The 72,089-nt window shown below is 48.9% G+C and overlaps 2 protein-coding genes and 1 long non-coding RNA gene across 4 annotated transcripts; 2 read left to right on the forward strand and 1 right to left on the reverse strand.

Annotated features, from left to right (window-relative positions):
• Positions 1-4,040: 4,040 nt before the first annotated feature.
• On the forward strand, positions 4,041-50,426 carry LOC142573187 (uncharacterized). 2 transcript variants are annotated; one of them, XM_075682760.1, is made up of 2 exons: positions 4,041-4,200; positions 48,187-50,426. In XM_075682760.1, exon 2 carries the CDS (start codon positions 48,279-48,281, stop codon positions 50,274-50,276), a length of 1,998 nt encoding a protein of 665 aa, XP_075538875.1. In that variant the 5' UTR covers positions 4,041-4,200; positions 48,187-48,278; the 3' UTR covers positions 50,277-50,426. The 2 variants fall into 2 exon arrangements, with proteins under 2 accessions (XP_075538875.1, XP_075538876.1); XM_075682761.1 differs by lacking the exon at positions 4,041-4,200 and adding an exon at positions 25,475-25,686.
• LOC142573186 (uncharacterized) lies at positions 35,537-39,699 on the forward strand. Its single transcript, XR_012826238.1, has 2 exons — positions 35,537-35,757; positions 38,931-39,699. It is a non-coding gene; the product is annotated as an uncharacterized LOC142573186 (long non-coding RNA).
• LOC142573185 (uncharacterized) lies at positions 38,369-40,493 on the reverse strand. Its single transcript, XM_075682758.1, has 5 exons — positions 40,326-40,493; positions 39,901-39,967; positions 39,764-39,820; positions 39,504-39,619; positions 38,369-39,050 (listed from the first exon to the last, which is right to left on the reverse strand). The coding sequence occupies exons 1-5, from the start codon at positions 40,467-40,469 to the stop codon at positions 38,910-38,912; spliced, it is 525 nt and encodes a 174-aa protein (XP_075538873.1). The 5' UTR covers positions 40,470-40,493; the 3' UTR covers positions 38,369-38,909.
• Positions 50,427-72,089: the final 21,663 nt, after the last annotated feature.

The raw sequence follows: 72,089 nt of genomic DNA on the forward strand, positions 1-72,089 counted from the left end.
TTGTAAATAGGGCGGTAAATAATACTATCATCAGCAAATATGCGTGTACAAGATGATATGTTGTCAGGCAAGTCATAATTGTAAATTAGAGAGCTTAAGGGGCCTTGAAAGCTGCCTTGCGGCACCCAGAGGAAACGTAACAAAGTGATTAACAATAATTGTTTACTACAGTAAATTGCTGTCAGTTTGGTAAAAAATTATGGAGCCATGCCAACGTAGGCGAATTAGTCCTAACGATTATATTTTTTTTAATCAAGCGGCAGTGAGTTACACGATCAAAGGCCCTCATCAATGGCAAAGAATATGCAACTTGCCTGACAGTTAAAGTTCATGTTAGAATGCAAGTCAGTAGTAAATTCATACAGTTGAGTCTCGCAAGAAAAACCCTTACGGAACCCATGATGATTAAGAAAAAGAAACTGCTGGACTTTAGATCAGAGTAAATATGAGGAGCTATGATATGCCCAAGCGTTTTACAACAAATGCATGTCAAGGAAATGAGGCGATAATTTCTAGGTGAACTGTTATTTCCATTTTTATGGACTGGCACCACCTTCGCTATCTTCCACTCAGAAAGTACATTCTAGTAGGTAACGACTGCATAAATATGTCGAATGAAATTGTGCTTGAGACTGATGTAGTATTCTTTAAGCTTTTGTAGTTAATATCGTCTATAATAGACGAAGACATTTTAAGTTTTTCTAAGATTTTATAAATACCTTGGACTTTAATATCAATGCGCGCCATGTAGGAGTAATATTGCTCGATAAATTCAGAAGGATGGTCATCTTTACTAGTGAAGACAGACGAAAAGAATGAGTTAAGAAATTTGGAGAACGCTTAAGCATCGCCTTTTCTAAGTGCTCTTCAATTATATTGATGGCCTTTTGCAGCGTTTCTTCTATGTGGGCGTCACTGCCTCCATTTATCCATAGGGTGATGTCGTCCGCATAGATCGCATGTTCTAGGCCCTGTAAGTCCTTAAGTTTGTGCGGGAGTCCCATCATTACTATGTTCAGCTACGAAGTCGGAGGCTCTCTTCATCAGCCCACAGAAAATGCGAAAGAAAATCCCTAAGCACGGGATAAAACTCACTGTTAATGGGGACGCGATTCCAAACGTAAAAGCTATACGAGTGCTAGGCACGCACATTCAGGACAATAAAAGAAATACGGAAACGATTAGAAAGCTTGAAATGAGCGTAAGCCAAACATGCCGACTCCTCCGAAGAATCGCCAAAAAAGGCAGGCATGAGGGAGGCTAACCTGTTAAGGATAGTACAGTCCTTCGCGATCAGCAAGATCACTTACGCAACACCGTACCTTAAACTAACAAGGGCCGAGAAAAACAAAATAGAAATCCTCATTAGGAAAGGAGTTAAAACAGCCCTAAACCTGCCACCATGCACATCTACGCAGAGGATACTAAACATGGGCATTTCAAACACCCTAGAAGAGTTGATCGAAGCCACACTAGTCTCCCAGCAACAGAGACTAATGCGAAGCAGAGGTGGTCTGAGAATTCTAGAGAAACTAGGATACAAAACTAACAACAAAGTAAGAAACACGGGAGCCATCCCGTCACAAATCAGAGACAGGATACGCATACCACCACTCCCGAAGAATATGCATCCCAGTCACCACCAGGACAGGAGGAAAGACAGGGTCAAAGCGTTACAAAAATCACTAGATAAAAAGCAAGGGGTGTTCTACACGGATGCAGCAGAATCTGAAAGCAGACCAGGTTTTGTCTCAGTGACGACACAGGCTAACGGTGAGAACTCAAAGAGCTGCAGTACCCCGCAAAACAGAGTGGAGGTTGCAGAAGAGGTGGCCATAGCCCTAGCTTTGACTCAAAAAGGGGTCAAAATCATAGTGTCAGATTCCAAAACAGCTATCAGGAATTATACCGCAGGGAGAATCTCCAAAGAGGCACTCAACATATTCGAGAAAGGACCAATTCCAGAAGAATTAGTAAACCTTATATGGACTCCTGCCCACGAAGGCTTGCCCGGCAACGAGAAAGCGCACACATTGGCCCGAGAGCTTATTTACCGGTACACCAATGCAGCCTCTACAGCGAGGGAGCCCCTACAAAAAGAAGGCATAAACACTTACAGCGAAATTCTCGATTATTATAGAATGGGAAGGAAAACACTGCCAGAGGCGCATAAGAAACTAAGTAAGCAAGAAGAGATAACATGGAGGCAACTCCAAGCGGGGGTGATCTGCAACCCCTACATTCTGAAGAGATGGCACGATAGCATTGAGGACATGAATTGCAAACACTGCGGGGCAAAGGCGGACATTATCCACATAATATGGACATGTCCTAGATACAATAAACCAGATAGGGATAGACAATCCTGGGAGACTTTAATGACCAGCTCGAAGGAAGATGACCAAAGAGAAGTCATCCGCATGGCCCTGGACACCGCTGAGCTATTGAGGACATGAATTGCAAACACTGCGGGGCAAAGGCGGACATTATCCACATAATATGGACATGTCCTAGATACAATAAACCAGATAGGGATAGACAATCCTGGGAGACTTTAATGACCAGCTCGAAGGAAGATGACCAAAGAGAAGTCATCCGCATGGCCCTGGACACCGCTGAGCTCCAATGAGCATCAGCCAGCTGAAAGGGGAGGAGCAAGCCGAAGAGACAGGAAGGCTCTTGACTCCTCGGGGCTCTTTTTGCGGGTGCAAATAAACGTTATTTCTCTCTCTCTCTCTAAGCATCGCCTTTAAAAGTAGAACGCGATAACATTTAAAGATATTTGACTGCTTCTCACGCTTGCCGGCAACTGCAGCGTATGTAACTGTAATGTTTACCGGGAAACGCTGGCGGCGAACGCTATGCACGAAGGCGGGCTTTCTGGTAGAAACGCGGCTTCTTGCGTGGGCCGCGATGTGGCGGAGGTGAGCGCCATCTGGACGTATTGCAAGGAGCCGGGCACACCGCTCCGTGGCCTCAAAGATATTGCGCGCTATGGCGAGTGGAAATGGTGGACACCGTGGTCGGTCTATGAATTATATAATTGCTGGAAAAGGGGTTTGTTTGAGTGTTCGCGCAACAGAATTGTTTTCTCGTATATTCAGATTACAATCCGACGATATCATGTCTGGAGTTTGTGTGCCGTAGTTTATGATTTTTACGTATTTTAGCTTGAGAAATTCATTTACAGCAGTAACTTCCTTGTGCCCCATGGAGGGCCTGGGTATGCGTGGTTCGACATTCTTTTTGTCGAAACGACGTCCGACGCTGGACGCCGGATTTTCTCTGACACGGTGCCCTTAACGCTGTCGCGTTGAGAACATATGGACGACCAGTGTCGGGGTAGGTGTGTCATATTTATTATGCAAGGAACAGCAGCTTCTGTTGCAAAGAGGACTTATTACTTTCCCGAACTTACTCGGATTACTGTTAAGGAGTGGTGCTCAGACTTGAGAAAAATACTTTTCCTTTGCAACAGTAATTCCGTAGTATGTTTTCAGGCGTTGGCCATACTTATCCCAAGCAGACGGTGAACCAGAAGTTTTCGCTGTCTTATAGAGCCACTTCTTTTTGTTTCTGAGTCTGCTGAGTCTCGTTAAACCACGGAGTAGTTTTATCATAGTGACAGCTATCGAAGGGGCTAGCTTTTGTATTAATCAAGACATCTACTTTTTGAAAAGAACCCAGTTTTCTTCTACAGAGCGACTGTAAAAAGCAGGCACTAGTACGCTGTCGAAAAAGCTAGTAAGCCCCGTGTGAATGGTGTTGTAGTTGGCTTTAATATAATCTCTAATGTTCTTTAATTCAGTTCCTGCAAAAGGCGTCGGAATAGCAAGGGCTACTTGCAATAATTTGTGGTCACTAAACCCATTCAAATAATCTACGTGTTAAGTGCTTCAGGTACTTCCAAGCCGCACTCTTCTCCTTTTCCACTGTTACGTCAAAGCCCTCGGTACGTTCCTGCATTCTAACCATCTGTAGAAACTAAACGCCATTATGAATAACCACTGTTTGGCGTCTCACGCGCTTAATGTGCGTTTTTAGTTTTATACGTCACTGCTCCCCATTCTTGAACTTTGCGTTCGCTCCGAATTAGTGAACGGTACGCGCCGCAGTTGTCGGACAGCAAGCACGGCCAGCAGGGGAAGTTCCACACCGCAACCGAGAGCGCCTGGACCAGGCAGAAGCTGACAGTGCGATGTAAGTGACACATGCTGCGCTACGGCGCTTTTTGTCCGAGAAGGAAAAAAAACTATGACAATACGTTTACTCTTTCAAGCGAACTCAAGCACCAGCTGCTTTGCACCTGCACTCTGCCCGCCGCGGCATAGCCCAGTGCCGATGGCGTGGCGCGCCGAGCATCACGGCCGCGGCGGTCGCATTTCGGTGGGAGCGAAGCGCGAAGAACAAAGGCTGCCGTGATTGCTTCGGGTTTTAGCTCATTTACTGCGGCAGCAGCATTTGCCCGCAGTGAAGAGCCACGTCTTATTTTCGGTTGCCTGCTCGAATAATTGGGTTCACCCACTACGAAGAACTGGAACACAGCGGTCGTAGGGCAGCTTGTACGAGGGAACAGTGCGCTCGTGCAAGAAGTGGGAATTTGAAGAAAGATGTATTTATTGTATTATTCAAAAGGTATATGCACTCTCTTGTGATTATACGAAAGAGTGTCTTCAGTTAGATAGATGTGTGATGTTCCTTGTGATGTACGTAACTTGCTTTTTTTTTTTTGACGAAGCAATGCATGTTGTTGTGGGCGGGGGGGGGGGGGGGTTCGAACTACGCATATGGACAGGCTTTAGCACTCTCAGGCTCCCCCTTTCTAAATAAGTTACATCTATTCATTTAAGATTCATAGCTTTCTGGAACATTTTATTCGCATACGTATGCGGGTTTGCTGTTATTTTTCTTTTGTAAAAGCAGTTATACATTTTGCTATTTAAATAAATTTGATTCAGATAATATCGGTGCATCATATTTATGCTTGTACATTTTGATCAAAGCAGTCAGGTTTCTGCTTCCATCATTCAGTGAGACAAAGTCCATCCAAGCACCTACCTGCTCAACCGTACTGAGATTTGAGTATGAGTTAATGAGTATTTAAGATTATTTTCCAATTTGAAGTCTCCCTAAACCATATCCTAAATTATATATTTTTTTTATTTTGTAAACCAATATTTAGGCCGCAGGTGAGGAGGTATGTGCTACGTTAGACGCTCCATGTTTTTCAGGCTCGATAATTTACCAACTCTGAGGCCAAAAGTGCTGATGTCACGAGCTAAATGACGCAGTGCCACTTACGAGATTTGAGCGATTACCTTTTCTCTGTACATTCGCAGTGCTACTGCGTAAAGCACTTCGAGGCTGTGAGTCCTGTGAACTACTGTGTAAACTAAGTGGCCTTGTCGCTGCGTCGCCGTTGTTGGCATCGACGTTGGCGATGCTTTCATTGTTGTTTTCCGCGAACCACTTTATTCTCGGCGCACCAGCTATTGCAGGTATGCGCCATGCTTTAAGCTTATCATTGTCATTGTCATGTATGCCTCGTTTGTGCCGCCGACGCCGTTTTCACGAGCATGACAACGAAGAATCGCACGGAATGACAGTGCCATCTTGTCACGAAAAATTTCTATGTGATACGCATAACTATAACGCGTCTTTCTTAAGAATCGAGGTGTTGACTCGGTGCTAGACAGAAACAAAACCAGCTGCAACTTAAGACACACAAGAACAGACTTCATAAAACGAAAATCAAGCAGTGAGGAGCAGCGTAGTTGAGTTGATTTCACAAAACTTCAACTCGCAAGAAGGGGTCACAGCATGCAAGTGCAAGTGCATGCAATACATTCCACAAGCTTAAACATGAACTTGTGGCTTAACGCCGATCTGCCAAATCTACAGTGTTAACCAGAGAGAGACTGGTAATAAAGAGTTGCGGCAGAAACCACTGGATGATTATCTAAGTCAACGGGGAGCATTTCTCCCTTGCACGAGGCGCAAAGCCCGAACAAACTCACGTCCTCCCGGAAAAACGCTCACTCGAGGACCACCACATGCGCGTGCCGCGAGATCCTGACGATCAGCACCAGAGGTGGTCGCAGACTCTACACGACGCACCGAATTCGTCTCCGATAAAGCACTTTTGAGGAAACGCGTCTGCGTCCCGCAAGCGGCCGCGCCGTTGTTTTGAGCAGTGCGCATGCCGCCGGCCCGCCGCTTGGCCTCCTGCCTCGCCGCTTCAGTACGCACCGCATACCTCTGTGGTTAGTCCCTGCTGAGCTTCTCTTCCGCTTCGTACTTTCAAGGGCCCGTATCTGCAAGTAGAGACCTGCATGCAACCTAGCGCAGCTAGAGCAACCGAGCAACGCCTATTTCTTCCGCGCGCACCCGTACTGGCGAGCGGAGCAAGGAGAGGAGGCACCCAGTCAGTAGCGGCGTGCGCGCATGGGAGAGCTGCCAGCGCGCAGGAGCGCATCAGCGACAACTCGGTGACCTTGGACGACCTCGCGTTTGACTCCGACTAGGCAAGGAAAAGAATTCACGCAGAAACTCCTCTGGGAGTTGTCTAAGTATGCGTAAGCATCGTACCACTTGCTCATCTCCACTCAGCCCGGTTTCATTATGAATGCTATGAAACTCGATCCAACCAATCAACCCTTAACGGTCAGTATCAACCTTATTGGGCTACATCCAACCCTTATCAATCCTTATCAGTTGTTATCAAACTTATCAGACTAGATCCAACCTTGTCATACCCTATCCGTCGGTATCAATCTTATAGAACTCGATCCAACCCTTATCAATCCTTAACGGTACTGAACCTTATCAGAATCGCTCAGACCATTTAAGCCCTTATCGCTTTCAGCACCTTATCCATCCCCGTCGAACCATTATCAAACATCGTGAGACTTATAAAACCGCTCATCACTCCTGGTCATTCTTATTAAGTCATTGACTGCTTATGTGTGTGTTGCGCGACGTGAGGCACATGAGCCCTCAGAGATCGGTGGCATTTCAGTCGCTGAAGGAGCGCCCCAACGGAAGGTGCATCCCGCGACCACCGAAACGCAACGGGAATGTGGCGTGATTGGCATTAAATTTTCGGAAAGTTGCAATTTTCCTTATGTTTACAAGTTTAGAATACTCGAAGTGAGCTCTACATGTGGCCCTAGAGATGGCTTTTATTTCAGCGCCGCCAAATCTTTCAACAAAGCCTTCATAGAAGCTGTTCTCCTTACATTAGTTTTGTACCGCCAGTACAGCACCTTCATATGGTCAAGATATGTTCACCTACCGCGAGAGTGGGTGTTTAGCCCAGGGGCTGAGACGGTTTCAAGCGTGGGGTCGTAGGTTTAAAAGTCGTCACCGCCAGCGTTTTAGAGCGCAGCTCATTCCTGTGTTGAGCGCAGTCGTCCCTCGGCGTCCTCGGCGTAACCAAGCGAACGAGCAAAACGAAAGATGAAAGAGTGAACGCGGAGCGCAGCGGGGGAAGAAAGACAGCGATAGAGAAGTGAGCGCGAGGGACAAAGCGGTGGAGGAGGGTATTGGGAGAGCGCGAGAAGGAAAGCGTAGTGCCACACAAGACGTCTTCTACGGCGACGATCGCTACCAGATGGCGCCAGAGTAGCGCGCGTCGTCTATTCACTGATGACGCCATCGATGAGGCACGCGGCGAGCGCGTTCACCGGTACCGTATGTGGAAACAAAGCGCCACATGAGCGGAGGCCTGTCTGCTGCGGCCGCTATGAAAGCCCGAGACACACCGTGCGATTTTGGGTGCGATCGGTCGTACGACCATTCGCATCGGCAGCCGCACTCAACAGGTTCTCAACCAAATCCGCCGCACGCGGCGCCGAATCGCACGCCGCGCATGCGACCAACTTGCTGAATGCGACTGCCGCATCGACGGACGACCGCAGCCAATGACAGCGCCGGTAGCGCGAACGTCACGGCCACGTGGTAGACCCGGCGAGGCAGGGCCGGCGAGCGAGCGCCTCGCCGCTCCGATCATGTCTGTTCTTTTTTTTTTTTTATCTCCCTGGTTGAAACGCGGGCCTCTTTCGCCGCTGACGGCGGCACATAAATCAGCTACAATTTGTTTCTGACACGAAATAACTTATAGAATAAAGTGGCCTCGAAAGAGTGCGTGTTATAAAACGTTGTGCGAAATAGTAAATCGTTGGCATGATTTCTAATCGGACGCGGTCAGCTGAGACGCGCCAGCAATCATCTATACGAAGCGGCTCGCCTGACTGGCGTGCTTACTCATCGCTACTAACGGCACCGAGAAAACTAATCGTATTTTCACTTAAGACAAACATAAATGTCTAGGCATTAATTGTGCTGACGAATTTAGGCGCTTTATTACGAGCTGCGGACACATGGGCAAGGGCCCTCGGCCTCGGATAGACGGCCGGCGAGCTAGGCCTACACCGTCTCCTAGCGATCGCAAGCTCGCCTGGCGTGTTCGTTCGCTTCCGTTGGCGCCAATGAAATCAAATGTGCTACAATTTAAGCGTGAATAACTGTGTACACGTTGGGCCGACTAACATAGGCACTTCGTTATACGAGCTGCAAGCGATCGTGTCACCAGTGCCGCCGGTGTCGGATTCCATGGCCGAGCGAGCTATGCCTGCCGGCTCCTAGCCATCGGCGACTGTCAACGGAGCCGTCCTGCTAATGCGGCCTTGCGGAAACACGTCTACAGTGCTCGCATTGACGTGTTTACATTGTCATCGTTTATTTCAAACAAGAGAGCTGTGCAAATACGTTTGCTTTCACTTTCTGTTCGAAGTTACGCAGCATTCCGAATTTCCACGCAGGGGAGCCGGTTCTGGGCGGAGCTACCCGCCGCTCGGTCATTCGTGCCATGTGCCCCGAATCGCCGCATGCGGCAAGCCGCACAGGACGCGCCGTACGACAGATCGCGCGGAAAATCGCACCATGTGTCTCGCGCACACGCGTCACGCACGCGCCGCCTCCCGCCTCGTGCCGCACTTCGCTCCGTTTGCAAGGTGCCACAGGGGAAATAATTGTCCGCGCCAGCCACACTTATTACAGCGTTCTCTTCCTAATATGCATAACATACATCGCGTAATGAAAATACGTATAGAGCTGCGCTCCAATTTCACATTAGGCAATATCGTAATCGTTGGTCATTGCCTCACCATGGCACATCGAATTGTGGAAGCAGCAGCAGAAGCAGCAGCAGGGCGAAAGTCGAAGAGGCAAAGTAAGCTTCGCTTTAATACGTTGGCGATGGTTATTCACATCGCGCAACACACATAGATGAGCGGATAAGGCTGATAAGGAGTAATAAGGGGTTATATGGGTCTCATCAGTGTTGATAATGGGTCAAGGTGTATAGATAAGGTGCTAAAGAGCGATAAGGGTTTATAATGTTAGGATCAGTACTAATAAGGTTAAAAAGCACCGATAAGTGTTGATAAAGATCGGATCATGTCCGATAGGGTTGAAATGGACAGATAAGGGTTCATAAGGATCAGATAAATTGCGATAACGTTAATATCCACCGATAAGGTTTGATAAAGCTTGGATGGAGTCTGATAAGTTTTATAACATCCGAATTGGGTTGATAAAGGGCGGATCTAGTCCATTAGGCTTTATAATGATTCATAAGGCTTGATGAAGGTTTACACTGGTCTCATAAAGTTTTATAACATTGATAATAATAACACCGGTCTGCGTGGAGATGAGTAAGTGGCAAAATGCTTACGCATACTTAGACAATTCACAGCGGAGTTTTTGCACGAAATTTTCTATACATTAGTTTCCTTATAGCGATTCGTCTGACGTGACGAACAAGTGGGTTTCCTCGTTGGGTAAGCATAAAAATGCCTACGCATTCAATATGTTTCCTTTTCCTGATGATAAGTCCTGACGGCGAAGGCAGAGCAGTGACGCTCACTCAAAAATGGCGAAACCCTGCTGCAATGAAAACTCCGTCCCGCTTCCTCATTACCGGGAAAGACGCCTCAGGTTATCGGTATAGCGCGTTGCCTCCGGGTGGAGGCGAGCCCGGGTCCATGCGCCCGTCAAACCAGTATTCCGCATCTGAGCAGGAGGAGCAGGAAAAACATTTTATTGATGAAGGAAACAAATGGCGGAAGGTAGCGGTGCAGGGTGGGTCCCTATTCCAAGAGTCCAGTGGCCATCGCGACCCGCCCAGCTTGATCCAGGAGACCCTTCTGGGCCTCGAGGTCAGCAAGAGCGAGGATGGCCTCCCAGGGCTCCCTTAGTAAGGTGAGTACCAAAGGTGAATTAATGGCATGAGGTCTTTTGGCGCACTCCCATGTTACGTGAGGCAATGAAGCCCATGACACGCACCACGGGCAAAAGTTAGTGTACGAGGTTGAGTTCATTTTACGGTATCTACTTAAATGTTGGTAGGGATGCGTCTGTGCTTTTCTATATTTCTGCGCCTCCTCTACATTGAGTAGTTTGTGTGGTGGGGCGTACAGTTGCCGGGTACTTCGCTGGTGCTCCAGTATATCGCGGACCAGTAGGCAATCGTCTTTTTCATCGTTGTGCGTGTCTCCAGCTCGGTTAGTAAAGCCTCGAGCTAGAGTGTGTGCCCGTTCGTTTCCCGAGATACCCTCGTGGCCAGGACAGCATAAAATTGCGTGATCTTCTTTCAATGTGTCCCCTATGATCTCAAGGGCGACTTGTGGTATCTTACCTTGTAGATACATTCTGCATGCCACTTGTGAGTCGGACATTATTAAAGCTGAGCTGTTTTGCTTTTCCTTGTAGGCGATAGCGAGAGCAATCGCCGTTGCTTCCGCTGTAGCAGCGCACCTAGTACGTATCGAGGCTGATGTGTGAAGCGTTCCGTGGCGTGTGGGTTGAACCGCCACTATTACATGTCCTTTGCCAAATCTAGCTGTATCAGTATACATTACGTCTCGATTACTGCTGAAGGTTTTCTGAAGCTGTTTAGCTCTCGCTTGTCTTCTCGCTGTGTGATAATTTTTGTTCATGTTGCGTGGGATACGGGAGACCACTATGCGCTCGGGTATTGGATCCGGCATTGTGGTCGTTTGTTCCTGGGAGTATTGCGGTCGCAATTGGTAGCCTAAACGCGACAGAACGTTTCTACTTGTGCTTGTGAGGCGCAGTCGTTCTCTTTGTGTCACAAGAACGGCTGCTCTTAACTCTTCAAATGTGTTGTATATGCCTAGAGCTTGCACCCTCTCGTTTGCCGCATTCGTAGGAAGCCCACGTGCTGCCTTATACGCGCCACGTGTTAGTAGGTCGATTTCTTTGATTTCCGACGGGGTTAGCTCTTGATGTGATAGCCCGTATGTTATTTTGCTAAGAATAAAAACCTGGACTAGTGTTATGGTTTCGTTTTCGTGGAGCCCTTTACCTTTATTTGTAATTCTGCTTGTTAGTCTTGCGATGCTCCTCGTGCTTGACTTTAGAGTCGCAATGGTGTGAGTGGCTCTTTTGTTGCTTTGTAACCATAGTCCTAATATTCTGATCATATTTCCATCTGGTAACGCCTGGTCACCAAAAGTTAGGTGGATGCGCGGTTTGTTTCTGTAGTTACGCCCGTGGATCCGGATAAACTCAGATTTTTCCGGAGCGCATTGCATACCGTTTTGTTCTGCGAAGTCCTTCACCGAGTCGATAGCCTCTTGGATGGTTTGTTCTTTTTGCCCTAACGAGCCTTTGCAGGCACATAAGGTGATGTCGTCTGCGTAAAACGCGAAGTTGAGGTCGTTAATTTTCTGTAGTAGTTGTGCCAAGCGGTTCACTGCGACATTAAATAGAAGTGGCGAGAGGATGGCACCCTGTGGTGTGCCTCTGTTAGGCATTGGGAGCTTGGAAGATCGAATATTTTCTATACCTATTGGGGCTTTGCGTTCAGTAAGAAAAGAGCGGATGTAATTGTGGATCTTAATTCCACAGACTATTCTTTCGAGCTCTTCAAGTATGAGGGTGTGGGAGTTCGTGTCAAAAGCGCTTTTTAAGTCAAGCGCTCCTATGATGTTCTCTCCCCCTGTAGAGATATATTGCAGCACGTCATCTCGTAGCCTGACGAATATGTCTTGTGTAGAAAGATGTTGTCTGAATCCGTACATGTTGTGCGAGGGAAGTTCCTGCCCTTCGATATCGTTGGTCAGCCTGATATGGAAGGACCTTTTCGAAAAGTTTGCCTAAGCAGAAGGTCAGGGATACTGGCCTGAGATTCTGCAATGTTCTTGCTTTCCCCGATCTAGGTATTAAGATGATGGTCGCTTCTTTCCATTGATTAGGAAGTTCTCACGTTTCCCAGATTTTCTCATTGAAGTACCGGGTTATTCGTTCTAGTTTCTGATCACTCATATTTCTTAACATAGCATTCGTGATGCCGTCCTCGCCTGGGGCTGAGTTACGTTTTAATGCTAGAGCGGTGGCATATATTTCTTGTCTCGTTATGGGTGCATCAAGCTTGAGATTGTCCATCCCTTTGTACTCTCTCTTATCGATGTTATCCCCTCCTGCTCCGATGTATCTGTCTGCCAGGGTTTGGAGCAATGATGCGTCATCCCCCTTAAATTCTCCTACCAATGTGCGTACTGCTCTAGTAGTGACTGTTTTTCTATTGTATGGGTCAAGCATGCTCCGCAAAATTGCGCATGTCCTGGTTGAGAGCGTTCCGCGTAACGAGTCACAAAATTGTGTCCAGTTGTTCGCTTGTAGTTACCTAGCATACTCATTTGCTTGTTCTGTCAGTTGTTCTATTCTAGCTCTGAGCTTTCTGTTTAAGCGCTGTCTCTTCCATCGTTTAGTAAGATTTCGCCTGCCTTCCCACGTATAGACGAGGTGAGGATCCACTACCGGTGTTTTTTTAGCTTAGCGCGACGTGCTTTGTGTTTGGTATGCCTGCGTCATTTCGTCTACCCATTCTTCTATTGTATCTATCGGATGCTGAGGGGTAGGGTAATGTCTATATGCAGTCTAGTCTGTAAGTTTCGCGTTTCTGAAAGGCTTTCTCAATTTGGGAGTCGTAGTGGAGTAACTAATAATCACTTCCCAGATTTTCATCCAGGTTCTTCCACTGTCCCTCTTTAACGTTAAATGTGAAGGTGAGGTCTGGGTACGTGTCTCGCAGACGCTATTTCCAAGTCTCGTGGGGGCGAGGGGTAAGGTCTCTAGTTGCATGTGATATTTCCCTACTGCTTCTACTAGGTTTCTGCCCTTTTTTGTATTTGTCCTATAACTCCAATTGGTGCGGGGAGCATTAAAATTCCCCACTAAAATAAACCTATCTTTTTTTCCAGATGTCCAAGTGCCCATTCAAGCATCTCCGAAAACGCAGTCTGCCGTTCTTTCGGTGGGCTGTACACGTTGCCGATAAACGTTTTGGTTTTACTCCTTTTTGTAGTATGTAATTCGATCAATTGGTGATCCGTTAAGCATTGGGGATAGTAGTGGTCACTGGCCGCGACATTCTTGTGCACCAGCGTCGCCACTCTAGGATACATGGGATTTTGAAAGGTGTAGTAGTCTCTAAGCTTAACTACTCCCTTTCCAACTTCCTGAAGACAGATGACGTCCGGCTGAGTGATGGCGGCGTCTAAATATGCTTGTAGCGCTGCCGCTCGTTTCTGAAAAGAGCGGCAGTTTCATTGCCATATATCAGCGGTGTCCGTGGCTCGGGTTGTTTTGCTGGCCATGGTTAGCTACGATTTCTGTATCCGTCGAATCGGAAACAGCCCCGTTTTTTACCTTTCTCGCCGTCGGTGTTCCGGGGTTACTGCTGGCTCTTTTACGTGACGTTTGCTGCAGTTTAGACATTTGTTTGTAGACATAAACTTTGTGGTTCTGCACCTCAGTAAATAATTGCTGTTGAAACGTTTGCAGAGCCTGAATTTGTTCTACTATTTGATTTATCATTCTTTCAATGTTGCTAATTGTTGTTTGTTGGGCGACAGGTTTATCCCCTTGTGCTCGTTTAGCTTGCCCAGTTTTGGGATTCTGAAACTGTGCCTTCAGCGTCGCCATCTCGATTTTAAGTTCTTCTACTGTTTGTTTAAGCTGACGATTTTCAGAAAGGATTCTTTGGTACTCAGGTTGGCGGTTATTGGAGCCCCTTTTCGTGCCATCCCCGCCCAGTTCACCTTATGTTGGGTCGAGCCTCCCATTGCCACTGAAGTCCTGGATGGGGTAGGGAATCGGGAGGACATTCGGTGGTGTCGGGAGGCGGAGTGGTCAGATAGCCCTTGCTCTCGATTCTTCCGTCTTTCTTGTGATCTTGATTTTCGAATTTGCGGTTGCAACGTTGGGATGTCCTCTTGAGTCCGCAGTGGAGGCCAGTCGTCATCGTCCGTATCGTCTGTGTCAGACCATTTCCGTTTTGGTGACGATGACTTGGTCATCTTGCCCGGCGTTTTGCCAGCCATCCGGTTTGATAATTTTGGCTGCTGTCGCTGTGGTGGCAGTTTGAAACGACGTTTACATCCCTTGGATCTCGTGAGATGATTTTCTACGCAGGTGGCGCAAACTGGGTTGCAGTCGTGGTCTGGTTGGGGCTCCCTAGTACCGCAGTTGTGACATACCGACAGGTGGGGGTTAGGGCAGACGTCCATTCTGTGGCCCGTCTGCTTGCAAGTCTTGCAAAATTGTATGGTATTCTTGTATGGGAAGCAGGGAAGCTCCCCTCCCATGTAATAGACGTATCGCGGTATGATGGGGCCAAAGACGGTAATTACCGCTGTTTTCGTTTCACCCAACATCCTAGCTCTTAGTATATCGACGCCTTGCCTACGAACACGTAGGTTGACTAGCAGGGTTTCAGGGCTTGTGTGTGGAGCGATGCCATGTATCACTCCCTTGTGTCGTCGCCTACTGCTGCGTACGCACTCACTGCGTGCAGGCGACCGTTTAAGGTGAGGCCTGTAATTCTTCTTGCAATATCCGCCACCTCTTCGGTAGGGGTTGAGATAATAAAAATATTTGATCCTTGTTTCAATCTCAGCAGGAACTGGTTTCCATTCACTTTTCCTTGGCAGGCGTTTATAACTGCTTCTGCGATCTGGGACGCCGTGATCTCCCTGATTGGGAGACCTTGGTGAGGGCGCACGAACACATTAAAGTCGTCCTTAGGCAGTGGTGGAAGCCGCCTTGTCTTGGATTTCTTTCTTCGCTAGCTGTACCGGGGGCTTTGATGATGGTCCTGATGATTCGTAGCCACCCTCGTGGAAAATGGCTTTTTTTGCCCGCTCGTGCGTGCGCCTTTTGGCGCACAGTCAAAACCGTTTGCCAATCTCAGTCGTCGTCTTGGCGTCCATGGGGTCCGCCAGTTTCTTCGGTACTCTGGAGGACGATGCAATCCTCATTAACGGTTTCTTGGTATTCCATCTCATCTCGGTCCAAGTCCGAGGAGGTGAGTTGCGCGTTGGGTGTTTTCTCGGGCACCCGCCGTGGTTGCTCAGTGGCTATGGTGTTGGGCTGCTGAGCACGAGGTCGCGGGATCGAATCCCGGCCACGGCGGCCGCATTTCGATGGGGGCGAAATGCGAAAACACCCGTGTGCTTAGATTTAGGTGCACGTTAAAGAACCCCAGGTGGTCAAAAATTTCCGGAGTCCTCCACTACGGCGTGCCTCATAATCAGAAAGTGGTTTTGGCACGTAAAACCCCAAATATTATGTGTTTTCTCGGGGCCTGCTGCCTCGTTAAACGTTGTCGTCGCCGTTCTCGGCGCTTCCGTAGCTAGAGTCGTAGCGTCACTGGAAAAAATTTCAGAGTACCGCATTCGTTTTCCCCGCGCCGCCGACGCGTTAATTGGCCCAACCGTACCACGTGACTTTGGGGTGCCATATACCTTCCAAGCACCGGGCGGGCCTGCTGAGTTAGAGCGCAGGCAGCGCAGGTTCCCTACGTATTTTGTGTTCCGATTGTCGCGCTCGCATTTGACTGCAAGGAATTCATGCCTGGCTGCTGCGCCTTCGGATGCAGCAACCAAACTGAGTCTGGAAAGACTTTCTTCTAGATTCCGACCGGGAAAAATGACCGATAGCGTCGTCCTGCGTGGTTAAACAGAATCGGCCGGGAGAACTTCAAGCCTACAAAAAACACCCGCGTCTGCGAGGTATAAGTACACCTTGCTTGTGCTTTTTGGCACTGTTTTAAAAGATATTTAAGCGAAGTGCACGTGGTGTTAGCGACGCTACGAAAATAGGAGTTCATTGCGGCGATCGTTCGCTTCTTGCAGGCTTGACGCGGGTACACGTGTACGCGTTTGTTGCTCAACACACGCGGTTATTCCGTGCTCGTGGCACGCGAAGGCACACATGTCGCGCGAGAATTCCGCGTCCTCACGTGCACCAGGTACTCGCATGATTTCTCCGCGCACATGAGCGCGCTCTCGCCTCGAGTCGCTCGACCCATATGGCACTTAATTGTTTTTCGCAGATCGTGACGGTCGCAGTCAATAAAAACAGGGTCAATACGAGGCCCATGATACTTCCTTTTTTCCACTTATCCTTAGCCCATTTACACATACGCATTTCGAGCTTGAGACCAAAGGCCAGGTGATATTCGCAACACATGCTTCAAATTTTGAGCTTGTAAGCCGAGCACATGCAATGAACTGAAGTCAGCATACATATCATGTTTTATGTTGAAATGCTACGGTGCATACCCAAATAATGTTGTGCTTGATGCATAACGAGAAATACAAAAGAACAGAATACCCAGTAGCTTTAGTTTCACTCTGTCATTACGCATGTTACACAAACCGCTCTAAAAGCACAAGAATTTTATACATCGCCTATGTAACTTAGAAAAAAAAAAGTGCTGCGTCACCAGCGGGCGTTCCTGCCCCCCCCCCTTTTTTTTACACAGGCAGCAAATCATGGCAGTCGAAGAAAACAGTCATAAATAAGTCGAGAAGAGTAGCCGCTCATGGGAATGCACTAGACAGCTGCGTTCGTAAATCGCAATGTAGCAAACTCTCGCTCATTATCAGTGTACAGAAGTACATATACGTTGCTGTAATTACGCAAATGGCTCATATTGGCCTTCCACAAAATTTAGTGCGCCAAATGGTAATCGAAGTTGGTTTTTACGCCTGCTGTGCACAGATCGTCTTACGATCACGGCGCAAACACCGGTGCGCACACGCCAGTCGCAGTGTGTCGTGCGTATACGGTGGACGAAGTCGCCCGGCAGAATCGAGGACGCGCGGTATCCGTTTACAAACTAAATTAAATGTATCCGATTTAGCTTGTGAAATTATACAATGAACGTACGTGCCTGTGACACTGTCAGGTGTTAGTTTCGTCCTGCTTGGAAACATTCAGTAGAAGTCGACGGCGATCCACGATGTTCCTGCCCAAAAGCACAAGCTTGCCTCATTCCGGCTCAAAGTGACGAAATGTTTCCTTCGTAGCTCGCTCCGCGGAAGGGGGAAAAAAACGCGTGCATAAGCTCCCGATAGAGCGCTAAGCTGCTGCCCACAATTGTAGCACAATTCCAGCAGTAAGCACGATCGGCGTGCAAAACAACCACCGGCTGCATTACGTCGCACAAGATAACATTTTATTATCGTTCCTAGCCACTATTACCTCTGGGCACAAAGTATTTGTACTTCAGTAAACACTCAACCCGATGTGTCACCGAATATCAAGCTCTTCCAACACGGCGGCCTTCCCGCGACGCAGCCGGCTTGGAAGGTATATGGCGGCGGCCGCTCAGTGTTGCCAGTCAAATCCCCGACCTTTGCGGTACTCTGAAATTTTTTCCAGTGACTCTATACACCAGAACACCGTGAATTCAAAGCGCGCCGCCATATTGATGAGCGCTGGTCGCGCCATCTATTCTAAGCGCCGCGAAGTAGCACGTCTGGGCTGTCACGCCGGGAGATGCGACCCGGCGCAAAAGCGAAACTTGGGCTTTTTAGCTGGGCGGAAGGCGTGTTTCGCGTTTTTTCTAACCTGTCATTTTCGCTGTCTCGATCTAATCAAACTTCAAGACCTCATGCAAGTCCGCAATGGCCACACTGAGTGCTGTGCAGACTGCAGAAGCGAATACATCGGGCAAGTACGCTATTAAGTTTGTACAAACTGCGCGCTATATGCTAGAACACGTGTGAGCTGTAATATCTCCGCATTTTTTACTCGTAACCTGCGAAGGAATATACAGCACTGTGTTGGTGCCATATATTATTACAACACGCAGAACATTGTCCTCTGCACTTTCAGTTTGGTCTTGTTTGTCATGGTCACTACTGGGTTGGCCGCGTTTGGCAACCAACTGGCGAGGTCGTTTGACTGGGCTTATAGACCAGAACACGATAGCCTCGCACCCAGACTAACCGAACGCATACTCTCGCACCCGGGTTGCCCGGTCGACCGGCGCCATCTTGTACTGGGCGGCCAAAGTGTGTTCGCCGGCGACCGGCACACATGGCAAGCGTCAGCTCTAGGACTCCAAAGTGCGGAAATGTGCCCGTTCACGCGGATCCAAAGTACAAGAAGTCATCTGGGCATCACTGCGTCGTGTTTTGATGCCAAATCAACCAGCGCAAAAGGAGCAGGTTGCTTAGCGCTGTTTGCGAAGAGCACAACACACGTAGGGAATCGTTCCGGTGCGGTGTTTTCAGCCTGCACCGATTTCCATCCGCAACGAAGAATGCCAAGCTGCACCACCGGTGGATAGCTGCAGTAAATAGGAAGAACTCCCAACCCATTGAAAATGCACGAGTGAGTATTCGACCTCTGTATATTTTGGTGCCACGTTCGACTTTGCGCACTACGAACGTAATATGTGTAACACGCAGGTTTGCTCCGAGCACTTTCTGTACAACAAGCATACAGAGCAGAATTCCGTGCCGGTGCTTCGCCTTGGCTATAACAAAAAGACAAGCCTTTTCGTGTCTTCAGTCATGCAGAGCTCCCGACGGTTAAGCGGAACAGTTGAGTTTGCGGTTAGCGATACTTGCAGCTGGTGCACGGCATGACCATTAAGCGTGAACGACAAGTTGTAGGCAATAGAATGTTGCCCTGCTGGTGAGCGTTATTGCTAATGAAAGTAAACCGAAGTCTGCTCGTCACGTAGCATGCGTCCACAAAAACGTAAACGACGATTGCTCGTCGCCGAAGGTGTTCGTGCAGCGCGCCTGTCCTTACGAGCCTGTCTTTTCGGTGTTACAGGTGTCATTCCTAACGAATTCATTTGAGCTTCCTGAGCTCTAAACTGCGTGCGGGCTGTGATGCGGGGTAAAGCGCAAGATTTTCCGTTCATATAGCGAGGAAAATAAGGTGGTTAGTTATTGTTGTATTCTGTAACAAAATTTTGCTCGTTCTCGCCATTTTTTTTTACTGTTTTCTTTTCTAAGGGAGCGCCAACACTGCGATATGGCCTCGCACAGACGAAACAGGTCTGATACCAGGTAGCTGCAGTTGGTGGGGCTAATTTAATGCAGATGTGGTTGTTGTATTGTACAAAGGGGTCCCTGATGATGCAGCTTTAAGTAGGAATGGTAATTTTATGTGCCCTGCCATGGTTTTTGCAGCAGCTGTACAACACCTGCATATGTCATGCTCACCCTGTTATACGGGCTTTGACTGCACATGTAGTAGAGCATTATAACTACTGTAGTTCCTCATTTTCCATTGAGTGCAGGTTTAGCTTCATATGCTGCTTGTTCGAGTGCTGTAGGCTTGTGTTCTGAATGTTGTACTCTTAAGTGGGTGCACGATACCATTGGCCTGGTGTATTTTTCATTTTGAGAGGACTTCATATCTTCACAACAGTGATGGCATGGGAAAGAACTACAGCCGTTCTTACTATAACATATATTTTGTTTTCATTGTGCAGGTGGTGTAGGGCAGGCGTCTGCTAATCAGGCAGTCTATAAGCCCTGTCATACGACCTCGCCGGTTGGTTGCCAAACGCGGCCAACCCAGCAGTGACCATGACAAACAAGACCAAACTGAAAGTGCAGAGGAAATTGTTCTGCGTGCTTTAATATATGGCACCAGCACAGTGCTGTATATTTCTTCACAGGTTACGTGCCTAAAATGCGGAGATATTACAGCTCACACGTGTTCTAGCATATAGCGCGCGGTTTGTACAAACGTAATAGCGTACTTGCCCGATGTATTCGCTTCTGCAGCCTGCACAGCACTCAGTGTGGCCATTGCGGACTTCACAAGGTGTTGAAGTTTGATTGGATCGAGACAGCGAAAATGGCAGGTTAGAAAAAACGCGACACACGCCTTCCGCCCAGCTGAAAAGCCCAAGTTTCGCTTTTGCGCCGGGTCGCATCTCCCGGCGTGGCAGCCCAGACCTGCTACTTCGCGGCGCTTGGGATAGATGGCGCGACCAGCGCTCATCAATATGGCGGCGCGCTTTGAATTCACGGTGTTCTGGTGTATAGCCTGCCTGATTAGCAGACGCCTGCCCTTCACCACCTGCACATTGAAAACAAAATATGTTACAGTAATAAGGGCTGTAGTTCTTTCCCATGCGATCACTGTTGCGAAGATATAAAGTCCTCTCAAAATGAAATAGAAAATACACCAGGACAATTGTATCGTGCAATTTTTCGTACAACATTCAGAACACAAGCCTACAGCACTCGAACAATCAGCATATATGATGCTAAACCTGCACTCATTGGAAAATGAGGAACTACAGCAGTTATAATGTTAAACTACGTGTGCAGTCAACGCCCCTATAACAGTGTGAACATGACAGCTGCAGGTGTTGTACAGTTGTTGCACAAAGCATGACAGGGCACATAAAATTACCATACCTACTTAAAGCTGCATCATCAGGGACCCCTTTGGTACAAGACAACAACCGCACCTGCATTCCAAGAAATTAGCCCCAAATTCAATGCAAATGCAAATTCACGCATTGCAAATTCCACCCAGACTAACCGAACGCATACTCTCGCACCTCTCGAACGCATACTCTCGTTAGTCTGGTCCGTACGCGTCGAAACGCGGCATGATCTCGGGGAATAGCTCCTCCCTGCTATCGCGCGCTTGGGTTGCCTCGCGTCGGCGCGCCTGGCTACGCAGCTACGGCGCGGAACGTTGAACTCTTATTAGTGAAGCAGATTTATGCCATGCAAGAAAGTGCTTCTGCTTTCCTTTTTGTGCTGATCGAACATATATAAAAATACAATATTTACGTTTATAGATATCGAAGCATTTTGAAGAACTATCCACAACAAAGTACGAAGCGGCGTCTGCCACGGCGTCTCTGAGTGAGCCCAGTCGCGCGTCTTTGTGCATGCAAACCGCTATGCCTCGCGATGGGCTAGCCGCTCGGACGCGAGCTTGCGCGCGTCGGCAAGCGTACGTGTGGTTCTCGGCTTTAGAGGGCAATCTCTTTTGTACTCTACATGCCATAAGTACAGCGCTTCCTCCAACATGGGAACTGTCGGTCTGGAATTTGTCCAACTGTCGCTCTTATAGCTTCGAGCAGCGTTTTCGTTACTTGTTTCAACCCAGCCTTTTAAAGCGAATAGTTTTCTTTGGCTCTTTCGCCCATTTACGTGGTTGAACTTTCATCGCCGATACAGAGGCGCGAAGCAGTTGAAGGCCGCGTTTGTAATTAAGTTAAATTAGGAAACCTTCAATGCAAACACAGTCCTCACGAACTTAAGAGTTCTAGATATGACATTTCCAATGGTGAAATAAATATTTCGTCAAATTTCATTTCATATGGCTGTGGCGGAGGTTGCGAAAATAGACAACAGGTGCCAGTGCGAAAGTAGAACGCAGTTCTGTTTTCCTAACATCGTCTCTTGTAAGCGAGTTGTGCATGCAAGTGAATAGCCGGGCCTGCTGTCACGTGCTGTCGCGCGATACGTTTTCGTCGTCGGAAGGTTTCGATGCATCGCTCAGGAAGGATCTCCCGCCGCCCTCTGTGCCGGCTGCAGGAGAGGACTGCTACAGGGTTAGCGGTTCTGTGCTCTGCGTAATTACGCAGTGAAACAACAACAAACGCTATGTCTTCACTGTAACAAATATTGCCCGCGAAGCGCGTCATTCTTTTTATAAAACAAATGGCTTTCTAGAAGCGTTCGGCTAACCGCCTACCTTGACAATTATCGTCGATGGTTCCCGCACAATATTTAACACAAGCAAATTCTATGCACGGATTTATATTGTTCGGCAGTAGCACTATTCCTCTAATATCTCGCATTGTACTGTTACACAATCATTGAAACTAAGAACTTAAAAATAATCGTGCACGGGGAGTGTTACTGTCCGTCTTGATGTTGCAACGCACTTACTGAAAAGCGTCGAGATTTATTTATTTATTTTTAATAGTCTCTTAACTCAATATAACAGAGATATGGACTACTATTTCGTTCCAGTGACGTCAGCGCCAAACACTTGTTTGATAAATAACAGTGTGCTCATCGCGTGACATGGCGTCAGCCACATCAAGGCGTGCTGGCAGATCGCTATCGCTTTTGCACGCCCAAAGTACCACAACCTTTAAATGGGACAGATCCCAGATTTTTAGCGTAGTACAGAAGGAATAATAACGTCCTTTTCTTTCTGGCAACGATTCACTGGTGGCGCCGACAGTAAATACGCTCGAACCTCTTTATAACGAAACGGGATATAACAAAATACTGGATGTAACGAAGTAAGCTAAACTCCCTTTCAATTTCCCATAGAGATTCATGTATTTAAATTTTAACGAAATAAAGTTGTCCTCCCAAAGAATATAATGAACTCGATTCGTCTGCGAAACAACAACGAAAAGGAACTACCATTGCGCGCCTTGTGCATCGCGGCGCTCGTTCGCCGCGGCAGTTAAAAACGTCCGCGTCCCTTCGTCGAATGCGTCGTCGAGGGGCAGGCGCAGCTGGGCGTGGCCTCCGAGTTCGCACAGGCATCAGTGCAAACTCGGAGGCCACGAGCCGCCTGAGCCACGCCGGCGCGGCGAAGTTCGCTTGTGTACTCGATCGCACAGAGGAGGAGTAGCGGGCGATCGAGGAGACATTGTAGCGGGCGATCAGACGGGAAATCCGGTGTGCACATGCATTGACATTTTTCTTTAGCCGGGGCGGTAGATTAGCGGTTAAGCTGTTGATCTGCTAAGCTCTAGGACGCGGGTTCGATTTTCGGCTGCGGCAGCAGCATTTCGAAGGCGGCGAAATGCAAAAAACACCCGTGTACTTAGGTATAGGTGCACGTTAAAGAACTCCGGGAGGTCGAAATTGATCCGGTCCGCACTTCGGTGTGCCTGGTAATCACATCGTGGTTCTGGCACGTAATACGCCAGAATATAAATGCAATGTTTGCTTCTGATCTACATAAAGATCATTACAATAAAAACATAGCGATAAAAAAGCTTAAGGTTGTATTTGGTGAACAGCAAGCAGAATCAGATGCAATATAAGTTATTCATGACGTAATAGTCCTCGGAAACCGCCAAGGTGGAGAGAAGTCATAAGGGGAAAATGAGACATCCAGCCAATCGTAGCAATTGCTACAAAGGAAACCCACACGGGTTCCTCGAAAGAAAAGCCTCGCATTTGAATAAAAACTCGTCCTGGCCTAAGATTCGAACCCGGGACCACCGCCTTTCCGGGGCAACCGCTGTACCATCTGAGCTAACTAGGCGGCTAGCAGATGGCAGGGCGAAATCGAACTTGTCAACAACTCGAAGCAAAGGCAAGAGTTTTGACGTAATAGCTCTTCGGAAACCCGCAAGGTGTAGAGAAGTAATTAATAAAGGAAAAATGAGGCATCCAGCCAACTACAAAGGAAGTCCATATGGGTTCGTCAAAAAAATAAAATCAACTCGCACATGAAGAAAAATTCATCCTGGTCCAGGACGAATGTCCTGGACGAATTCAGACAAAGAAAACCCGCGAAATATGAAAAAAAGTCACAGGACGGAACACATGCGTAGTGGTATCGTGCTGCGTTCAAGCTTGCGTCGGTGAGCAAGGTTGGCTGCATCGTGACTGACGACGGGGAGCGGCAGAGCGTTATGATGGTTGTAGGCAGCTAGGCCGGTGGCTACCGTTGGATGACGGCGCAAATGTATGCGGCTGACCTTGTACACCGAACGCACGCTCGAGAGCAGCACAATAACACTGTTCCAAGCTCTCCGTCACATGGCATTTCTGTATATTCCGCGGGCTTTCTTTGCGATCCGGTAAAAAGAACTACGTGAGATGTATCGTACAGGAAACAACTCGATCGGTGGTTTCTAAAGGTGCTCTACAAATCTGCGTATCATACTTGGGGTCCTCAGTAAATAATTGAAAAAGTTAGGAAATTAAAATTAATGACAGAGTTATTCGGAAAAAAATTGGCTGAGTTACTATAGGCCAGTGCGTATAGAATGCGTTCGGTTCAATTCGCATCTGGCGTGCCTTTCATTTTTAATATCTTGGCTCGAGTTGCGTGGGATAGCCTGTGTAGCGCAAGCGCAGCGGACGACAAACGCGAGTCCCCCGAGTAACGTCATCGGAGCGCCATTCGCAGTGCCTCCAGCGGTCGCTCACGAGGCTAGTAGCGGTAACCACGCTTATCTCTGAACTTTCTTGTATTCCTCGTTTCGCGCGCTCTTTCACTGTGAACCTCGGAAACCCATTCTCTACCGTTGAATGAACTATATACGGCGGAGTTACACGTGTAGCTGCGTTCGTCCATAGCCGATAGCAATGCGCACTACATGCGAACCGGCGCTTAACTTTAGTACAAACGGGATCACAGCTGAGGATACAGAGTCCGTAACGGGTGAGCATACAAAACAAGAAATTCGCAGCAACAACATGTCGATATTCATTGGTCTGCGTCCCCCAAAAGCGGCATCTACCTAAGCCCCCGTCCCCGCACTTCGCGCCGGCTCACTTCGCTCCCCTTGGCAGGAATCCTACGCGCCAGGCCTGCTGGTGAAGCGCAGACAAGATACAGCTACTGCAGAATTGAGAGGGGGAAATTATGCAAATAAACAAAAGCCGGCAGATGCCACGCCCTGTGGGAATCGCTGTTAATTATCCGAAGCAGTGTGCGGGGACCCTACCGAGTTAACGAAACGACCATGAGAGCACCAAGACGTAGGCGACTGTTTCATCGCCTACATGACACGCACGTCATGTCAGTGGGCACGGCGGACCGAGCATAGGCATGTGGCCTAACACGCGTTTCCTCTGCTTCACGCAGGCTTTTTTTGGTTAGCCTTGCTGGAACGCCATCACAGCAAGATGAATCAACGAACGACGCATGTCTGCCGACCTTACAGCGACGCCCTGTTGCTGCCCTCCTGTGCCTCGTGTCATTACCACCTTAGCGCCGTCTACCAGCGGCGTTACGTATCTAACGCCCTTATAAACGACTATCCACAGGCCTTCGAGTTCAGTGGGCACGGCGGACCGAGCATAGGCGTGTGGTCCAACACGCGTTTCCTCTGCTTCACGCAGGCTTTTTTTGGTTAGCCTTGCTGGAACGCCATCACAGCAAGATGAATCAACGAACGACGCATGCCAGGCAGCCTCATCCGTATCAGCGACGCCTTGTCGCTGCCCTCCTGTGCCTCGTGTCATTACCACCTTAGCGCCGTCTACCAGCGGCGTTACGTCATCGAACGCCCCTATAAAAGACTGTCCAAAAGTCTTCGAGTTCAGTGGGCACGGCGGACCGAGCATAGGCATGTGGCCTAACAATCGTTACCTCTGCGTCACGCAGGTCAGTGATTATTACTGAACAATTATGAGCGATTCCCGGTGTCTCTTGGTTCTTCCGTGCCAACGTCAGCGCATTTCTATTGTTTGTGATGTGTTTAGTGTGTGCAAGCCCATGCTCTGTAGGCATGTTGAGTTAAATGCCGGTCCGAATACGGGAGACCCCAGTACAAAAGATCTACTAAGCCAGTTGCTGGCTGGCCAGAATAAGCTTACAGACGAGGTTGCAGCTTTTCGGTTACAACAGGTAAACAAGGAAATACTGATGTCTGATTTAACCTCCGAGTTTGCCGACTTGGAAAACAGTGTAGCAAGAATCGAGGGCATTGAAGAAACATTCAATACACTTCAGGCGAAAGTCGTCAGTCTGGAGGACAGAAGCCGGCGCTCGAACTTGATGGTTTTCGGATTATCTGAAGACGCGGGTGAAACTATGTTGGAACTAAAACAAAAAGTTGTCGATACATTTACTGAAAAACTTAGGATCATCTGCCAATTGATTGGAAGAATTCACCGGAGTGGGAAACCTGGAAAGCAAATAGCAGTTATATTCTTCCAAAACTACAATGAAAAACAGGAAATCATGAAAAACGCTGACAACCATAAAGAAACGGGCTTATCGGTTCAAAACGATTACTCACGCGAGACGCTCCGCAAGAGAACGCTTCTCTGGACTAGTGCCAAACGCGAGAAAAAAGATGGAAAGAAGATATAGCTGAAACTGGATGAGATGAAAGTGGGCAGTGAAATTTACGCTTGGGGCGACGCCACGTGTGCGAGGGTCGGACTGCCCCGTCGTCAGGCAGTGAGCGACGCCAGGCTTCCCGCGATAAGGAGCTACGCCTACTGAACCTTAATGCCCGTAGTACAGCAAATAAAAGCGACCAACTTGGAGCTCTAATCGGATTATAATCCGCATATTCTAGTAATCAGCGAAACTTGGCTGAAAGATGAAATAAATGATGTTTTTCCTCCGTCGTATAACATGTTCCGCTGCGACATACAATCAAGGGGTGGTAATGTTGCTGTGTGGGTTAGGCGAGGTATCCAAGCTTTTGTTTTACCGCATCTTCTTTATCACGAGACCATCTCTTTAAAACTGTGCTGTTGGGGCCGGTCTTTGCTTTTATTTGCGGTTTACCGAACACCTGATTCACCACAAACGTTTCTTCCCGACTTGGCTGATCACATGTCTAAGTACGTTCACGATCAAATAACTCTTGCTGACGATGTCAACCTGCTTGGATTGGATTGGAATTGTCCTGTTTCTGGTTCTGCCCCTGGCACGCATCGCATTTTTGATATTATGTTACAACATAACCTTCAGCAGCTACTTACGAAACCCACGCGTGTCCAGCATACTTGTGCTTCCATACTTGACCTGGTGTTTATCACCCGATAGATTGAAAATTTTCGTGTCTCGGTGGAAAACTGCCTCTCCGATCGCGATATGGTGTATTTTTCATGCAGCATCCAAAACCCCAACAATTCTCCACCTACAAAGCCTGTCTGTGTAAAAGAATTTTAGCTTGCCAGGGACGAAGCCGTGATTGATCACCTTGACCTATGTCTGAGCGATGTTAATGCAAATAGTGTGTATATACTATGGGATAAGTCTAAAGAAATCTGCACGTACTGCATAAAACATTTTATTCCCAATAGAATAAAGAAAACACACAAAAGAAATCCCTGGATCACGCGTAAGGTTTTGCATTTATAACGAAAACTGAAGCCATTGAAACGTACACGTGTCTGCCGAAACGCTATAGCAACTGCACGCCTTGCACTGCGTCAGGCTGTGAGCCATTCAATACCTCAGTACTTTGAGCACACGCTGCCGAGCTTTATTCGAAACGCTCCGCAGACGTTTCCTGGAGATTTGTCCAGGAAAAACAAGCCTGTCGACCACATTTTGCATTATGACGTTCTTGTCACCGATAAAGCCAAGCATTGCTGAACACTTTAATATATATTTTACAGTGTTTTTTCGAAATCGAATTCCCAAATACGGCAAACAGATCCATCAAGCCCCGCAGGGGCGTCTGCGTCAGCAGGCGTTTGGTGTGTTGCGACACCACGTACCCGAGCACACGAGGGTTGGACCCCCCCGCGTGTAGCCGTGCGCGGGTTAGCCGTGTCCGGGGAAAAGGGGATCCTGGGGGTTGGGCCGAGGCCGAGTGTTTGGACCTTTAAGGCCCCCAGCGGAGGCAACTCACCTCCTTGGCCTCTGCTTCCCGTAGACTGGACTGACCCACCTGGGGGAAATCGGCAGTCGCCTTTTCCTGTCTCTCTCTCTCCTCATATCTTCGTCTTTCTCTCTCACTTTTGACCTTTCCTGTCTTCTTCTCTCTTCCTTTTACTTCCTTTCTCCTTGGCGGCAAGGGTTAACCTTGCGTGGCTATCCTGCCTTGGTACACCATATTTGGTTATAGTGACGACGTACGACTGCCGTCGTGCAGACTTGTACACAAGCTTTGCCGCGTCCCCGCGTTGGGCTCCGTGGTGCGCGGTTGGCGCTGTTGCCGAACATACACATTTTTCTCATGGTAGCGCAAGCCTCTGTTCTTTGTGATCGGCGTCTGAAAAGATGCCGCACCGAAGCAACGTTCCAATTCTCTTTTCGGAGTAATGCTCCATCATTTCCCAAGTTCTATGTGCTGCACAGCGAAAACAACGTACCAGTAAGAAAGGTCTCTCCATTCCTAGAGGCCAAGTATCTAAAAGAAAAAATCGGACCTACATAGAAAGCCTCAAAAATGTATAGCGGGGACCTCCTCCTAGAACTAAATGACAAAGATCAAGCGCAGAAGCTCACAGAACTTACCAGTATTTGGTAACGCAACAGTGACAATTTCACCGCACAGAGCACTAAATACAAGCAGGGGTGTCATATCAGAGGAAGACTTTATTGGCTTGAGCGACGAAGAACTGCTGGAAGGTTTCAGGAACAAAATGTTACCAAAGTCCAAAGAATTGTCATCCGCAGGAACGACCAAGAAATCCCCACAAAACATGTTATACTCACCTTCGGAACAAGTGTAATGCCTACCTCGCTGGATGCAGGTTATGTAAAGGTAAATGTTAGACCACATATACCGAACCCCAGATGATGTTTCAAATGCCAAAGGTTCGGACATGCTTCGCATGCATGTCGAGGGCGAATAACTTGTGCTAAATTCAGCTCCAATGATCACCAAACTGACAATTGCACCTCTTCCCCACTTTGTGTTAACTGCAAGGGAGATCATCCAGCTTGTTCGCGGTCCTGCCTTTGCTGGAAAAAAGAAAAAGAAGTAATTACTCTAACTGTCAAAGGAAAAATCTCGTTCTATGAAGCCAGAAAGCGGCTATCGTACCTTCCGCGAAGAAGTTACGCCGATGTGACGCAGATGGAGGCAGCGTCACAGAGGTCTCAGGAGTCCTCCGACACCACGCAGAGTGGTCCCGCATGACCCCTCCCGCCCCCGTGGTGGAAGCAGTCAGTACTGCTCCACTCTTCGACGGCCCTGCAGACACCAGTCCCGCAGGGCCCTAAGATCAAGCGAACTCCAAGGCCCGAGGCACGTGTCTCGGCGCCAAGTTCTCGGTCCTCCAGCACCTCAGAAACAGCGATGGAGGTCGACACAAAAACCCCGCTGTCATTGACGCCGAAGGACAAGCGCTCTTTCGAGCGCGGTAAGAGGGACAAATTACCAATAACCACGCACAATAATAAAGCGATAACCTAAAGGTTATCACTAATTTGTATTAGCCTTCTTTAAATCCATGTCACCTAACATCTCACCTCTTACTTTTTCCGTAGTGCCATTTCTTAACTTTCATTTTCAAAATGGCTTTTATTATCCATTGGAATTGTAGAAGGCTTTTACACAACTTAGGTGACATCAAATATATGTTAAGTAACTTTTATCCTGTGGTCTTGTGCTTACAAGAAACAAACTTAGGCGAAAAGCACAAAAACATTTTAAAAGGCGTCACTGTTGTACGGCGCGACCGTACTCAGGCGAACCGGCTTTCGGGTGGTGTAGCTATGTTCTACAGAGCGGCACTGCAGCTAAAGAAGTTGCCATTAATGCTCACTTAGAAGCCGTTGCTGTCACGGTTTTAGCACTTAAACCCATTACCATTTGTTCACTGTACATTCCACCACATTCACATTTTACTGTAAGAGATCTGGAATTAATTTTAAACCAACTACCTAAACCTTCTTTAATAGCGGGGGATTTTAACGCTCGTAACATATTATGGAGTAGCAAAATAACTGACACCAGGGGACAAACACTTGAAGATTTTATCCTGACAAACGAAATATGCCTTCTAAACACTGTAGCGGCTCCCCAAGCACAGGAGCTATAAGCTGTGTAGATCTGGCGCTGTGCACTCCATCTCTCTTTAACGATTTTAAATGGAGTGTTATTAACAATCCTTATGGTAGCGATCATATGCCCGGCATTATTAAAAAAACATCTCCTTTCCCTACAGTACCATTATGATCACCCCGTTGGAAACTCCATCTAGCAGACTGACCTCTCTTCAGCGAGAAGGCCAACCTGGATGACATATCAGATAATCAAACGATAGACGAAATGAATGAAAAGATTATTGCCTCCATACTTGCTGCAGCATAACAGACAATCCCGCAATCCTCCGGCTTCTTAAGGAAAAAAACTAAAACCCTGGTGGACGAATGAATGTACACCGACTAAAAAGCACAAAACAAAGCGTGGGAAATCTTTCAGCGATACCCAACACAAGATAACCTCCTGTATTTCAAAAAAGCAAAGGCTAAAGCCAGGTACACGCCTAGGCAAGCCGAAAGACAGTCTTGGCAAACGTATGTATCCTCCATCAATAGTTCAATAACAACCAAAAGAATGTGGGATCAGCTTCGTAAGTTTAGAAGCGAGTACGCTCCTTATACGATCCCCATACTCTCACCGCCAGGTACACAAACGAATTTAAAAGAACAAGCAGACATATTAGGGCACCATTTCCATAACATATCAAGTTCAATAAGCTATTCCACTGAATTTCAAAAATATCACCAATCAGCAGAAAAACAAAAGCTTCCGACAACAGGAAGTTCCGAGAGATCATATAATGTCCCCTAACACTTCCAGGAAATCAACGGAGTACTCACTACTAGCAAAAAAACAGCGCCAGGCCCGGACAGAGTACATTACACAATGCTCGCACACCTACCTCCAAAAGCAGTTAAGACATTGCTCCGCTTTTTCAACATAATCTGGGAAACAGGAAAAATGCCGAATGAGTGGGAAAAAGCCATTATAATCTCTTTCTTGGAAGCTGGAAAGCATCCTACAACAGCTACCAGCTACCGACCTATAGCACTCACAAGCTGTCTTGCCAAGTCCTATGAATCCATTATAAACATCAGAAAGCTCGATAATCATCAGTGTGGGTACAAGAAAGGCTGCTCTACAACAGGTCATCTAGTTCAGCTAGAACACGAGATGCGTGCGGCCTTTCTACACAAGCAATACTGTCTCACAGTTTTCTTTGATCTAGAAAAGGCGTACGACACAACATGGTGGTTTGGTATTTTAAGGGACTTAGCGGATTTAGGGATCTGCGGTAGAATGCTTAAATGTCTTGCTGATTCCATGTTCGCTCGAACATTCCAAGTGCGTTTAGGAACGGTGCTGTCCCGCGTATTTATTCAAGAGAACGTAGTACCTCACGGAGGCGTATTAAGCACAACATTGTTTGTGGTGAAAATGAACGCGCTCAATAATGTAATTCCATCCCCTGTAATGCATTCACTATACGTGGATGATCTACAAATTGCGTGTCGTGCATCGAACATGGCAACCTGCGAACGACAAATTCAAATTACATTAAACGAACTAACGCAGTGGGCATCTGACAACGGCTTTCGCTTCTCAAGTGAAAAAACTGTTAGTGTTGTCTTTACACAAAAAAGAGGCCTACAACCAGATTCCATCCTTAAACTACATGCAGGAAGCCACATTACCGGCAAAACAAGAACGCAATTTTCTGGGTGTTCTGTTTGATAAAAAGTTGAACTTTCTCGCGCACATAAATAGTATTAAAATCAAAGCGAAAAATGCACTTAACATTCTAAATATCCTCTCCCGGAAACGGTGGGGCTCTGACCGTAAATGCCTGCTACGCATCTACCGCACTTTCGTGCGTAGCATATTAGACTACTGTAGCATCATATATGGTTCAGCCAGAACATCTTACGTCCGACGACTTGATCCAGTTCATAACCTAGGACTACAACTGACATGCGGTGCTTACAGAACATCACCGATCCAGCGCTTACATGTTGAATGTAATGAGCCAACCTCCTTTACAGCATCGCAGAGCCCTACTAACTTTTTCTTACATGCTCAGAATCCAATCCTCGCCACAACACATATGCTACAACATCACACAGTGCAGCTCCCTCTTACATTATACAAATAAATCAAACATGATTAGGCCGCTTATCCTGCGATACGAGGAATACTGTCCGGATTATGACATCCCTCGGAAAGTCCTCCAGGTTGCCAGAAAGCCAGAACGCTTACCCCCGTGGTGTGATTTCACACCGTTATGTGACTGGACACTAACACATTTAAAGAAAAGAGACGCACGACATGAGCACATTATACAAAAATTCCGCGCTCTTCAAGACAAGTATATAAATTACATGGAATTTTATACTGATGGCTCTAAAACGAAAAAAAAACACGTGGGTGTGGGGGCCGTAACAGAAAATTGGGAAACAAGTATTCGACTACCTCAGCATGCCTCTGTCTACACAGCCGAAGTGTACGCAATATGGACGGTAGTTCAAAAGATCATTGCTGTCAAACTTGAAAACACTGTCATATACACAGATTCATTAAGCGTACTGAAGGCTCTACACATGAAATCCCAAAATGAACCCTTGTTAGGCGATATTTTGAACACAATATCGTCAGACAGATATGGCAGATCAATTAGGTTTTGCTGGGTACCAGGCCATGTTGAGGTACTGGGTAACGAAGCAGCGGGTAGATGCGCATCAATGGCAGCGTAAAAAACCATTCAAAATACAGCACTTCCATATAAAGACAGTGTCAATGCGATTAGGAAGGCCTTGACGTCAAAATGGCACCGCGATTGGGACAATTGTTTAAGCACCAACCTACACCTTATTAAGCCTGTAATTGGCGAGTGGAAATGATGCAGTCACCAGCAATGGTTCTACGAGGGGGTCTTGTGTCGACTTCGAATTGGACACACACATCTGACGCACAATTTCTTTCTTCGAAAAGAAAACCCACCAACTTGCGAAAAATGCAATGAAGCTCTTACAGTCATGGACATTCTAATAATATGTCCACACATCGACACACTAAGACGGAGGTTTTTGCACAGCCTGTATAATTTGAACACTCCATTACACCCTGCCCTATTACTAGCAGATGACCCCTTAGTGCCATTTACTAACCTGTTCGACTTTATAGAGAAAACTGGTTATTTACATCTACTGTAATGTAATGCAGGTTTACCTGCTCTAACGTTCCGTTTTATTTTGCCTTGTGATTGGCGCAGCATGGCCTTAGTAGCCTCTGTGCCATTAAACCCAAACTAACAAACAGATCCATCATGTCCTCTCGAACCAAGCATTGTATCTTCTGTAGGCGTGTTATCCATGTTGTTGAATCTGAAGAAAAGGTGTCTCTTGGTTCTGACGGGATTGCAGATATGTTCTTGCAGCGTTATAGTGAAATGATATTCAAATTTCTTGTCATAATTTTCCGTGCAAGTCAATCAACTAGCAGTGTTCCTACGGATTGGAGACTTGTGCGGATTGTGCCAATACTTAAGAAAGGTACCGCATCATCTGTTAATAATTTTTGTCCAATATCACACACATCTCCTTGTAATTTCTTTGAGCACATTGTAGCCACTCACATAACTATTTTTCTAAATTATATCATGAGAAGCCAACAAACACTGACACCAAGAACAACATAGGGGAAATTAGGGGCGCGATCTTGTACGCGTTCCAAAATAGAACGGAGGCGGTCCGTTCCATCAAGCCGCACACGATTGGTCAATTTGAACCGCGACGAATGCCATGACGTCAATTGTCACGTGAGCCGTGACGTCTTGCTGCGCATAATCATTCCGTGTCGTCTGCTAACGGACGAATGCCACGGAACGGACGGAGAGTCCGTCCGGAGCGATAGAACGGATTAGAACGGCTACCAGACGGCTTGGATTGGATTAGAACGTAAGTACTTGGGACAGTTAGCATCTTTCGTATCCGGTTCAATCCGATTCCGCGCTCCCAACAGTTGGAGAACATGGCGTTTTTCTCTGCCGTGCCTTTTCGTGTCGCCTGTGCGGCTGGTGCAGTCGCGCAGAGACGACGACCCGAGGTAGATGATGCATTTGAAGAGTTGACGGAAGAAGAGTTCCGGCAGTATTTTCGTCTGTCCAAACGAACAGTGCGTAGCTTGTGCGACGAGCTTGACCCTATCATTGGATGCCAGCGAGCCAGTGGCCTTTCCACAGAAAGGAAAGTGTTGTGCGCGCTGCGATTCTTCGGCACCGGAAGCTTCCAGAGGAGCGTTGGTCGCGAGGAACACGTAGGCATGGCACAGTCGGCCGTGAGCAGCACCATTCACGAGGTGACGGAGGCCATCATTTCCGTGTCTGCCCGGCGAAAGTTGGTGGACTTTCCATTGACACCGGCTGCCAAGGATGAGGCAAAGGCGGCGTTTGCGCGACGCGGCGCCATTCCAGGCGTGCTAGCGTGCGTCGATGGCACATTGATCGCAATTATGAAGCCAGAGGGACTCAGCCCGGCTGACACGGCGAGCTTCATGTCGAGGAAGGGTTATTACGCCCTAAACGTCATGGTCGTAAGTACCGTTGGAATGTTTTACTTCAAACTGTGGTTGCCATTTTTACTCGCCCATAGTTGCAATTGTTCGGTTTAATGCCCAAGCTGGCATAACAAGTAATGTAACGATTAAAAGAGGACATGCGGGGAACTGTTTACGAGCTCGTTGAAATGTGACATGTCGGGAGTAATGATGAGTGCCATGTGTTGTGGATAATCAGTCTGCCGTTCTAAAATTGTGTTTTAAATGGGCAGCAGTCGTAGCAGAAATGGATACACTGTAGGGAAGACACGATGGAAGCATTTTGAACACGGAAGTACTTACAACCATTGCATGGGCTGGCTTCGTCTCGTATGGAGGTTCTTGCGCAATATCGGGCCTCGAGTTTTCATTTAGCTATCAATTAGTGCGAACCATAGGCGTCCACATAAGGGGGGGTGGCGCATTGCCACCCCCCCCAATTGCAAGACCCTGTGCACGCCTATGGCTGAAACAGTCTGCTACTTGTACCAGCGTACGTGTATTCTTTTGTGCATATGAATGGCAAAACGGATTTCGAGCATATCTGCAGCGCTATTTTATATTGCTCCCCATTGCAGGTTTGCAACGCGGAACTTCGCATTCTTGTTGTGGACCCCCGGTTCCCTGGTTCGTGCCACGACTCCTGGGTGTGGCAGCGTAACCCACTGCGTGCACGCCTAGCCGCACAACTGCAGCCTGGCGAGTATCTGCTTGGTTAGTATTCGTAATGCGTACCCCTAACTAGGGCAGAGCACTCAACTGTCACTTTCTGCAATAGGAGACTCAGGATATCCTCTCGAGCCATGGCTGCTTGTTCCAGTACCTGGCAGCCATGCCGGCACCAGCTCTGAAGGCCACTACAACCAGGAGCACGCATCCATGCGCAATGTTGTGGAGAGATGTATCGGGGTGTTGAAAAGCAAGTTCCGCTGCTTGCAGCGCTTTCGGACACTGATGTACAGCCCCGATAGAGCAGCGCGAATCATTTATGCATGCGTTGCTCTCCATAACATTGCCTTGGACGCGGGCGACTGGACATTGGACGATTATGGTGGGGAAGTGCCACCAGCTGAGGAGCCAGAGGAGCCAGGAGACATCCAGGTGCTGGCACCACAAGACGTGTTCCTCAGAGGAAGGCAGCAGCGCAGCGCAGTTGTCAACCTTTTCTGAAGGACACAGGAATGGTGAGTTTTCATAATACATAATTTATTTATACAAAGTGCAGTGCCCTTAGGCTATCACAGGGGTGTGTTTGTACAGAGGAAAATACATTTAAAAATTTGTATACACGACAAGTGCACCTCCATACGAATGGTCAGTGTTCCCAATCCACACATCCGACAGATGATAATTTAAACACAAACGAAGTACACTTCGTTTCGCCAAAGACTTGAAAAATTATAGACCGATCAGCTTACTGTCCGTTGCCTACAAAGTATTTACTAAGGTAATTGCAAATAAAATCAGGAACACCTTAGACTTCCGTCAACCAAAGGACCAGGCAGGATTCTGTAAAGGCTACTCAACAATAGACCATATTCACACTATCAATCAGGTGATAGAAAAATGTGCGGAATATAACCAACCTTTATATATAGCTTTCATTGATTACGAGAAAGCGTTTGATTCAGTCGAAACCTCAGCAGTCATGGAGGCATTGCGGAATCAGGGTGTAGACGAGCCGTACGTCAAAATACTGAAAGATATCTATAGCGGCTCCACAGCCACCGTAGTCCTCCATAAAGAAAGCAACAAAATCCCAACAAAGAAGGGCGTCAGGCAGGGAGATATGATCTCTCCAATGCTATTCACAGCATGTTTACAGGAGGTATTCAGAGACCTGGATTGGGAAGAATTGGGGATAAGAGTTAATGGAGAATACCTTAGTAACTTGCGATTCGATGATGATATTGCCTTGCTTAGTAACTCAGGGGAGCAGCTGCAACGCATGCTCACTGACCTGGAGAGGCAAAGCAGAAAGGTGGATCTAAAAATTAATCTGCAGAAAACTAAAGTAATGTTTAACAGTGTCGGAAGAGAACAGCAGTTGACGATAGGTAGTGAGGCACTGGAAGTGGTAAGGGACTACAGGTAGTGACTGCAGATCCAGATCACGAGACTGAAATAACCAGAAGAATTTGGGGCGCGTTTGGCAGGCATTCTCAGATCATGAACAGCAGGTTGCCATTATCCCTCAAGCAAAAAGTGTAAAAGAGCTGTGTCTTACCAGTACTCACGTACGGGGCAGAAACCTGGAGGCTTACGGAAAGGGTTCTACTTAAATTGAGGACGACGCAACGAGCTATGGAAAGAAGAATGATAGGTGTAATGTTAAGGGATAATAAAAGAGCTGATTGGGTGAGGGAACAACCACGAGTTAATGATATCTTAGTTTAAATCAAGAAAAAGAAATGGGCATGGGCAGGACACGTAATAAGGAGGGAAGATAACCGATGGTCATTAAGAGTTACGGAATGGATTCCAAGGGAAGGGAAGCGTAGCAGGGGGTGGTAGAAAGTTAGGTGGGCGGATGAGATTAAGAAGTTTGCAGGGACTACATGACCAGGGTAGTTGGAGAAGTATGGGAGAGGCTTTGCCCTGCAGTGGGCGTAACCAGGATGATGATGATGAAGTACACTTGTACAAAGAATCCTTTAAATAGAATGCCACAGCCGTGGAAACAATTGTACCGTCGTCACTATGCAAGAGTCTCCAAGGCTGCCACTTATTGACAGTAGTACTCGCGAAGCAGTCGTAAGGCAATGCTTCATGCCCATTCATCTGTGAAGAACTGCATTCGCTGCTGCTCCCAAGCTAGCATTGTCTTATGCAATATGCACATCACAAAGTACTTCTTTCCTAGTGGAACATGAAACGCGGTAGCAACGTGAAAGTGCAGCCTTTTCTTTAAATATCACATGAAATATGAAATAAAAACATCCCTTGACCCATCATAGTCATGACAGACTTGATGGAAGCAATGCATATGATTGGCACTCTGTACTCATGGTCACCATCAGCAAAAGGTGCGAAAAATGTTCATAAAGCACATCAGAATGAACGCAACCGCCGCATCCTGTGCATTTTGACGCTCAGTGTACGTTGGTAGGAGTGAGGCAATATGCTTGCTAGCCATCTCTTGTGCTAGGTGTATCAAAACTTCTGTGCAAGCATGAATACGCAGGTGAGGCAAGCAAGTAACGCGTAATGAATGCGGATTCAAACACAAACAAAATGTAACGCCGAGTGTAGTGACAGCATTATACTCGTCACATCATGTCCAAATGGGTAGATGTAAATTAACGTAAAAGCGCAAAAAATAGTTAGGTCAACTTTATCACACTCTATGATGACAAGTACATCACAAACCTTGTAGTACAACATGCTTCAGGTAGCAAAGCATGTGACAACATCAGCATCACACAATTCGTTTTCACCACGGCATGTAAAACTTGCAATTACATTTACGTGACCTTGCAAGAAGGTATGTCCATTCCCTTGTCAGTGTTATGAGTCACTGACTAGAAGCATTCATTTCTCGGCAGCAATTGTAGTGCAATGCTAAACAGGTGAATCATAATCGTAAAAAGGTGAGTGCACTTGCCAGCTGTGATGCAACATGTTACATAAAACATGGATAATTGGCTCTACAATCTCACAGCACCCAGAAAGTGTCATGCGTGAAAGTTATTCTTGCAATGACTCCCTTGGAACGAAGACCAGAGGAAACCAATCACTGGTGTGGTGCAATGATGATGGTCATTTTCATTTGTGAAACTATGCAACCTAAAGAGTGACTAGTTTGGTGCTCTGAAAAAAAGACATTGTAGTCGTTGCACCTTAGCCTCACTGTGCCGAAATGAAAATATCACAGTGCAAACACTATGCGGTAACGCTTCATAATGAGTGCAGTAAGCTACAACACAGTGAAGCAATATAAATATCGCAGTACAAAACCCATACACAGAAATCGACAACTATTTGTAACGATTCCAGTGTGAATGACTAGGCGCCTTCGAAATGTGTAAATAAAGAAAGCACGCTGGCATTGCAGCTGGATAAGCATAAATAGAAAGAGGCAAATACAACAGAACAAAAATGGGTGCGCGCATTGCACCTCTCAACCAAAAAATCCTCTATTACTCAAAGGAAACTCAAACAACAGAACAAAAATGGGTGCGCGCATTGCACCTCTCAACCAAAAAATCCTCCTCTATTACTCAAAGGAAACTCAAACAACAGAACAAAAATGGGTGCGCGCATTGCACCTCTCAACCAAAAACAATAAATAAACAAAACAAACGGAACTGGTGAAACAAATGAATAAAATTATAAGTTAATTTCTTGCTTGCTGCAGGTGCTCAGCTATGTCCTGCGCTATGGCGCGCACCTGCTCCAGGATCCCCTCCTGGGCTGCTGCCGTCCGCTCTGCCGCGACAGCGAGGCGGGTTGTGGAGGCCTCGATTCTGCGCAGCACCTGGAATGAATAATCATGGTGGAACTGTTCGCATCAGTTGCTGATTACTCGCAACCAGCTCACGGCTGCAAGCTGCTGTTGTGAAGAATTGCAACGTGCACAACGATTCCCTCTCTGCTGAAGAGCCACTGGCCTGATGGCATCCTTTGGCAGTGTCAAGCGTCGCGTACAAGCTATGCCCTCTTCGTTTGGACAGACAAAGACCTGCTGGAACTACTCTTCCGTCATCTACTCTAATGCATCTCTCACCACCAAACAGCCCTTTTCAGGGCTAACCAACTTTTCGTCCGGCGGCTGATCGTTGGCAAGACACGTTACCGAGCCCTCTATACAACGCATATTTCTTGTTTACATCCCAAGCTGATTTGTTTTTCAGATTCATGATTTACTTATAACAAAGCATAAAGAATATTTATGTCCTTCATGTAAAATGACACCAAAGGGCCTACGAACCTGCAGCACCTCATCGCCCTGTTCCAGGCTGCGGGCGCACTGCGACGACATCGTCGTCAAGGTATCCACCCGTCGCGGTCGCTGTCGACGTGGTGGCCGAACAGGGTGCTGCAACACTGAAAGCATACAGCATTTTCTACAGTTGCACTGCATTTTATGGTACGAATAAAAGTGGCTATGGCCATGTTATGGCTTATTGGGCTAGTTCAGTAAAATACAAGAGCTCATTTTATTTAACAGCTTGAGGATCAATAACTTACCAGGTGCAGCGGCCACCCTTTCGGCAGGCGCCGCGCCGCGCGGTGGATCCTCTGCCGCTGTAGAGTAAACACATTAATGTTTACGAACTGCACACACACTTGGCGATAATTAAAACACTCATTCTTCTGATGCTTACGTGTGCTCACGCCCGCAGCCTCGTCTTGGACGACGACTTCCATCGCGTAGGTGGGGACGTCAGCCTGCTGGAAAATGTCATAAGCGTGGCTATTCGTTACAATGCCTATGTTACAAGTTTTCGTACTAATTTGCGAAAATATTGTGCAATTATTCAGTGCTTAATGATCCCATGTGTTACCGTCCTCGTGCACTTCCGCGAATGCATTTTAATTCTGTGTTAATCACTTAACCCCCCCATTTCCCGAAAACGCAGCCAACTGAGATTCTAGTTGATTAACCTACCTGCTTTTCCATTCTCTCCTACGCTATTTTCCTGTTCACCAACGGTGTCGCGTTCTGCTAAAGGTAGCACTTACAGATAATGGCAAACTCTAAACCGGCACCATTCAGGAACCCATGATATTACGGCGGCAGTGTGCTTACCTCTTGGTAGGGGAGGTCGGTCACGCCGTGGAGGCGGACCGTCCCGGTGAGCTCCAGGACTCGGCCATGAAAGCCATGTAGCCGCCCCCCTCCTGTGCTTCTGAAAATACACGCCAATGTCGAAGGACAAATCGCCCAGGCCATTGGACGGTCACTCACCTTTGTTCTTGGGCAAGTGCGGCAGCGTTGCAGCGGGCCTCGAACACCTGCTTCCGCCACCACTCTTGCCACTGCTCCGTGGTTTTCACGACGGGGCCTTGTGTGTTGAGCTGGTCGGCTAGCTGCTGCCACAGCCGTCGGCGGTCGCCAGCAGTGAAGCGCGGCCCCAGCTCGCTGGATCTTATAGCCAGCTGGGGATGCGCTTCCATGAAGGCGACCGCCGTCTCCTTCTGAGCCTCCGACACGCGCGGCCCCTTCGCCGGTGCTTGTAGGTTAAGCGCCATGGCTTCAACTGAACGACTGAACCAACCGCTTCAAAATTCGCGCCGTGTGCGTGAAACGGGGTGGTAGCTAGCGCCATCACTAAACGTTTCGCAAAACTGCGACACCACCTAGCGCCATTTGAAGACATTAACCACAATATTTCGTTTCAGTCGTTTTCCATTCCTAATTGAATCTTTGAAAAGCAACACCAACACATTTTGCTACTCACTCATAATAGCAAAATATTTCTTAACATGTTGCAAACGCTTCTCAATATATTATACGGTCCCCAAGCAGACGTCAAAAGCATGACGCAGGCTTCCACTTCACTCATTGGCTGTTTGCTTCCTCTCGTTCTCGCGAACACTGCGAACCGCCTATTTCGTGACGTTTAGAACGGAGGCGGTCCGTTCTATTTTGGAACGCGTACAAGATCGCGCCCTAGTTGCGCTTAATAAATGGAATGAAGAAACAATAAATTAATGAAAATTAAAGTGGATGAAAAAACAACTTGCCGTAGGTGGGAACCGAACCCACAACCTTCGCATTTCGCGTGCGATGCTCTACCAATTCAGCTACCGCGGCGCTGTTTCCCCATCCACTTTATTGGGTATTTATGTGTACTAGTAAACCCTGGGAGTGTTAGCCAGCGCCACCACTCACAGATCTTGGCGGCGGACGTGGAACGTCCTTGTTGCCGCAGGCGTCACGAGAACGTGATCTTTTTGGGTGAAGGCAACTGGTCAATAAACCCACATATGCTACCAGAAGGCATCAATGTAGCCGGATTCGAGACCTTCGTTATGTAATAAACGAGAAGAAAGGGGGTTACCCGAGGGGCCCGATTTTTATTAGTCATATCATGAGAAGCCCACAAACACTGACACCAAGGACAACATAGGGGTAATTAGTTGTGCTTAATAAATGGAATGAAGAAACGATAAATTGAAGGAAATTAAAGTGGATGAAAAAACAGCTTACCGCAGGTGGGAACCGAACCCACAACCTTCGCATTTCTTGAAGGTTGTGGGTTCGATGGTAGAGCATCGCACGCGAAATGCGAAGGTTGCGGGTTCGCTCTACCGCTCTATATTCACTCTCCCACCACTCTCATGTCGCAGCATAACATACAGACACTGGAAATACGAAGAAAATTTCAAATATTGAAGTTACTTTTCTGAATCAAAAATAACAAACTCTTTATAAGTCCTGATCCATTTATTAAGTCCAGCCCAACACGCCTAACAAGAAAGCATCACGCGGAATCCCTAACACCGTACAACGCTAGAGTTAAGGTTTTTAAATACACTCTTTCTTTCCGCGCGCAATAACTCAATGGAATTTACTCTCGACTGATTTACTAAGCAGTATTGATGCCTTTGACAAAATTGCTTATTGACAGTTGCATATATATTGTTTCTGTTGCTGCTATGTATTATTCTTTATATGTTCTGTTTACTGCAATGTAAATTTCTGTGCTTTTGTAGTAGTTATTGTTGTCTGTTTGTTTTGCCCCTCCTGCTAGGGCCCATTTAGGGTCTGCAGTATGCTGTAAATAAATAAATAAATATGCTTGTCATGACCGATCATTTATGTCAAGAACCCCAAGACGTAAGCGGCTGTTTCATGAACTACATGACGCACGTGTCATGATATTAATGTCATGACCGATGACTTATGTTCGTCATACACTCTTGTCATACTACGCCAATTTTGGTACATACCAAGTTAACGTAGAGCATCAAGATATGGATGGATGGATGGATGGATGGATGGATGGATGGATGGATGGATGGATGGATGGATGGATGGATGGATGGTGTCTAACTGGCAAATGTTCGCCAGGAAATGCTTCGCATATAAAAATTCACCGACAATGACGACGCTCCGTAATCCGATAGGATTCACTGACGATACTTTGTGCTGCGAAATTTGAGCGCAGTCTGTACACATGAAAGAAGTACGCGTACCAATATTTTATAATATGACTATATATGTACACGGTTCATATTAGGAAGAGAACGCTGTAAGTAGTGTGGCTGTCCCGGACAATTTTTCTCGTGCAGCATATTGCAAAGGGAGTGATGTGTGGCGCAACTGCCTCACTAATCGGGAGTTCGCGAGAGGCAGCGCGGGGGTGACGCATCAGCGCGATTCACAGCAGCCACAGCAGACAGACCTCTACACATGCAGCGCGTTAATTCCATATATGATATCGGTGGACGCGCTCGCCGCATGCCTTATTGATGGCGCCATCTGCCCTACTCTGACGCCATCTCGTAGCGCTCGTCGCCGCGGAGCCCATCTTGCGCGGAAATATGCTTTTCTTCTCACGCTTTCGCCATAGCCTGCTCCTTCTTCTTCCTTCTCGCGCTCTCTTCGGTATCGCTGTCTTTCATCTCCCCCTTGCGCTCTGCGTTCGCTCTTTCACCCTTCGGTGGGCTGGTTCGCTCGTTTACGCTAAGGAACGACGGCGAGAGACGCCGACGCTCAACGCAGGAACAGGCGCCGAAGAGGTGCGCTCTAAAAAGGGGCCAAAAGAAAAAAATTCGCAGTTTCGCCCGAAAGGTGAAGCACCGATTGCGATAGCAAATTAGTAGACAGCTGTACGAAGTAAGCATGTTAGTTTTATCGGCCGTATAGACTTTTAAACATTCACTTACTAACTAAATTAACAATGATGAATATGTAAGCGAGACTTAACGAGGACGTAGAAAGAAACAGACACGCACAGACAGCGCTGTCTTTGTCTGTCTGCTTCTTTCTACGTCTTTGTTCAGTAGCGTTTGCCCATTCTATCATGAATTCAAACCAACTACCCGTCAACGTGTTTCAGCTAAATTAACCAGCACCGTGTCACGCGCGCACAGGTAAACATGAACACATCTCGCTCGATGACAGCGGAAACTGTCTGTGTAAACGCTGGCGTTAGCAGCCGCGAGCCAGTTGACCTCCGTGAATCTGTCGCTTCAACGCGAACGAAACGTTGAAAACACAGCGCATACGAAGCTACCGGCACTACGCGCACTCTGCAAACATCGCAGATCGCTTTGAAGATGAGGCCCGCGCGGGCGCACACTTTGGCCACGTCGCAGAGTGCTTTCAAGACACCCGAGCGCCGGGAACGCGCCCCTACGGCGTCCGCCAAAGGCGTCTACTGCGGCGTCCACGATTCGCGTGGCCAACGCCGCAGTAGACGCCGCTGTTATCTCCATTCTGTACGGAGCGGCGGGCGACGAGGCATCTAGACACCCTTGCAACCGCCGGAGAAGAACGCCCCTCCTCCCTCACCTGACCCCCCTTGCCTCACGCGCCACAGGAGAGGGCACGCATCCCGGCCGCGTTTCTCGCTCGCGCACGCGAGATTGAACCGCGTTCGCCGGCTCCCCCGCACACGCTTTCACTCACACGGAACCTCACGGCGACGCAGACGGCAGAAATGCGCCTGGAGTGTCCATATAGTTGATATCGCAAAATAAGCTGTTCAAACACGCAACTGAACTATGAAACTCCCGATCACGAGTGCGGTGCCGAGACCGCTACGCCACGAAAGACTAAAGGATCCCCCCTTTTCCGGAGTATTCCGGAGTATGTATCCGCGGTCGTGTAGTGCAGTTCCGCGCGCCTGGAATACGCGGGAATCTCTCACATAACTGCGCTGTTCGCAAAACGTTAGCACGCCATTGCTACGCTTGTATCTTTGTCAAAGATTGATGGTGGGGTAATTCGCACTCTCCGAACAGGAGGGGATGGGGCGACAACAAACCCACCCCGCGTGCGTTTAGTGAGGGTTCGAATGCTGACCGGCGATAAGGTCCACGCCTGATCGACCGTGAACCAGAGGCATGAGACGGGAGGCGACGTACAACACACACATTCAATTTAATAAGATAAAATCATGCGCGAGACATAATGAAAGAAAAAGAACATACAACTTCCAGTAGTGGGTCCTAGCTCGCGGAAGGCGTGCGGGTCACACAACACACGCCCTGACGCCACTCGCGCGACACTAAGCCCACCACGTGGGAACCATTAACACTCGCGAAATAACAAAAAATCCGCGACACAAATGAAAAATATACGCGACAATAAATACGGCGAACACTACACTAACAGAACATACAAAAATTAACACGCGATGGATAAAGAAATGAAAGATTAAACGCGATTAGAAAAGAGAGTCCGGCGGAAAGTTCTGAGAGCGGGCTGGAACACGAGGCTTATCTGGGGCGTGCTTGCCGAGGTCCCGATCTGAAGCGCGTCGGGCTGCTGCAACCTCGCTGCCGAAGATCCTGACGGACTTGCACCGTCTGTCGGTCGAACGGCGAAGACTTCGGCCTGGAGGTTTCAGCCTGCCGACCACATCTTCAGCTGTCTCCCGGTGCACGACCCCGCTCCTTCGTCCTCCAAGCTGCTCTGACGGTCGCCGAGCCGCCTCGTCCCTCCGTCGCGCTCACCACGTCACCAACCGGTCCGGCGAGCTCAGGGACAATGGGAAGCTCTCTTCCCCATCGCCGTGCAAGCGGCGTTGCTGCTGCGGCGGCAATGGCGGCCATCTTGAGAGGGGCGCGGGCATGCACTCTGTGACAATCTTCAATCGCCGTGTTTGTAAATGGAAACAGCGTTCTACGGCATTAAAAAAGGTCGGAGTTTCGCCCGACAGGCGAAGCATCGATTTTGATAGCAAATAAGTAGACAGCTATACGAAATAAGGATAGCAGTTTTATCGGCCATATAAACTTGGAACTTTGGCTAACTGAATTAACAAGCATGGTGTCAGCGCTCACAAGCAAACATGGGCACACCACGCTCTATAAGCGCGGACAGTCGCTGTCAAAACGCTGGTGTGAGCAAGCGCGGCAGTAGCAGCGAGCGAAGTGATCTTCGTTCTGTCTTGCTTCAACGCAAGAGCGGGAAGAACACAGCGCGCACAAAGGTATGACCTTGCAAAACACGGAGCGTGCGACAGCGCGATGCCATGCAAAGCACGCACTTGGCACACTCGAAGCCGCCCCCCTCCCACTTTCCTCAGCATCGCGCACGAGATTGAGCCGGGATCTTCAATTCCCCTTGCGCCCTGTCCGCGAAATACGCAGTTGCTTGCTGCCGGAGCACAATGCCAGCCCTACTCCCTCCGTCCCATCCCCCCACGGCCTTTCGCACGACAGAAGACGGCGCATTTGCCCTCTGCTTTCCTCCTCCCGCGCGCGCCAGCTTGAGCCGCGATCGTCGTCTTCCCTCGCGTGTTTTCACTCGCACATACAGCATACGATGGCGATGGTGTTATGGCGCTTGGACTTTATACGGAGAATCACAGCGACTCCGACGGCTAAAATGCGCCTGGAGTGTCCATGGAATTGTTATCGCAATGAAACTGATAACTTCAGAAGTATGACATTGTGCCGGCGAATCTGTTCGACTGCCGAAGGACTGAATATTGCATTCGCGCACACTCGCCGTGGTCGCTCAGTGGATACTGTGTTGGGCTGCTGAGCACGAGGTCGCGGGATCGAATCCCGGCCACGGCGGCCGCATTTCGATGGGGGCGAAATGCGAAAACATCCGTGTACTTAGATTTAGGTGCACATTAAAGAACCCCAGGTGGTCGAAATTTCCGGAGCCCTCCACTACGGTGTGCCTCATAATCAGAAAGTGCTTTTGGCACGTAAAACCCCATAATTTAATTTTTTGCATTCGCGCACGACGTACGCAGAAAATTAATCTGGTGACTCACAGTGGATCCTTTTCTTCCGAATGCTCCACTATTACAGAAATGAAACGGCTACTTCACTGTTTGGTAAGTTTCAGAACAGCCTATATCAAGCAAAGCTGGCATGGAATCGCACATTCTACCTTCCGTAGAGCACTTCGATAATACGTTAGAAAGGCGACCAATGGTAGATTATTTTCAAAACGAACAGACAGTCCCGTCTGGTTGTCACAAGCTGTCGGTCGGCAGTAAGGGACGTGAAACTTTTGTGCACAGACCTACGAAAGTGTCTGGAAGGTGCTTGTGTCTCGCACCACTCTCGCGAGACATCAGTACCTCTCGCGATACCATACCAACAGGTAAATCCGCAACATCTGTACGTCATAACTTTGATAATTTCGAGAAAGCAATCACTGGTAAAAAGTTAAACAGCACACGCGTGGCAATAATGCTGCGAATAATAACTTGCGTATAAACTCTACGCGCAGTACGGAGCATCTCAACAGAGGCCCATTTCAATAAAAATGTATTAATCTTATTGGACTAGGCGCTGATATTACATATCCTGTAGTAGTGAAATGTGCAATGTCCGCGTAAACAAAATGTGCAGATGTTCCGACTGTCATTGATATTTTACAGGGGCAACGGCACAGCCAGTTCTTTTTTCTGCGTGTTTGCGCTAATTAACCAGTTTCGTAGCGGTAAATCGACTGACGCCAACAATGTTTGCTATTAGAACGCACAAACGTGAAAGTGAAAATGAGAAATAGAATTGACGTCGAATTCGGACAAGCTGTGCAATGAACAATAGCTGTCACTTTACCAGTGCTGAAATCTGTCACGGTATCACATAGGCAGTCAGGCGAAAGCAAAATAAAATATAAATATCGAATAACCGAAGGTCTTTCCAAATATTTCTCGCGGGCGAGTTCATGATCATCGATGCCACAAAAACGATTGGCTGGATCACGTCAGGATTCACCAGATCTCTGATCTCAGGTTCTTAGCGGACTCGTAGACCTCTACACAGACACCTGGCACGGACATGTCAGCATTCGAGAAGTCTGCATGTTCTTTGCCGCAAGATTACGGATGCCTGTCTCGATACTGGTGCAAGTTCCTGGACAATGAGCAATGACTTGGCTCAATTCTGGTGCTGCGACTTGTTCCCTACAATTTGTGATTTATTATTCGATTAAAGTATAATCAGCAATAGTCTCGCAATGTGCTATGTGCTGGCACCAAAAATGTGTCACTGAAGAAAGCCTACATAGTCTGAGAGTTGGTGTCCGCTGAAACAAGCGGTATATATTTTGTGGCTGCTTACAATACACATCAACTTTTTGTTTCCGTCGTGCTGTAGTCAGCCATGGATCGTTATCAATTTGCCTGATTTTCTGCTATATTCATGTCACGTAAGCTTATATCATCACTTTAGTCACTGAGTCACAACGGTCCAGGACAGCGCTGAACGAACGCTGTCCACCGTCTCCCCACAAAAGATAGTCGCCGTGGCAGCACTGATGAATAATGTTCAGCAGTTTGTAACAAAAGAAACTCCTCACTTTGAATATAGTGAACGCGTTTCGTCATTAGGTATATGCTGTATCTTTAGCTTATCTAAATGCAGGGACAAGTCAGTTGCTGTTAATGTGGAGACGACCTCGCCAATACAAAATGCCAGTTTTAGGATCGCTAACTGGTGATGTTTATCGATCCTCCTCGCAGTTGGGACCACCACGGTGCGCGAGTTCACGCAGCTGACCCTGTCGTGGCTCTACAACCGGCCGCAGGTGTGCGGCGTCCTCTGCGGAACGTGCATGCTCTTCGTCCCGCTGCTCACCGTGCTGCTCATCCTGTGGACGCGCCGCAACCCGCGCACCCAGCTCGAGTACTGTACCAGCGCAGCGTGTACCAAGGCCCTGAATTCGCTGCGCACTCTGGTGGACGACACGGTGGACCCGTGCCACGACTTACACGCGCACGTGTGCCGCCGGTGGGACTCCGTGACCGGAGGCCGCACCGGCTACGTCGACGAGAGCGTCCAGCGCACAGCAGAGCGCGTCAATCGCGCCCTTCTGAGCATCGCGTCGCGCCAAACGCTGCCCCGCGAAACGCGTCTCGTGGCCCGACTCTACCAACTCTGCTCGTCGTTTATGGTCGAACCGGACCGAGATGTTCAGCGCGCCGAAATGCTGCGGCGTTTTTACGGCTTCTACGGCGATCTGCTCAAGATCCGGCACTACTCGGACGTCCTGGTACACCTCGTCAACTTGTCACTCGCTCAGGGCATTCACACGGTATTCGGTGTGAAGCTGGTACGTACCGGCGTTGTGCCTTGTGTGATCGTGTTTCCTGGGAAGGCGTTACAGCAAAAAGCTCGTCCGTCATCGCTGGCCCCTTTCGATCAGTACCTAAAGACGTTCGTTGCAGACGTGGCCGAAAGCAGCGGCAGTGTTCCCGGGGCTTTCGACCTGGACGATTTGATGAAGCTGGAGGAGGGGGTCGAGCGAATCCTGAACAACGAAACCTACTCAAACGGGCGTCGACAACTGGGCGCAGCGGTGCTGACGGCACTGCACGACGCGCTCAGCTCCGAGGACTGGTTAGCGGCCATTAACGCTCACCTTCCAAAGAGCCAGCAGTTAACCGACGACTCTCACGTCACAGTTGACGCTTTCGCTTCTGTCCGAAATGTCTTGCGGCTGTTCGGCAACCAACTGCCCGACCACGGCGTGGCCTACCTGTACCTGAACGTGCTTCTGGACGGGTTCCGCTTCGACTACCTGCGCACTGTGCATAACAAGAGCGGCATGGTCATCCTACATGCCTGCTTGCAGGCGAGCGCAGAAGCTGTCTGGTACACGAGGGACGTCGTCGCCGACCTCATCTACGGCGGTCGCGATGGCGGCGGCGCGGTAACCGCCGACATTTTCGGCCGGCTCCGCGAGGCCATTTCGCCCGCCAGCGGATCTTTTCGCTGGATGGGGAACGCCATGCGACGCCGCGTCGAACGAACGCTGTCTACCATCTCCCTGCGCATGCACGACTGGAGCGATTCGAATGCCACGTTTGCAACCACGAGCGACCTCGGCGACACTCTTCTAGCCGGAATGACACCCACGGAGTTCCCGGCCATGTACATGCGCTTGCGAAAGGAGCAGCAGCAAGGGTTTCTTTCTAACAGTGACGCGAAACGCGCGGCCGACGGGGATCTGCACTTCTTCGCGAACGGCGCGGAGTTCGATGCCGAGGCCAATGCCCTGATCGTGCCCGCATCGCTCCGCGTAGAGCCACTGCTGTACCCGAAGGACGTTCCGCCCGAGTTCACAGCGGGGACCCTCGGCGTCCTGATGGCCAAGGAAGTGCATCGTGCGGTTGTTTTGGATAACACCGCCGACGACTGGAGCAACCGAGAACGCACAGCGATGGCGAGGTTCGAGCAGTGCGCCCGGGTCCTCGCCTCGACGTTGAACGTGTCGCTGGCGGCGCGAGACGCAAGCGCGCAGGGCGGGCAGCCTTCGCCCTATGTTTTGTGGATGATGGCCACCACGACGGCCCTCGAGGCGCTTAGGCTCGCGTCACGGAGCTTTCGAGGAGCCTCGAATGTCGCCCATCACTGGAAGCCGGCGCAGCGGACGTTCTTCAGGCGCCTCTGCCTTCTCACGTGCGGGGCCCCTGAAGCACCGGAGGATGCCGCGGAAGAAGCGCTGTCGTCCAGGCTTCTCTGTCTCCTGCCTACTGCGAACATGCCGCAGTTCGCAGATGCTTTCGATTGCACCGCAAACTACGAGGAGGCATTTTGCGTCTTTGAGTGACGTTGCCGTGTGGAGAATTCCGTTTGAGCTTTATTCGCACGCAAGTCCTTTTTCTTCGATGTCTATTTTTGTGTGTCTAATGTTTTCCAGCAATGCTGGCTGTTATAATGGCTTAGACAGGTAATTTATCCAGTAATAAATATTATTCGTCGTGAATAGTGTTGGAATTCACGTCTTTCTTATTTTTTATTGGCGCACATTGCGAACGTGATCATTCATTAATATCAATGATGCCTTTACAGTGACGATTACTCGAGTTTCTCTTTCAACTTGACGATCTACAACAGAAGCTCAAAGGCTGCATGCGCTGCATGTGTCTCGAACACATTCGGTCGCCAGTTGGCGGCACGAAAATATCGTTCCACGTTCGAAAGCTTATGCGTATAACTTTTGAAGCAAGCCTGATTGCCTCCGCTTTAATTATGGCAGTGCACGCGCTGCTGTCGCGGCGCTGTATTTTCACGTGGTAGTGACGGCTGAGGACACAGCAACAAAACATTTAATAGCGAAGCTAACTTTATTGGGCAAACCTGTGCCCAGAAAAAACAGGCTGCACCCAATGCTCAACGAAAACGGCGAACACAGTCGGCGATCGTCAAAAATCTGATCAGCGTGGGTCAGGAACGTCGGCTTTTATACATCAATCGTCGAATGTTCCAGAGTAATCACTGGGACCCGCGTGCCTTCCACAAAGCTCTACACTATTCGCGTCGCGCATACATGCAATCAGATTACACAGGGTTCGGTGACAGACATCAGATGGAACCATCAATAACATTCCAGAAACTTCCGATACATGAAGGTGCGTCCTGCGCTGTGCGATAACATTTGTTAGGCGGTGTTGCGTACTCCAGGGTAGCGTATCGTACTGCTGCCGAGAAGTAGCGACGCCTGCCTATCAAAGCTCGACCGACCTTACTTATTGGGTAGCGTGGCGTTGTCGGCGGGCTGCAGGCATCTGGTAGACCATGGCGACCAAGCAAGCGCGAGACGATTTCTAGTGCGAAACTTGCACGGTTTATTCAAAAGTTGGTGAAAATGAGAAGAGCATTAAGTGATCAAAAGTAAATTTCGGAGCCCCTTAAATAGGCTCTCTACAAACGTAGGAGGGATCTTGCTGCCGTCGACGTCACATGACCGGCACAGAAAGAGGGCCCCTCCTCCTCCGCTTATTCCGAGCCTGCTGAAAGGAGGAGGCGTCCCGCCTCCTGGAATCGTAGACGCCTGTCCGTCTCTTCTGCGCGTTGCGGGTTCGTGGAAGTTCTCCTGTAGTTTGTTCGAGAAAAGGGTCTTTCTCAACTCGCAAGCACACACACACACAAAAGATGCCTGTACACTGCGGGGCATCCGCCATACCGGCAGACACTCGAAATGGTCATGGCGAATTAGGAAGACACGCTTCATTTCGACGAGACTTGGTGGAAGAAAGTCGGGTGAGAGAAAGTTCTTTCTGCGCGTGGTGCGGGACGCCAACCATCGCAGGAGAAGTCTCGCCTCATTTCGACGAAGATGGTCGGATGAAATTCCTTTCTGCACGTGGTGCCAGACGCCAACCCTAACAGAATCTCCGGCGGGGGAGGAAGATCCCGACGCGTAGGGGTCAGCAGCCGCAGTGCGAGGGATCGGCGTTTCAGTAGCAGAATTCCCCTTAGAGGTGACGAACCCTTAGTTCGTAGCTGGTAGATTCCTGGGAGTTGTCATCAGTCAGCGTGGCCGCTCTTGTGACTTTTCTTCCTGGTCCGGTCCGGTGAAATTGGTCTTGCAAGCAAGTCTCGCAACTTTTCGTCTCCTGCGTGGGCAAGCAGTCACCCCAGAACAGTGCCGGACCGACCACAAAGCAGCGAGCACAAGGCCACCCTCCTCCAAGACACACCAGGCTTTAAAAAACAAAGAAAACCCGCGACACCTTTCGCATTCCTTACGCGCGTCCCTCCCCCCTGAACACTAAAAACAGCCATTTCTTGAAAGCGTTACGACGTCGTTATTAAAATGAGCTAACAATCGGCTACACTTCGGAAAAACGTATGAACGAACGTACAAATGCCACGGAAACCCGGGTGAGCATAAGGCTTTCGTTACTCTAGGGGCAATGACTCAAACCGTCGGCATTGTCGTTAAGCTTACCCTTCTTGTAGCGAATACCGAAGCTGTACTATTGAAGAGCCAAGCTCCAGCGCAAAAGACGGCCGTTTTTCGTAGACATGGACTGCAGCCATGTGAGGGGACAGTAGTCAGTCTCTATGGTGAATCTTGAACCAGCGATATAGCAAGCTAGCTTCTGCACCGCCCATACTACGCAGGCGCATTCTTTTTCTGATGCACAGTATGCTTCCTCACGAACTGAAAGCTTTCTACTGGCGTACAGTACAGGGTGTTCGTCCTCGTCATCTCTCTTTTGACAGAGCACCACCCCCATACCCCTGTCGCTGGCATCACACTGAAGAATGAATGGTATAGGGTAGTCGGGTGCGTTCAGAACTGGCTGACTCGTTAGTGCGTTCTTCAGCATACTAAAAGCCTTTTCTTTTGCGTCATCCCACTTTACCGTTTGTGGTTCTGTTTTTCTGAGAGCATCCGTGAAAGGACTCTTAATCTCGGAATACCGCGGGATATATCTTTGGTAATAACCTGCCAAGCCAAGGAATTATCTGGTGTCCCGCTTGGTGCGTGGTTGCGGGAAGTTGACTGTTGCGGTCAGTTTAACCTCGGAAGGCCGACGATGGCCTTGCCCTATTACATGACCTAGATAAGCTACCTCCGCGCGCCCTAATTGGCATTTGGGAGCCTTAACAGTTAAGTTGGCCTCTCGTAGACGACACAGCACGGTTCGCAGGTGTTGCATATGGTCCGTCCATGATGAAGAAAAGATTGCTATGCCATCGAGATACGGAAATGCAAAGTCTTCCATTCCTCGTAGCACCTGGTCCATAAGGCTAGAGAAGCAATATGGCGCATTCTTAAATCCAAAGCTCAGGACTTTCGCACGAAAGGTTCCCATCGGGGAAATAAACGCCGCAAGCCTGCTTGCCCTCTCGGTCAACGGAACCTGCCAATACCCTCTGACTAAATCGAGCGTATAGATGAAATTAGCACTGCTCACTTTCTCAAGCCTTTCCTCGATATGTGGTATTGGATATGTCTGGTCCTTCGTGATTAAATTGAGCCTGCGGTAGTCGATACATGGTCGCGGCTCCTTTCCTGGGACTCAACCAATATAAGAGGCGAGGTATAATTACTCTCTCCTGGCTCGATTACACCTAGCCCTAACATCTTGTTTGTTTCAGCGTTCATGACTTCACTTTGACGAGGCGAAACGCGATAAGCTTTCGAACGAACTGGGTCCGACGAGGTTAACTCGATATCGTGAACGATCGCAGTGGTTCTGCCCGCTGTGTCTGAAAATACGTCTTTAAATTCAAACACGTGTTCCCTTAGTTCGGCCCTTTGATTCGCGATTCAACTCCGCCTGTTCTCCTAACTTGTCAATAGTCTCGTGAATGTATTTTGCCTTCGTCACTGCTGTTAACTTTGGAAAGTCGACAGGCATCTCCTCAGGTTGGTTATTCAACGAGGGTTTCAGGATCATTACCTTTTCCCCAACTTCAAAGCGTCGCGTGCGAGCCGTCCTGTCATAGTAATGCTCAGCATTGCTTTGTGTCTTACGCATTTCCTGCTCAGCGATCATTGTGGCAGGGCATCCGCTCAATAACTTTCTGCATTCTGCCTCGCGAGACATTTCCTGCTCCGCTGCTTTCCTGACCTTTTCATTAGCTGGCGTACTTTCCGCCTCATCCCCTATAGGGCTGTCCTGTTCGGTACTGCTGGACGAATCCTCCTTCAAACCTGTTTCCTCCACTACTGAACCCTCATACACTGCCTTGGCCACGAGCTGCCGTGCCTTGGAACGAGCTAAGGCTTGCACTATCCCTTCACTAAACTCCGATTCCCCTGCGTCGTAGCAAATCCTCAGATTTGTTACAAAACAAATATGGATACTGAGGCGGGAGATGTGCCGAGACGGCAGCTTCAGTGTCTAGTACTCTAAAAGGTCCTTCGATACGAATCTTGGCCACAGGGAGACAAACACTGGAGGCCTCTACGGCTTGCCTTATCGAAGCCCATTCTCCTGTGAATTGGCCTTCCTCTACGTACGACAGATGCACCACGTCCATTATGGCTGCTGAGTCGCGAAACACTCTACACGGTTTGCCGTTTACCACGAGGTCTCGAATGTATGGTTCTAGCAAGTTCAGATTTTGCTCGTTACTACTTAGTGACATCAACACTAGTTTGGGATTTTCGCATCCCACGCAGATATGCCCCGTTTGCTGGCAGTTGTAGCAAACTATTGGCTTCCTGGCCTCGAGAGCATTTTTCTTTTGCCTTTCTACCCTCTGTTCGGGTGACTCCTTTTCTCCCTCGCTTTCCTCGTCACTAGTCTTCACCGAATCTGACCTTTCCTTTGGTTTATACTGATTCGCCTTCGACCATCGCTCTGGCTTGTCGGGTCTGTATTTAGACACCTCCTTCTTAGGAGCTTTATTGCCTTGGAACGCACGGGGGGTTACGTACTCCTCAGCGAGATCGGCCGCTTTCGATAATGTCTACGCCTGGCCTATCCTGAACCCAATACTTGATGTTTACGGGCAGCCGGCGGTAGAACTGTTCTAAAGCAACGCACTGCATTGTCTTTTCAGCGTCGACGAGTGCACCCTCTTCTCTGAGCCATCCCTTCAGGTTTACCTCCAAGGTGTATGCAAAATCTGAGTATGACTCACTTTTCGTGTTCTCGACTTCCCTGAATTTTCGCCTGAATGCTTCTGCTGATAACCTATACTTTTTAAGCAGATTCGCTTTGACTTCATTGAAATCCTCTGCTTCATCTTTCCCCATGCGGGCAATGATATCAGCTACCTCACGTGGCAGTAACGTAAGCAAGCGTTGCGGCCACGTGTTTCTCGCAAATTTTGCCTTCTCACACGTGCGCTCAAACTGTACCAGAAAAAGACCTATGTCCCCTCCTACTGCGTAGGGTGCCATCAAGTCTGTCATTCTGCGCTCGCTTTCACGTGCTTTTGGGCTAGGTCTTTCTGAATTTTGAGCTTTCAAGAGCTCAATCTCTAGGCGCTTCATTTCGAGTGCGTCGCGGGCAACACGCTCTTCCTTCTCCTCTAGGCGCTTAGGCTCTTGTTTTTCCTCTTTCTCTAGGCGCTTACGCTCTTCCCCTTTCTTCTCAATGCTCTCTAAGCATTCCGTCAGTTCCTCGTCGACGCCTCATTTCGACGAAGATGGTCGGATGAAGTTCCTTTCTGCACGTAGTGCCAGACGTCAACCCTAACAGCGGTGAAATGTGGTCGCCCGATAAAGATAAGTACACGTCTCAGTATGTTACCTGCCGCGGTGCAATTTTCACTTAGCCATGATTTCTGTTCAAAGCTGCTAAAGGATACGGGATGCAAACAGTTGAATTTGATGCTATGCACGACGGCCTCGAACTATAGTTAATATGTAGCCAAAATATTTAATTTAGCCAAAATCTCAGGAGATAATTACAGTAATCTAAGCGACCGCTTAAAAAAACGTCAGTCGACGCAAAAACTTGGCATCGCGTTTATCCGCATAGATTTCGGCAGTGTTTTTAACTCCTGTTTGCTAATAACTGGCACGGACGTGATGCAACAAATGACACAGGCCAAAGCGCGCGATTTGTGCGCATGGTGACATATATATATACTCCTGCCACGTGTTACCCGCCGAACAGTGTCTTTGACCTAAATATGGCGTAGGGCAACTAAACCTTCCACTCTCGCAAAATCGCGATGCAATGGGCGGTCAGCTCAGGTGTCCTCGACAGTCTTCAGGCTCAAAGTTCTTGTCGTAGGTCAGACTGCCGAGAGGCTTCCTGATGGCTGCACTGAAACGCACAGTGAAGCTTGTGTCCCCCGGGACACCTTAGAAGCTATGCAGCAGCTTGTTTCATCAGGCACTGGACTTTGTTCGCAGTTCGATGCCCGACGGCCCACCTCGGTAATCGTGGAGCGATCAGCGTCATCCCCTTAAACCTTGTAATGGATCTGCCTTCTCGAAGGTGTGTTGCTGGTTGCGACGGACTAGCTTTCCATTCTGTTTCCAGCCCCTTAGAAGGCAGAGTCACTTGCTGGACGATTCAGGCTTTCGTTGGTCACACCACATCCCATTGGGCCTTGAATGTCCACCGGGCATCCATAAACGATAACTGGACACTCGGACGTCCATAGTACATGCACACATGCCAACCTTATGTTCTGCAGACGCTCGCTGAAGCTTAGAGCATGACGGCTTAGGTTGTTATTCGGTTGGCTTAGGTTGTTAACGGGTTAGACCGGATATTCGGACGTCCCAGAGTCGTACACACACAAAAAATGCTCTTTTAGGATGTCCTGTGCCCACCCACAGGATGAATATTGTGCAAATATCCGATTTCTTTTATTTTTTCTTCGCGTGATTACATATAGTGTACTGGCACCAGATTCGGTTTATTGCCTCTCGGGTAAGTGCAAAATCAGTGTCGTTGCAACGTTCACATGCATTTTTCTACTGCAGTATGTTAAACACGCATAAACAACTGAGGCACCCATCCTAACGGAGACCCATCGTAGTTGTGCACACGAAAGAAAACGGACTGCTACAGTTCTTTTTTTTTGCCGTTTTAGATGAAAAAGCAAGAATAGTGGACGCACGGCTATTTGGCTCGGTAGAAGTTATCACGTAAGAAGGTATACGAGATTTTGCATTCACAGAACACTGCCAACGCTTCCTTCATAGATATATCGCGCTGTCATCCAGCAGGTTTCGAGGTATTTTGCCACGCTAGGCAAATTCCGCGCCCTTCTGTATTATGCATCGCACCAAGTTTTGGCGTATCATAATAAAAAAAAATGAGACGTCGCTTCATGAGGTATTCATTGGTAATTGTAGTGAGGAATGTTTGCGCGCATATTTCTCGGTACGAGTTTATTGTCCCGCGAATAATCAATCGGCCATAAAACAAGACTACATAAAAAACGCTAAATAGAATGCAATTCCGTCCAGCGGGACTAATTAATGTTGTCTTTGGCCAGTTCAACGCGCAGTGCTGAAGTGGAGTAAGGGCTGATGGTCACTTCCCGAAGTGCCACTCTCGTCGACCGCCTGATTGGCCTACACTTGCGCAACGCCCCTGACCACAAGTCCCCAGCAATCGCTATCGAACAAATTGCGCGGCGGGCAGCTTTTGCCAGCATTTTAATGTCCATACTGTGCGCTAACCCACCAGTGGCATCAACTACCCACTATAAAGAAGACAGACAGTTTTATAGAAGACAGTTTTATAGGTTGAGCCACAATGTTTTGCTGCTGCGGCGTAGCGTAGCATAGCACTGTGTCATAGCGGGCAGCGTATAAGAGCTGACGAAGTTGCTGGAAATGCCCGCAGCGACTTCCCCCAGCGCCTCTACGTACCTTTCCTCCGTGCAGCGCACAGGCTCCTGCGTCTACTTCTGCGTGTACTGCACCCAGCGTTCGTTGTGGAGCGATCCGTAAGGACGGCGCGGGTTCCTTTAGAAATTTATGGAATTCTGACTTCCGCATGCTGCCGTCAAGCGGGGTACCACTGGGTGCCTGAAAAGTAACTGCCCAGTGGCAACGATGGTCTTAAAATTTTGAAGTTTTAGCTTACGGCAGTGCAGTGATCCTTGCAGGAGGTGCTGTAAATGTCCACAACTGGCTCAAAGACATGCCTGCACGCGACGCTCCTATTGTTAAACACTCGGTGGTGGGCTGCTGGAGTTATCTGTGCAATTTGCTGAGTAATGGCTGTCTGTAGCTCATGCAGTGCGCGAAGATAGTTCTCGCACACGCGATCTTTGAGTGCACCCCACGGACGTTACCCACCGAACTACAGGTCTTGTGCCATCATATCGCACGGGAAATTGTGATGGTGATTGTAATTATGATCACACTTTTTTTTTCTCGCTGCACAGGTGTCTCTCGGATACCCAGTACATGCTAGCGTCGCATTCGTCTTGACGTCGCTCGAATCGATCACTTTTCATTAACAGCACATTGAAAGGTGCCATGCATACAGCCTTTTCAAGAAGTTACCTAACATAACTATTTTGCAAGCGTTTCCCAGCTTCAGTAAAAGTGCTAATGAAATATTTTGTCCCTCTGTCGCAATGCATGCTTTGGAGTGAAGAATACTTTTGCCAGTGGGGGATGCTACTCCGTCTCTGCACACACTATATAGGATGCTTTTGAGTTTCAACAGTGTCCATTCGTGCGGCACTACGCGCCAAATTTGTCCAGTAACGTGTCGTGCGTTACCACCCGCCCCCCTCCCAAGGTCTGTCACAATAAATAACCATTGTCATATATGGCACCACTACAAGGGTGAATCAACTGTTTGCAAACATCTGTTGGGGACCGCGCAATATAGCTTACCAGCAGTGCCCCGCCATCAGCAAGAAATAACCTTGAGGAGAATGGTGAATTGGGCTAGAAGGTATTTCTTCATAATTCCTACAGCGCAGACAACGACGACGAAGGGGAAGCACGAAACGGCGGGACCATGCGCCGACTAAGGCCAGCGAGGGCAAGAGCAGCAATAATGGCGTGCATGCTCTGCGAAAATCTTGGCCTCTCGATCAAGCGGTTGCTTCCAATAAAAAAATGTCGCTTGATAGTCACCGCAAGGTCCTGTCGTTCCGCGTCTCCCCTTGGTCTTCGTTATTTGCGCCGTAGTAATTGTGAATGAATACATTTCATTTCGAAAGGATGATTATTCAGCCTAGATACAGGAACAGGATTTCTTTGTGGGGAAAGAGAAAGAAAGGGGCCTTCGACGCCTGTTTGCAGGGCGATGTCCAACAGCAATCGCAAAACTCGGACTGGCGTCTGCCTGAGGTGGAGTCGTCCATTTTTCAAAAGTATGCGCACGGTCCCGGCGTTTCTCATGCGCAAGCATCAAATGGCCCATTGAGCAAAAAAAAAGTAAAGCCAGTTCCACGCAGTAAAAGCTGTAAAGACAGTGAAGCTGGTGGTCGTTTTCTCAAGTTTGAACCCATTTAAGCGCGATTTTCATGAAAGTATTTTGTCTCGTTGTCGTCGTTTCGCTAGGTTCGAGCTTCGGATCCGGATTGCGCTTGCGCACACGACAGTTGCGTGAGGTTGTGATCAAGCCACAGTCCATCACACACACCTTGCAGCTGTGGCCACACTCTCTGTCCCTCTCTTGAACCGTCCATCGGCACCCTCAGTGGGAGGAATCTCTCTGCGTCGACGTCTCTGCTCGGCCTTCTACTCTCGAAGTTGGGGGTTAGCTTCCCTGTGCTGGCGTTGGCTTGAGTTGCCTTCTCTCGAAGCAGGGGGTCGGCTTGTCTCCGCCGGGGCTTGGCTTGCGCTTCCCGTTCTCGATCCTCGGCAGTTGCGGCTTCCCTGCACTGGCGCTTTGCTTGCGCTTTTCGCTCTCGAAGCCCGGAATTTGCGCGACGTCGGCGCTGCCGCTCTCGTGTGAGCCCGGTGGTGCTGGAGCGCTCGGGGTGAACGGACTCATTTCATATGCGCTCCGTGATTTTCAGGCAATTTCTCATTTTACTGGCCTCTTTATTTAACTTTATTTTTTTGCTGTGGACTTGCGACCACCACTTCGGACCCGGTCTTGCGTTTCTCATACCAAGGCAAGCAAGTTTTCATGTTTTTTCGACCGTTTTCTTTTGGCCAAACCTGGTGCGGCAGCTAAGCCGCTGCCGACCTTGACGCGTTCGCGCGCAGCTGCGGTGGCGACGCCGCACCCTGCTGTGTCCAACGCCGCATCGACGATGCCTTACACCGTTGAAGGCTCCGATATCACCGCCGAGGGGTTATCCGACGGCGCATGGACGGCGTGCGAGATGCAACACCGCTACCGACTCAGCCCCCCCCCCCCCCATCTCGGCCGCCTCCTAAACAACAATCTGCCGGAGCCCAGACGCCGGCCACGACGCTCTCTGCTCCGAATGCGCGGCAACGCGGCCGCCCTTTACCGCCGACCAGGAAGCGCCCGCTTCCATGCCTGCCCTCGGACGACTTCAATATAGTCCTTCGCCCGCAGGGCACACTCAACCTCCATGCCGTCGGCCCCGCACGACTGGCTGTTGCCATTTACGCAGCCGCCAACGTCGACCAACGCCTGACAGTTACTGTCGACCAGGTTAGAATCCACCCTACTAACAACACAGTGACAGTGAGCACACCTGACAGTGCTCGTGCGCGCAGTGTCTTACGCCAAGGTCCGCCCCGTCACCATCGACACCACAGAAGTTCCGGTCGCCGCCTACGCCCCAGCCTCGGACAACTCCGTGCGGGGGATTCTGTACCTGGCTTACAGCTATGAAAGCGACGCCGAAATCTTTGCCGTGCTTCGGGCTCGCAATCCCGACACCTCTGTCGTTGCTGCGCGGCGTATGAGCCAGACACGACACTTTGTCGTCACGTTCGCCAACACCAAGCTGCCCCGATACATGCGGTATTTGGGCTTTACTTACGAGATCTTCACTTTTAAGGGGCGCCCGGAGGCTTGTTTCAAATGTCGCAAGCTGGGTCACGGAGCAGATGCGTGCCCCCGAACCCGCCAACCCACTTGCCGCCGCTGCGGCGTGGCCAATGAACCTCAACTCGTCGGCCACGCACCCACTTGTCAAGTCACGTGCATCGTATGCAAAGGCCCACATCCCACCGGCAATAGAAGCTGTAAATACCGTTTCGTGCTTACCAACCCACCTAAATCTTCCAAATCCTCCACGGACACTGAAATTGACCCCGGCACCTTGTCACGTGGCCATCAGTCTCGCTCTCGGAGCCGCGGCCGCCAACAACGACCCCCAGGAGATGACGCTTTCCCACCACTGCGAAGCAGCGGCTCCAGTCACAACAGCCCTAGCCGCTCCCCATCGCGCTCTCGGGACTCCCAGATAACCTCCCAGGACGGGCCGGATACTAAGTCCACCAAACCGGTCGCGTGGAAGATCCCTCCACCAGCCACAAGCCAACAGCCCAACCCCCAGGTAAGGAAACTGGCAGACATGGTTAAACAACTACAGCAACAGTTAGCACAGGCAAATGCTAAAATTCATAGCCTTGAGTCTGCACAGGCGCACCCGCAGCCGTAGCAGGTGGCTCGCGCTCCCACCCGCGACCCCACCAATACCCCAACATGGGCACCGACCAGCAAAAGTACAATAAATGCAAGGAACCTCCCCCTCCTCCACCTCTGACCTTCCAAAATTTGAAGCCTTTGATGCCCGCTTATATAAAACAGAGAACGTCCTGAAACAGCTGATCCCCACTATCGACCAGCACATTGAAGGCTGCACCAACATGGCAGCCAATATACACACACTAACCACACGTATCGACCGCCTCATGGGCCCTCCGCAAACTGACGCCCTCACTGTGCCACAGCCCACTCAATCGCCTGGCCCGCCTTCCTCGACCGAGAGTGCAACCGCGCGCGCGTCTGCTGGCGGTATTATCAAAACTGACGTAGGAAGCGCGATGGCTAGCGCGCCCATCACAGTATGACAGTGGAACTGCAGGGGCTTCAAGGCAAAGCGGACAGCCTTGTAGCATACCCTGCAGGCCCAGCCATTTGCACCCCACCATTATAGCGCTCCAGGAAACATACACCGACACCAAACTCGCCAGCTATACCGCTTACAACCAACCGGTGGCGCCGGATCTCCGCCTGAGCACCGCCATCCTTGTACACCGCAACCTCAGCACCAATCAACTCGATCTTGACTTCGCCGAAGTTCCACACACCTTCGTGCCGGCCCTTCCAAACAGCCGAACCGAATCATCGCTCAACATCTTTAACATGCACAACCCCCAAAGTGACAAGAGCACTAATGTATCCACACTCCTCCGCAAGGCGTGTGCGACCGTGCGGAACGAGATGCTACATATAGTGGGTGACTTTAACGCACCACACGCCAAGTGGGATTACCCCCGCAAAGCCTGCGGTCGCAAAGGAGCCGAGGTTTGGGACACTGCCCAGACACTGGCTCTGACGCTCCTCCTCGACCGTGAACGGCCCACCCGTTTCGGTAACAGCATCATGAAGCTGCCTCGACATCACTTTCGCCCGCAACATCCCACATGCGTGCTAGGAAAATCTCGGTATGGACATTGGTAGCGATCACTATGTGCACAGTACTACCTTTAAAGCCACACACAGCAAGGGCCCCCGCCGAACATTCAAACACACTAAATGGGACACTTTCCAGTACGTACGAGCTCAGCGTCCGCAAAGCCCCATAGGCGATGTCGACACTAGGACAGATACTCTGCTCCGCGACGCAAGCAACGCCGCCTCCGGAGTCACCAAGGAGGAGGGTGGCCCCACCCCAGATGATAAACGCATGCACATGTGGGAGGCCCAGCACAGCCTCCACGCTCGCTAGCTCCGACGCAAACACAACCGCCCTCTCAAGCTTCGCCTCGCTCGCGTCGAACGGGAGAGCGAAGCCTACTCTACCGAACTTAGTCAGGAACAATGGCATCAGACGTGCGACCGACTCAACGGGCAGTTGGGATGCAACACGTGGTTTCTGTTCCAGTACTTGCTTGATCCGACCCACACCAAGTCTGCATCACACAAGAATCTCAACCACGTCATACACTCCTTTCCAGGCACGAACGAGGAACTCCTCGTTACTTTGAAAGACAAATACATCAATACCTCCACCGACATTCCCACCTTCTTGGAATACAAAGGCTCCCAGAACCCAGACATGGACAGAGACATCATGGCGTCCGCGCAGCTCTCAACCACATTAGGACTACCGCGGCCACCGGCGACGAGCGTATCACTAACAAAATGCTCCGCAATCTCGACGACCAGTCGGTCGCAGCACTTGCGGGTCTTTTCAACCACCACTGGCATGAAGGTCACCTTCCAGACTCCTGGAAGCATGCCAAGGTAAGCTTCATACTCAAACCAGGCAAACGACTCGTTCTGGGCAATCTACAGCCCACCTCGCTTACGTCTTGCCTGATGAAGGTTATGGAGCACGTTGTTCTAAACAGACTCCACACTCACGCAGACAAGAAGGATCTCCCCCCCCCCTACATGTTTGGGCTCCGGGCTGGACTCTCTACCCATCACATCATCTGGTACATACAACACGACATACTCGACCCGGTCGCATCCGGACGACATGCACCATTCTTGGTCTCGATGTTGATATAGCAAAGCAGACGCATACTGGAGCCAACGAAGGAATGCTCTTTATTCCAGAGCGCGCGCGCTTGTATAGCTTTTGCCAAAACGCTGGCGGCGTTTCCGAGACGCTAGCGGCGCTTCTGAGACGCTGTTGGTGCAGTGACACTAAACTGCCCCCCCCCCCACCACACACTTTTTCTTTAATTGTAACCCCATCGCTCGGGCTGCCGACGTTCTCTTGTGCTTCTCCGAAAAGGGATGGGCCTGGGTGATTCTGCGTTGTCCACGCCTGATTGGCTGAGGTCGGGGGATTGGGATGTAGTCGCTTCAGGTGTATGGCAAGCAGGTCCCTTGTGGCGTTGCTGACTCCTGCTGTCTTCGACAGATGGAGCCGATGCAGGCGTGTCAGATTCCCTTAGAGTGTCTGCTGAGTTCTTGGGAATGGCACAGGAAGAGGAATCACGGGCTGCTCAGGAACAGGAAACACTGCCTCTACCAGGTGGTCTGCGTGAGCGAACCGCTCTTGGTTTGGTATGTTCACAAGTCACAGCACTAATTCGTCTGACGATGATAACAGTAATCCATGCCGGTTCACCTGGTCTAGTTCCCTTCACCCGCACCGGGTCACCTTCTTTGAACTCGCGCCAGTGGGCAGCAGGCTGCTGGACGTGCCGTCGCTCGTCTTTCTCCATACGGTTGTGAAGCTCGGGGTGCAGCATGGTTAGCCGTGTCCTTGGACTCCATGATAGGAACAATTCTGCCGGGGTCTTTCCGGTTGCTGCACATGGGGTGTTTCTGTAGTAGTAAAGGAACTGGTCCACCCGATGTTGAATAGATTTGGAAACTCCCGCTCGCTCTTCATCCTTCAACTGTTTTTCTAGGGGTTCCTTTTCACGCTCTGAACAAGGCGTTCAGCAGCTCCATTAGACGCTGGATGATAAAGTGGTGTCGTTTTGTGCCGGATTCCATTTGATGAGAGGCAAACTGCGAACTCCGGCGACACGAACTGAGGAGCCGCGGTGACAACCCCTTCGGGCAGGCCAAAAGATTTGTCTTGCCATGCTCTAAGACCGTGGGGCTGAAACTTTCCGAGCACAGCCTCAACCCGATTCTGGCATTCCTCGATAGATGCTCCGGCTATGAGGCCGTCATCCAGGTAGCACACGACTGGTTCCAGTCCCTTCAGCATCTCGTCCATAACAGACTTGTTCTCAGGCTTTGGTACGACTACAAGGGGTGTGGCCTAGTCGCTCTGCATGACTGGCTGCAAGATCCCTCTGTCCTTGGGTGCGAGCAATTGCTGTTCAACGACATATTTCAGTGCACAGGGAACAGGACGAGCCTTGCAGAAGACCGGACGGGCCTCTTCTTCCAAAACTATTTTTGCTTCATAGCCTTTTATCCAACCAACTTGTGGACTGAACACGTCAGGACACTTCTGCAACAGGACTTTTACTTTTTGTCCCGCTTCCACGTTGCAAACGTGATTCCACTTCAATTTGAGCTGCGCAAGCTAGTCGCGCCCTACTATACACGATTGAGTTCCAGGAACAACAATCACTGGCAAAGTTTTCTTTTGACCTTCATACTCGACACTTACATATGCATGTCCTGTTGTCTCGAGCGGCGTGCCACCGTAACTTTTCAGTTCGAGAAGGCACTTTGCCAGACCTGGCTTCAGAGGCAGTTGAGCGTAGATCTGCTCGTTGATAATAGATACGGCTGCACCAGCATATATATGCATCCTCACAGGTTGACCCGCGATTTTCACTTCTACCAGATAGGGCCTCTGAATTTGCTTGTTTAAATCAACTTGAAAAAAGTTCAAGTGGTCCGGCTCGCTCTGTACCTCGAGTGCATTAACGGCTTTACCATTTTTCTTGATGCAAACCTTTGCTAAACGGCCTACTTTCTTGCACCAGTGACATCGTGCCTTACGATATTTGCAATCACTTGCGTCTTGCTTGTCTCCGCATATGTAGCAATTTCCGCTAAGACAGAAACCTTGTGGTGTGCTTACCCTAGGTTTTTGTTGTAGACGGCCTTTCTTGCTGACAGCGGCGATGGCTTCGTCCGCTTGCGGATCTCCATTGGACGGTCAGAAGCTCTTCGACTCTTTTTCAGCGAGTTCCGCTGCTTTCACCAAGTCCCACGCTGTTTCGAAGTTGAGCTCTTTCCTCTTGAGCAACGTTGCTTGAATAGCCGGGTTTCGAAGCCCCACAACAAAGCGGTCACGTAGCGCGTCGTCCAGAAAAGTCCCGAACGCGCACTTGGCAGCCATGTGTCTTAGTTCAATGACAAGCGCTGAGACGGACTCCATTTCGAGCTGGTGCCGGCGAGTTAACTTGAACCTCTCAGCTATTACTTGGCTACCCGACGCGTAGGGCTCCTTCAAGATGCTGACCACGTCCTTGAACGCCGTACTTGTCCCCCGGTGTAGCAGGCAACAGCAAGTCCTTCAGGATCTTGTACGGGCGTCTTCCGATGGCTGTGATGAAAGCGGATTTCTTCAAGTTGCCGTCTTCACTTTGCGTGACTTTTCAGTAATAGTCAAAACGCTCTACATACCAGTTGAAGTCTTCGTCACCGTCTTCGATGTCGGAGTCACTCTGCCCGACCCACTTCGCTCGGTGCCAATGGTAGCCAGACAGGCGCTACTCACAGACGCGATCCCATCCTCGTCGCCAGATGATATAGCAAGGTAGACGCACACTGGAGCCAACGAAGAAATGCTCTTTATTCCAGAGCGCGCGCGCTTATATAGCTTTTGCCAAAACGCTGGCAGCATTTCCGAGACGCTGTTGGTGCGATTACACTACAGATGTCAGTAAAGCGTTCGACAACGTGTCGCACGCTTCTATACTTACCAACCTGTCGCAGATGGATGTAGGTACTCGCACCTACAACTATATTTCCAACTTTCTCCACAACCGCACTGCTGAACTCCACATTGGAGACCTCTGCAGCGACAAAGTCACCATGGGCACCCGGGGAACAACACAGGGAGCTGTTTTGTCCCCGTTCCTATTGAGCATTACTATGCGAGGCCTTCCCTCACTTCTGAACACCATACCCCACATCAAGCACTCAATATACGCCGACGATATCACCCTCTGGACAAACTCTGGCTCGGACGGGGAGATTCAAGATTCACTTCAACAGGCAATCGACACCGTCCACACTTGCGTGCAGGCAAACGATCTCATTTGTTGGCCCACCAAATCTGAACTGTTACTTATAACAGACAGACATGTTTGCCGACCCGTCCGCGAGTCTCAAGAGCCGATCACGCTCCACATCGCCACCCACCCCATACCTCCCGTACAGACCATCCGCGTGTTAGGCATTCTGGTGCAGAACAACACGAAGAACTCGGAAGCCATATCCAACACCTCCGAACCACAGCCCACCAAATCAACGGCCTAATCCGCCGCATCGCCACTCGCCGCAACGGATTGCGGGAGACCGACCGTTGCCGCCTCACACAAGCCCACCTCATTCGTAGGATTGTCTACACACACCCTTATTACCACCTCCGTCGCAAAGACGAAGATGCGGTAAATAGCATCATCCGCTCGGCGTACAAGGCGGCAACGGGACTGTCCCAGTTCGCGAGCACACAGCGTCTCCTCCAGCTTGGAGTATACAACACCATCACAGAGTTGAATAGAGGCACACAAGACTGCACAGATACGCCATCTTTCTCGCACCAAACACTGTCGTTACATTCTTAACCGTCTTAACATCAACCCTACAGGTGACATCCACCCCTCTGCTCCCTTCCCTACTGGAGTCTGCAGTCGGCTGGTCATCAAACCCATGGCCAAGAATATGTTACCCGGCCGCCACGATAGGCACCGCCAATTTAAGGTACAAGCCTTGGACGTCACCTACTCCGCCGGCGAACATGCCATGTACGTGGACGCGATGAAATGTGACTCTGACACACGTGGCCTGCGTAGCCACGCCAACCACCACACTCATTAACGCCGCTACAGTGCGCACACACTCGTGCACCGCTGCCGAAGAGGTCGCGATCGCTCTAGCCATCGCGGATCCCCACACACGCACGGTTCTCAGTCACTCTAAACAAGCTATCCAAAATTTCTCGAAAAACTCACTTTTTCTCCCCACCGTACACATCCTCCACGGTTGCACTCTCGACAGAACTGTAAGCTTAGTGTGGGTATCTGTTCGCGCGGGGAACTCTGGGAACGAAGGGGTCGACCGTTTAGCCCGAGGTCTAACTAACCGGGCGGCCGGCCCCTCGAACCCGGATGCTCTCGCAGAGGCCCCCAAATCCTATGCTGAAATTTTATTTGTTTATTTTAATTTTTTTTATTTATTTATACGTACTGCAGCCTCGATGACGCTATTGCAGGGGTGCGATGAACAACAAACATACAACATTTACAAACAAGCTTGCGTGAATTGTTTCAGTGGTAGTGAACGCATGTTACCCGGTAATGAATTGCAGACTTCAATTGTTGATGGAAAGAAACTTTGGTTAAAGGAATCAGTGCGGTCAAAAAAGGTTGAGATATTTAGAGCATGGTGACTCCTTGTACATGAGGGTTTGGAAAAATCAAGTAGTTATCTAGAGAGGAGGGGAGAGGATAATTGATTACCGTGTGAAGGAATCCTATGCATTCAAGTTTGCGACGCTCTGCAAGAGGAATGAGACCAAGTAGGGGAAGAGAATTACACGGCGCAAATTCCTTGTCATATCACCTACAAACAAAACGCACCGCCTTTCTTTTGCACTTATTCTAGTTTTTCGACGTCACAGTGTTTGTATGGGTTCTATACAGCGCAGCCATATTCGAGGATGGGGCGAATGAAGGTTTTATATGTAGAAAGCTTAGTTTCTTGAGGAGCAAGACGCAGCGTACGATGTAAGTAATCTAGTATTTTCAGGGGGTATGGTAGGGTAAACCCCCCGAAAAAATCGAATTTGCAATTTTGGCGCAAAAAATTGACTGCACTATGAGGAACAAACCTGCGGAAGCACGACCTCGAGCGCCCGCTTAAAGTGGTTCAAATGTCGCGCCCAAGTGTGCCGCGCGCCCTGGCGTTTAAAAATGGAGGACGGAGGCCGGTTTCTTTATCGTTGTCGTTCGCGGTTTTCTTCGTTATGGCGTGTGTTTTTTTTTATTTTATTTTTGCTAGCGTGTGTGATGTGGTAAGTAAATGATTTGTACTAAAAATTATATATTAATTAAAAGAATATGAGACATCCACCCAACCATAGCAATTGCCACAAAGGAAGCCCATACGGGTTCCCCGAAAGAAAAGCATCGCCGTTGATGAAAAATTCGTCCTGGTCCGGGGCTCTAACCCGGGACCACCACCTTTCTGGGGCAGCCACGCTACCATTTGAGCTAATCAGGCGGCTACAAGATGGCAGGACGAAGTCGAATTTGTTAACAACTCGAAGCAAGAGTTTGACGTAATAGCCCTTTGTAGGAAAGAACTATTACGTCAAACTCTTCATCTTACTTACGTGGTCGCGATCGCCTCTGTTTCGAGTTTCAAATGTATTACTTGCCCAGAAGATGGCATGATCGTCCAGCAAATGGAGCAGAAAGAGAACTTGCAAAGGTGATCGGTCTTCTGAGAAAATGTATTCACAGACGAACACAGAACACCAGTGAGTCGCTCAACCAACTCATCTGGTGCCGCTGCCCTATGAAAACTTTGTCAGTGCTTACACATTGAAGACAGCAACAATGCTGTAGCCTACCACAATGACGGTAATTCTGCACGAGAAGCTGTTCTGGAGGCCCTAATGTAATATTGCCCTCGACAGGATAGACAAAGAGCATGTTGACAGGGCAGAATTCTATGAGTCTGCCGAAAACAAAGAAGGACGATGGATAAAAAGGAACACTAAGAAATGTTTTGGATACACCTGCAAGAAAGTCAGGAGTGAAATGTATTCTCCTGGGGAATTTTGAGCATCCACAAGCAGTATTCGAAAATAAAACTTCAGTTTTTTTCAAATTGCATTTTTTATGAATTTTTCAAATTCAAGGTACCTTTTCTGAGAAGGTATTCATCCCAGTCCAGTGAAACTTTGTACACATGTACTGCAACCAGTCATAAATATTGTGAACTAAAAAAATCTTTGACGATATGAATGATAACACTGGAAAATTTACACTGCAAGAAATCCCCCTTGTGGCTTTGTCCAGAGTGGATATGATATCTCTTTATTTCATATATAACCTATGGGTATTTAGAATAAAACTATGTAATATCATCACATTCCTCTGCGTGGTTGGAGAGAAAAGGTATATCAAATAATTAAACACACCTGAAATTTTAGTAGTGGGCCGCAGGAAAGGCAAACCACCTAGACACAAATAAAGTGTCTCGTGTTGTACCCAGGAGCATCTTTTGTAAGCGCATGAAATTTGATGCGAATATCTGCAGCCTTTCTAAAATATTACGTTAAAACTAACATGTACCATTTACCCTACCATACCTCCTTAAGGGCCTTGTTACAGGTGACATCAGTGTGTTTGGACCGTGACAAATCGTGTGTTAGTAGGGTACCTAAATATTTGAATTCAAATACCCTATTTAAAGTAATATTGTTAAAGGCATATGCAAAGCAGGAAGGGGATGAGCGTCGCCTAAATGACATGAACACAGTTTTGGAAAAGTTGATTTTCATTTGCTATGCTTTGGACCAGTTACATCTAGAAGTCAGCAAAATAATTGTTAAGGACAACATGATCAGTAGGAGATATAATTTTATGACATAAAACGCCATCATCTGCAAAAAGTTGTATTTTAACTGAGGTGTGTAGGGGAGGTTATTAATATAAAGCAGAAATAAAAGAGGGCCCAGTACTGAGCCTTGGAGAACCCCTGATAAAACAGGCATCAAGGGTGAGTTAGTAGAGTTGAAACATGTTGCGAACGCTGGGAAAGAAAGCCCAATATACAGGCAACCAACGATGCATTTTTTTTTGTATAGCGAACAGTCCGTGCATATGTTTAGGGTGTGAGACAGTGTCGAAGGCGTTTGCAAAGTCTATAAAACAACATCAATCTGGTCACCTATGTCTAAAGAGCTGCTGATGTCATGAACGAATTCTGTCAGTTGTGTTATAGTGCCGAGGCCACGTCTAAAACCATACAAGAAAGTGCATAAAATTTTCTTAGTTTCAAGAAATTCTATAATGCGTTTAAAGATAATGTGTTCGAGTAATTTACATGAGTTTCCTGTTAAGAAGACTGGCCTATAGTTAGATAACAACTGAACGTTACCCGACTTAAATGAGGGCAGAATTGAAGCAAGTTTCCACGAGGGAGGAATGGTAGCGGTTGAAAAAGATTTTCTAAAGATAATTGTTAGATATCTGCTGCACGAAAAAGAGTATTGAGTGAGAAAAACAGTCGGGATACCGTCGGAACCACACGACTTCTTGGTGTCTAAGTTTAGAATTGAGTTAAGTACACCCTCAGTAGACAGCGATATATCGTCGATTGGAGGGTATGGTTTCGAATCAAAAATAGGGGTTACAGAGTTATCCGTCGTAAAGACAGAGTCGAAGCAGGTGTTAAAAGAAGTTACTAGAAGTTAGTAAAAGAAATTACTAGCTTTTACAAGGAGACGAGACGCGTGTACCCGCCTCCCCACCCCGATCTCGACCGAGTGCTAGCCACCATGCTTCGCAGACTGCAGACCGATTCCGTTATCAGTCATTCTAGGCTTTATTTAATCACTGGCGGGGATTAGGACCCCGTCTGTCCTAAGTGCGACCACGGAGTGTTCGCCACTCGGGCACACGTTCTCTGGGGATGCGAGGGTAACCCTCCCCCGCAATCATTACTGCCAGCTCCCACAGAGGAGGGCTGGAACCAGCTGCTCACAAGAGCAGACGAGAAAACACAACTGGCACTCGTCTCGTGGGCCCTAGACGTTGCCCCCACCTAGGAGCCACACTAGGCCTACCTGCCCTAACTTTCAACCCTACAGTGGCAAATAAAGTTGTTTCTCTGTCTTCTCTCTCTCTCTCTCTGGTGTGCGCTCCCGCTGTCGCTCGCGTCGAGAGGAATCCTTGGGCGAAAGAGCGCGCGCCGTCGAAACACCTGCTCCTATACCTCTCTCCGCCCCCGGCGCGCGTTCTGATTGTCCGCTCTCATCCCGGCAAGGCCTCGCTCCTGAGTGTTCCGGTGTGCTCCCGCAGAGAGCGGAGTTGCGCATAACTTTTCCGGCGCTGATCGCAGCGCTATTCGCCGAGCTCTATCACGTAGTGCAAAATGACGTCAAATGTTCAACTGCGCCACTGCGAAGCCAACTATATGGGCGCGACGGCGACTCGACATTTCCCTCATGCCATCGACATTGCAATCAGCAGGCTGTCGAGCGTGCGTTTCATTCATCGGCTCCGGGTTCCAGGCACGGTATTCGACGATATTGTCACTTGTATTCAAGTATGACGGGGTGCAACGCACCAAACTGCGCAAACCGCACGGAATGTGGCAAAGCTTTTCACGCGGTGCCGTGCGAACGGACAGACATGCACCAGCGACTAATGTGGCTACTGCGTATGAGCCGAGACCGTCCGCCTCCGAAAGGG

Source organism: Dermacentor variabilis, chromosome 2 (assembly GCF_050947875.1).
Source record: "Dermacentor variabilis isolate Ectoservices chromosome 2, ASM5094787v1, whole genome shotgun sequence".
Lineage (NCBI taxonomy): Eukaryota > Metazoa > Arthropoda > Arachnida > Ixodida > Ixodidae > Dermacentor > Dermacentor variabilis.

Coding starts and splice junctions, on each gene's coding strand:
- LOC142573187 (XM_075682760.1), top strand. CDS start 48,279: ATGCTCTTCGTCCCGCTGCTCACCGTGCTGCTCATCCTGTGGACGCGC.
- LOC142573185 (XM_075682758.1), bottom strand. CDS start 40,469: ATGGCCTGGGCGATTTGTCCTTCGACATTGGCGTGTATTTTCAGAAGC. Junction 39,821..39,900: donor GGCTGCGGGCGTGAGCACAC/GTAAGCATCAGA, acceptor TTTACTCTACAG/CGGCAGAGGATCCACCGCGC. Junction 39,620..39,763: donor AAGGGTGGCCGCTGCACCTG/GTAAGTTATTGA, acceptor GTATGCTTTCAG/TGTTGCAGCACCCTGTTCGG.